This window comes from Triticum urartu, chromosome 3A (genome assembly GCF_056163025.1).
Source record: "Triticum urartu cultivar PI428250 chromosome 3A, HENAU_Tu73, whole genome shotgun sequence".
In the NCBI taxonomy this organism is placed as follows: domain Eukaryota; kingdom Viridiplantae; phylum Streptophyta; class Magnoliopsida; order Poales; family Poaceae; genus Triticum; species Triticum urartu.
Genome location: NC_141875.1, coordinates 699,090,252 through 699,160,331, shown reverse-complemented (window position 1 = coordinate 699,160,331; position 70,080 = coordinate 699,090,252). Strand labels below are relative to the sequence as shown.

The 70,080-nt window shown below is 46.7% G+C and overlaps 5 protein-coding genes, 1 long non-coding RNA gene and 2 pseudogenes across 8 annotated transcripts; 1 reads left to right on the top strand and 7 right to left on the bottom strand.

Annotated features, from left to right (window-relative positions):
- LOC147981811 (uncharacterized) overlaps positions 1–181 on the bottom strand; it is a 1,140-nt pseudogene extending 959 nt beyond the window's left edge.
- A 1,689-nt stretch (positions 182–1,870) lies between these two features.
- Positions 1,871–3,704, bottom strand: LOC147981810 (uncharacterized). The gene is made up of 2 exons (XM_087517215.1): positions 3,087–3,704; positions 1,871–2,353 (listed from the first exon to the last, which is right to left on the bottom strand). The coding sequence occupies exons 1-2, from the start codon at positions 3,702–3,704 to the stop codon at positions 1,871–1,873; spliced, it is 1,101 nt and encodes a 366-aa protein (XP_087373341.1).
- A 7,540-nt stretch (positions 3,705–11,244) lies between these two features.
- LOC125531419 (putative glutathione S-transferase) lies at positions 11,245–13,495 on the bottom strand. Of its 2 annotated transcripts, XM_087514119.1 has the most exons (3): positions 13,163–13,495; positions 12,341–12,739; positions 11,245–11,468 (listed from the first exon to the last, which is right to left on the bottom strand). In XM_087514119.1, the coding sequence occupies exons 1-2, from the start codon at positions 13,472–13,474 to the stop codon at positions 12,350–12,352; spliced, it is 702 nt and encodes a 233-aa protein (XP_087370245.1). In that variant the 5' UTR covers positions 13,475–13,495; the 3' UTR covers positions 11,245–11,468; positions 12,341–12,349. The 2 variants fall into 2 exon arrangements, with proteins under 2 accessions (XP_087370245.1, XP_087370244.1); XM_087514118.1 differs by lacking the exon at positions 11,245–11,468 and having other exon boundaries at positions 12,158–12,739.
- A 2,678-nt stretch (positions 13,496–16,173) lies between these two features.
- LOC147981809 (uncharacterized) lies at positions 16,174–30,573 on the bottom strand. Its single transcript, XM_087514116.1, has 2 exons — positions 29,844–30,573; positions 16,174–16,403 (listed from the first exon to the last, which is right to left on the bottom strand). The coding sequence occupies exons 1-2, from the start codon at positions 30,535–30,537 to the stop codon at positions 16,174–16,176; spliced, it is 924 nt and encodes a 307-aa protein (XP_087370242.1). The 5' UTR covers positions 30,538–30,573.
- Positions 30,574–33,206: 2,633 nt separating this feature from the next.
- Positions 33,207–38,002, top strand: LOC147981808 (transcription termination factor MTEF18, mitochondrial-like; annotated as a pseudogene).
- A 156-nt stretch (positions 38,003–38,158) lies between these two features.
- LOC125527407 (protein FAR1-RELATED SEQUENCE 5-like) lies at positions 38,159–40,101 on the bottom strand. Its single transcript, XM_048691915.2, has 3 exons — positions 39,898–40,101; positions 39,658–39,795; positions 38,159–39,574 (listed from the first exon to the last, which is right to left on the bottom strand). Exons 1-3 carry the CDS (start codon positions 40,072–40,074, stop codon positions 39,020–39,022), a joined length of 870 nt encoding a protein of 289 aa, XP_048547872.1. The 5' UTR covers positions 40,075–40,101; the 3' UTR covers positions 38,159–39,019.
- Positions 40,102–51,643: 11,542 nt separating this feature from the next.
- Positions 51,644–52,770, bottom strand: LOC125527410 (glutathione transferase GST 23-like). Of its 2 annotated transcripts, none has more exons than XM_087514117.1 (2): positions 52,272–52,770; positions 51,644–52,191 (listed from the first exon to the last, which is right to left on the bottom strand). In XM_087514117.1, exons 1-2 carry the CDS (start codon positions 52,716–52,718, stop codon positions 51,856–51,858), a joined length of 783 nt encoding a protein of 260 aa, XP_087370243.1. In that variant the 5' UTR covers positions 52,719–52,770; the 3' UTR covers positions 51,644–51,855. The 2 variants fall into 2 exon arrangements, with proteins under 2 accessions (XP_087370243.1, XP_048547875.2); XM_048691918.2 differs by having other exon boundaries at positions 51,647–52,201; positions 52,272–52,761.
- A 13,342-nt stretch (positions 52,771–66,112) lies between these two features.
- Positions 66,113–68,345, bottom strand: LOC125527402 (uncharacterized). Its single transcript, XR_007292087.2, has 4 exons — positions 68,212–68,345; positions 67,874–68,133; positions 66,574–66,708; positions 66,113–66,465 (listed from the first exon to the last, which is right to left on the bottom strand). It is a non-coding gene; the product is annotated as an uncharacterized LOC125527402 (long non-coding RNA).
- Positions 68,346–70,080: the final 1,735 nt, after the last annotated feature.

Below are 70,080 nucleotides of genomic sequence, written 5' to 3'. Positions count from 1 at the left end.
CCATCTTCTGAAACCGCGGGGGTTGATCGTTGTGGTGCTGTCCGTCGTGGCCGACATCGGCGCCTGACGAGGAGGCCGACTTCTCCTTCTCCAGGGCTGCCACGGACGTCTGCAGGGACGTCACGGTAGCAGTCAGGGCCTCGATCATCGTGGCCAAATCAGCGGTGGTGGGTTCCGTCATGGCTGAAGAAACCGAGGCGGCGCCGGATGGCGGCAATGGATGTGGGCTGGGCGGCGGGTGCAGCGTGGAAGCAGACAAGGAACGCCTGGAGCCTGATACCAAGTTGTCAAGGGTCTCAGTGCCCAGGACAGCAGGGCCTCGACTACGTAGTTCATAGTCTCGGTGGATAGGAGCGCTAAGGTTTTTGCATGGCTGCTCAATGGCGCGGAAGGAGAGGATAGGAGTAGAGAAAGAGGTATTTGATAATAACTTTATTGCTTGCCCTCAAAGGGTGCTGATTATACAATATATAAAGGCCCCATGGACTGCTAACAAACTAGAAACCTATGCCTAACAAACTACTCCTTTATTCTAGGAACTAATGTATAAGGACCAGGACTCCTGCCCAGCCTACGCCTCGCCTGTTGCGGCCGGCGGCTGTCGCTCCTGGCCGCGTGGCCCACGCCTGTAAGCAGTGCCCCACATGACACAGGAAAGTGCAGAATTTAACTTATCTCGTACATGGTTTAATTCGACGAAGACCTATCAATCAAGAGTAAGATGCTCCTCCACCACATGTCCATTTGGTGCTGGCGCTCCTCCGCGGTGAGCAGATGGCCTTTTGCAACTCGCTCATCCTCATCGTGTATGTTGACGAGGCCGTTGATGACCCGCCGCTCCTTCTGACTGACCCTGGAAGAGGGCTGAGGCTCAAGTAAACCAGAGCATGGTAAAGGAAGACTAGGAATATTCAAAACACAGAAAAAAATATTGTCATTTGTAGTGTGAATTTACAGGAGTTTATATGTAGTAAAGAAACCGTGACATGATAAAGAAAACCTTAGCATCACAGGGTTTAGAGTACGTCCTTCAGAAGAATCAGTCCAAGTGATTCTGCCAAACTTCAAAAATTAATTACTAAAGATGAACAACATTTCCATTCATCTTGTATATAGCTGTGTCGGTCTAACTTTAGAAAGAAACAAACACATAGATGCAGATGGAACATGGCTGATGAAATCAGATGTACCAATATAGTTATAAGTAATATTGAACATGTTTGCATTTAGGTGGATGCATGTGTGCTAATTCTTTCTATCCTGTAGCAAATCTAAGCACGGCCATGGGCTGTGTAGACAATGAAAATTGGAAACAAACCCAGAGAATCTTGCCTGTCTATAACAACAGGTTGTGTGCAGTGAGCATCCACTATTTCTGGGTAATGAAATTTTCAACTCAATAGTTTGAACTTCCAAACATAGATTGTAACATTTACAACTGGATTCTGAAAACTTTCAAACTCAGGAAAGTACCAAATTTAACTTGAAAAAAAATAAACAGAAGAGAACACTTGACTCATAATACATGGTTTAATAAGAAAACTAAGACCTCCTTTGGTTTAGAGGAATTTCATAGGAATTCTAGAGGATAAGATTCTTATAGGATTTTTTCCTTTAGAGCCCTTTGGTTTATGGGAATGGATTCCTATTCCTACATAGGATTGGTTCCTATCCTCCACATTTCATAGGAAAATAAAAAAAAGCCTAGACTCAATGAAAAAATTCCTTTGGTGTCAACCAAATGACATCTTATTTCCTATTCCTACTCATAGGATTTGAGATACATGTCATCTCATTTCTAAGTTGAAAAAAATAAACAGAAGAGAACATTTGGCTCATAATACATGGTTTAATAAGAAAAATAACTTGGCTACATCCAGAAAGCCACAGGAGTTAAGCAAGACTCATTAAATTCATGTCCTTCGGTCATCTGGTAGGAGCGCACAGTTTGCCGCGTCGTCCTGAGCTCTCCACTTTTATCATACTTGAGACCAAACTTGGTGACGCGCAGCACACGGCGGCGTGGCCCATCACAGGGTCCGAAAGGCTCCTGATCCTTGTGCAGACGAGACTCTATGAGGCAGTTGTCGCTGATGCCGCCCAGGTAGAGAAGGGTGGCTCCCAGGTGCCTGTCGTCGTCAGCATCGAAGAGTCGGTCCTCGCTGAGCTTCCAAGCCGGCATGGTCGACGACATTGTAGCGTAATCAGACAGGGGCGGGGCATCGCAGGAGCAGACGTGGCCGACACCGCCTTTGTGGCGACAGAGCCCTACCCAGGCATCGAGCTTGCTGTCAAAGTAGGCCTGGCCTTTGAAGGGCAAGACCCACTTGCCTACGTCCATCCAGGAATAGCACTTGGTGTCCAGGAAGAAGTAGGGCTGGGCATTCGGTATAAACCAAAATTTCAGTTTCTATCATTCGGTTTTTCCTTAAATTCGGTTTGGGAAAATGAAAACCGAAAATGGTAGCCAAAAATAGGTAACCAAAAATTCGGTTAACCAAAAATTTGGTACGGTTATCGTTTTTATACCGAAGTGCACTGTTTAAATATTTCTGCTTGGACTGCAAGAGCGGTATCCTCTTATATAGGTAAAAATATCTGTCTCATCTTCTCAGTGGGGCGAGGTGGGACTAAAGGAACCAAATGACATGACCGGCTGTTCGCCTGATCGCACAAGCCCCGACCAAAAATCCACGTGAGCTGGGCCTTGTACCCTTGCATGCACTAGTCAGGTAGGCCCACTGCCCATATTACGTGAGATGTGTGACGTGCGTTGCTTGATCGTGGGCGCTTCCCTCAAGAAAAATAGTGAAGCTAGCTCGTGCGCGGCCAGGCTACAGAGTACTAGTAGCTAGTCTAGTACGTCCCTTTGCGAGCGATGTGAGCAGAGAAGCTAGCTCGGTGCTGCTTCTACACATAACTTCGGTTTTTCTTCGGTTAATCAGTATGACACCGAACTGAACTGAATTACTTCGGTTTATACATTTGAAAACCGAATTTTTCTATAATAGTGAGAAAAACCGAAAATTCGATATTTTCGGTTTCGGCATCGGTTCGGTCTTCGGTTCGTCGGTTTTTATGCCCACCCCTAGGAAGAAGGTTCTGGCTCCTTCCGAGACGAAAAGCAAATGGTCGTTCGGGTGCACTGCAAAGGACACAACACCAATGGAATTGAACGGAGCAAAGATCCTTGGGCTTTTGATCCAAGACCACTGCTTGTCTTCGTCGTCGTATGGTCCGGGGAGTGGCAAGGAGTCGAGCACAAACGTGGAGTATCCCACCGTCAAGTAAAGCTCGCCAGCGACTGTTGCGAACAAGGGCTGGGCACTGCGGCCATCCAGATGGGGGCAGAGGGTGAGCTCCAGCGTTTTTGTGTCGAATACGTGGAAGGCCCCGGTGGCGGCATCGCTGCTGCCCAGCATGGCGAGTATGTTGGTGCCGTAAGCGCCGAAATGCGACAGGCGGCAGTGGCGGCCGTAGAAGCGCACAACCGGAGGATCTGGAAGGGGCTCCGCCTCCTCATCGTCCGGGTCGGCGCCGGCGTGAGGGGGGTCCATGTCGTCGACGTCTATCTTGCGGACGCTGTATCCAGTTTCCCAGTCGTCCACCACGAGATAGACATGCTGTCGCGGTGGCGGCGGCGGCGGCGGCCGCCGCTTGGCCTTGTGGCAACATGGGTGAAGCGTCAACTGCCGCTTTGACATGTCGTCGAGTTGCTATCTTCCTCCTCTCCGGCGGTGCTGTGTTGCAACTTGCAAGCCGGCGAACAGATCGACTATGTAGAGTAAGAAATCAAGACCGCCTGGACACATATAAATAGGCGAGGCGAGTTGGTACCTGAATTCGAGTCAGATTGGCTCAGGAAAAATATTTCCCGGCCAACGAATCCACTTTCGGATCGGACTCAGGGAAACGCTTACCCCCCACCCAATCCCACTCCCAACTGGCTGACTGGCCATAGCTGAACTAGCCCAGGGCGTCCTCTCCAGCGACAGTGGTGGATCTCTGCCACGGCGGCGGCGAGGGTTTCGTCTTTCGTGCGGCGGCGGAGAGAGGGAGGTTGGGCCATGTGGAAAAACAAAAGTCATCGCTATTAGACCGGCCCACCGCGAATGCTGATTTTCTTTTTTCCTTCCTTCTTTTCTGGTTTTCTCTGTTTTGTTCTTTTTTCCTTCGATTATTTTTTCTTGCTTGCTGGATGCTGATTTTCTCGTGAGTCAAGTGTTGTCAGAAGAACATGACAGAAGAAGAACCTCCACCATTTACCATGTTTTGTTCTTTACAACTCTCTCAAAATTCAGGGTCCGGCACAACCGTCAGCACGGGTGATGGCAAGGTGAGGATATTGAAGTTGTTTTCCTGTAGAAAGAAGGCTACATGGTATACAACATACTTCCTCCGTCTGATGAAGAGTGTACGTTTGGCTTTAAAATTTGTCCACAAAAGAGTGTACTTCTATCTTTCCAATGCACTTTAAAATAAAAAAAATACTTCTCTCTCGTCACACGGTAATCAAGACCAATAACAATCTACACATGGTCTTCTTAGTTTTTACATGCACTAAGGCTGGTAATAGTGGGGAGTAACTTAGACTAGTGTCATGCATATGACACTAGTCTAAGTTACTATCTCCATAGTGCAAAGTAACATAGTACTAGTGTCATAGATTGCTTCATTTATTAGCCCATAGACTCATTTTGTCTCGGGAAGCGCTATGTTATAGTAACATATTACGTTACCACAAGCACCTCTTTCCTCATTAAATAGTTGCCACATCAGCAAAATTGTCTTGGGATGTGTTAAGTTACTACCTAAGTTACTCCCACTATGGCTAGCCTTAGCTCATTGGGGGTTGGGTAATTAAAAAGGGGAGATATGGTGTCTTGCCCATTTCCAATGCATAATTTACTTAACTTCATAATTTGTCCTAAAATTTCTAGATGTACACTCTTCACCGGACGGAGGGAGTAGATATTATGAGGTGGTCGTGGCTGCCTGTCTGATAGGTACACATTCAATTCCTAAAACATCTAGCAAAGTAACATTTAAGATCATGAATATGTTTGACAATCCCTATAGCGTATCGGCTCATAAACATGCATTTCTGTAGTTATTTGGAATATTGTATAGATTACCAAACTCAGAATTGTTTTGGGGTGTCAATATGTGTGGAACCTTGACACAAACCACTATTTGTTTTATATATTCGTATGTGATTTGCTTGATTAGAATAGGTGTGGCACTTCCTATAAACTGGTTCACCATTTATATCCTAATTGTGCAGTGGCGGATCCAGAATTTGAAGTTGCCCGGGGCGGAGTGTTAAAGCAAGCGAAAAATGGAAGCGACAATACTATCTAGGAGTAATAAGATAATCAAGAAAATTAATTGACCAACAGTACACATTCCGGCAAAACGATGAACACAATGAATTGTTAAAAGTAATTTCATGCTTAAGAACTAGGCAAAAAATAAATATAACACAAAAATAATATAAAGCCTAACTTGAACTCCTGTTGGCTGAATCTTCCATGATTTAGTCCAAAATGGTTCATCTTAAGTCCATTAGGTACTTGTAACATGTAAGAACAATCAGATTAATCTAAGTCATAGCATAATATGACACTTGTTCAAACAAAAAATAAGGCACGTTTTTACCACTAAGTTATAATTATACCTCAGGGATTTGGTAGACGGCCTCAATGGTCTATAATCTGCTCCTTGGTGCCTCTGTTGTTGTCTGGTCGCTTGCTGTTTTGAGCATGGCGCATGGTGGTGGCGCCTCCCCTTCCGTGCAGACGACATCGAAAGAAGGTGAACTCGCTTCTTCTTCTCCATCTAGCATCATCGGCTGGACAGGCCTAGATCGTGCCGCGGCAAGGCGGCAGTGCAGGGCGCCCGGCGCCGCATCAAGGCGGCGAGGCGGCAGGGCAGGGCAGGGCGGGCGTGATCGCGTGAGGCATGGGGTAGGACGATCTGGAACCACCATCGAGAAGGATTTGGGAACTTCAGTGTCAGCCTGCGTACAACAACTAACGGGCTCATGTATTTTTTTTTCATTGGGCCATCTCACACGTAGAATAACTAATGGGCTGCATACAACAACTACTAATTAAGAACTCGACTGGCCCATCTCCAGATTTTTAATGAATCGTTACCTGCCTGTCTCCCGGTGAATCGTTTCTTTCTTCTTCGCTCGTCATGCCTCGACCTCAGGAGACCTTCGAAGCTCACTCTCATGGTGGCCACCGTTCAAACTAGTATGGGGATACCCTAGGTTCACGAAATTTACCCGGGACGGCCGCCCCTACCTGACCCCACGCTGGATTGTGCTCTGTCACACAGGAAATGTGGATGCTGCTGTTCAAACCAAAACTGGAATTGACCCAGACACTTATTTCATTCATCTATGTTCCAATAGTTTGCATGATTTTTACTAGCTAATACTCCCTCCGTTCCTAAATATAAATTTTTTAGACATTTCAAATGGACTACAACATACGGATGTATGTACACATATTTTAGAATGTATATTCACTCATTTTTGCTCCGTATGTAGTCACTTGTTGGAATCTCTGGAAAGACTTATACTTGGGAACGGAGGGAGTATGTTAGTACTGCAGCACCTTTATTTTCAAGTTCAAATTTGCCAAATTATATACGAAAGTCATGTTCTGCTCCCAAGCTCATTTGAGCTCGGGATGAACAGTAAAATCGAAAAAAATGAAAAATATTTCAAAAAATTCTGAATTTTTTGGGTGGAAACATTGACAAAAATTCTCAGTGCTTGCAAAATTTCATCCAAAAATGACATTCGTACAAGTTGTAGCAAAAAAACAAAATCCGTACTCCAAAATGTTTTTGGAAATAACATTTTTGGAGCATCAATTTTTCTTTTGCTGCGACTTTCACGAATGTTATTTTGTGATGAAATTTTGTGAGCATTGAGAACTTTTATCGGTGTTTCCACCCAAAAAAATTCAGAATTTTTTGAATTATTTTTAAATTCTTTCGGGGTTACTGTTCACCCGAGCTCATTTGAGCTCGGGCTCAAATACATCACGTCCAATTATATATGCCTTTCTCACACATATTAATCCCTACAAGTATGGAGCCATCAAGCAAGCATGTCAGTACTGTTGATGTTATTCTAACCTGCCTCTCACAAATGACGTTTATTTAGTAGTTTCTGGAAGTGTATGCATGCTAGCAAATGCATTTCTACATTGAATCTGGCTGTGATAACATCACTTCTTGTTTTGTGTAGTCCAAGCAAGCAAACTGGAGATTTTGTAAGTTTGCTTTAGAGCAACTCTAGCAGACCCCGCATCCGGCGCAAACTCGCATAATTCCGGCGATTATACGGACTCGGCCCATTTTTCTGGCCAGACCAGAGCCCGCATCGGTGTCCGGCCTGTAAAATTTTTTGCCGCAGCCCGCAAATGCAACCCCTGAGCCACTATAACTGCGGGTTTGCGGTGCAGATGCGGGTCGAAACCCTATCCTCCCGCCGCCGCGTTCCCCTCCAATTCCCCACCGCGCCGCTCGATTTCTCGCCGCCGGCGAGCCTTGAACCACCATGGCCGACTCGGGGGACGAGGCGGAGCGCCGCCGCGGCGCCAGATCTGGCGCCGGGCGCAAGCGGGGGGCGCGCCGGTGGCTCAACCAGGGTGCCCGGCCGCCGCCGGCATTCGACCGGCGTGAGCTCGACGAGTTCGAGCTCGAGCGCTCCCGTCGCCGCCGCGCCTCCTCCGGCAACTGGTCCGTGGGGAGCTCATCCGGCCACATCGAAGGAGGCCGACCTGCACGTGATGAAGGAGGAGCAGGCGACGCTCTTCGTCGACCTCGACCCCGACTCCTCCGACTCTAACTGATCGCCGACGGTGGGCAGCTACCGCAGGAGCTCCGGTGAGCTCAATTTTGTCGCAGTGGTGCGGTAGCGTAGGCCCTGTCTAGCATATCTAACCTTTATGTATGTATGTGGCTTGTATGAACTTCTATGCGAAGAAGAACCATCTATGCGAGCGAGCTCCGGCGAGCTGTTGCTTAAATTTCTCGCGCGAAACAACTTTTTTTAAAATTTAGGGGTTTGTTTGCAGTTTCTAGTCTGCCGCCGCAAATTTTGGCCTGCATAACCGCCCCCGTGCGACCCGCAAACACATTTTACAGGTCGGCAAAATGCGGGGTCTGCTAGAGTTGCTCTTAGTGCACTCAACCTACAGAAGTTACAAATAAACTCAACCTCTGCAGGTAGGAAATGAGTTTGGCATGAAAATCAGGTTGATGAATACTGACTTCCTACTTTTATCTATTTATATTTGTTGTTTGATGCACTATCATCATATTTTGTGTTGTCTCTCGATACAACGATACTAATGTGCATTTTTATGGTATACCAGCTCAACGTTTGTGGCTAGGCTCATCCATAAATCTGTGACAGAATGCTACTAAAGGATGGCCATAACTTAACTTCCAACTTCTCATCTGAGCAAGTTAGTACAAATTCTCATTTTTATTGTTTGACTTCGAATACAAGCACTTCGTTTACCCCTGCAATGTAGTCCTTGTGCTCCTAAACTCTATTTTGCTTTGGCATTGTTGTTCGTACAACTATTATCATTCCTTGGCTTATTTGTGATTTGGCAGAGCATGCATGAAAAAACTAGGTCTGCCTTATTTTGCATTAAGATATAATAACCATTGAATGTGGCTTGAGTGTTACAATTTGATAATGTAACAAGTTTTTTTTTTCGAAAAGGGGGTCTCCCCGGCCTCTGCATCAGAACGATGCATACGGCCAATAATGTAACAAGTTAGATTGTTGAATCGGTTAGTGCTTTGTTCTATGGCTCCTACATTTATTTATTTGATCTAGATACCCTTACTTTGTTGTTGTCCTAAAATTTAGTCAATTTTGGGCCCTATAGTGTTTAATAGAATGGTACATGGCTACCAAGTACGAATTGGCACATATAAAACCTCTGGCTAAGTTTCTTTGGTTCAAGTCAATACTATTCTCGACTTATTGGCAAGGAGTGGTGATTGCAATAATGTATGCTTTGGGCCTGCTTACAAGTCCTTTAATGCAGAGCTTGAAGTTAAAATCAGTATATGAGATTTCATTAATTATTTGCATAGAGGTATTTATTTTTCCATGTTTGATTTGCGTCAAAAGGTTTCTTAGCTTTTGCTTTAAGAAATTATACCATCCATCATGTTTCTTTGATTACCTGTTGTATATATCTGATATTCCTCTAGGTTTCAGAGCAGATGTGCATTGCTTTAATTCACCCGTGTGTTCCATTCTATGAGCTTTTAGTTCACAGGACACTTGGAAACATTTTAATCCTTCGAGACTATGCATCAACCGTATAGATCCCGAGGAAGTCAAGGAAAGTAAGTGTTCCAATAAAATGAAGCTTCCATAATTTTAACCGGATGAGAGAAGTGCAGCAACCTAGAGGAGAGTGTTCGCGGCTTTATGATTGACAACAGAGCATATGCGCGTTCTAGACTTCTATTACAAATCTTTACCATGGAGCGATCAATATATTTTATTTTATCATGTCTCACATGGATTATAAATTAAAAAATGAGTGCTAAGCATGTGCTCGCAGTATGGTTCTTAGTTCTCATGGTTATGTATTAATTTTCTTCCACCTGCCTTTATGTGCTCTAGGATTTAAGGCCACTTTTAACCAAACAGTGCGACCAGTGAAGAAGCGTTTTGATAAACTGATGAAATGGAAGGCAAGTATAAGAAAAGTCAGGATGGTAACAGGGTGGCTGCATCATCATCAGTGCCAGGTTCATGGAGAGAGCACAACTAATAGTGGGGAGGGGTGATCTTGAAGGGCAAAAGACAAAGTAGAGTTGTCGACTCAGTTGTTGTGGATATTTAGGGAGGTGGTGATAAGACATTTGATGCCAACCAGATAAAGTGGCAATCTGTTCCAGCAATTGTTGGTAACCTTCTGTAGGACTGGCCAGTTTTGTTGCCTATGCAAGTTCATGTTGTGCGTGTTGTAGGTAGCTACAACTCCTCAATTCCTGATGTGGTAGTCTTTGTGCATAGAATATTGTTTCTTCTTTGTAAAAAGATTGGTACAAGAAATTGATTATTACATTGGGTTGTGCTTTGTTCGAGAAATAACTTTGCTAGATTGGTGGTGCTCCGCCACTTTGGTATGTAATAATAGATATATCATCACGACAATCCACGATAAAATCATCACCACGCAGCAAAGCGCGCATATCCATCTAGTAAAAATTATGCCACACATTAATCAAGGGGAGAAAGATGCATGTAACGTCCTGGCCCTAAAGACATCTGTACATGCAACCACACAAACTGCGTATACATTCTATACATTCAATGGCAGAGCTATGTGTATCTTTGTGTGTGTGTGTGTGTGTGTGGGGTGGGGGAGGGGGGGGGGAGTTTGAGCATATTATTTTTGGTTGGGCTAGATCCTGCGTGATGAATCGTCGCCAATTATTTTATTAGCTATAGGCCTAATTAGGTTGGAGAGAGAGTTGATGTCAAAAAAAGGGTGCACAGAGAGAGTCCGTTTATGATACGTATGCACAGATAGCACTTGTGTTCGGTTTAGATATGATATGAAAAGGAAAATCCTAATCTATTATTATGTATGTGTTAGGCAAAAGGTCCATCGGTTTATTCGGTGCCTGCGAGCACTATCTCTATCTCTACTTCTGACTATATCACATCTTGATGTGAGATATTATTTCACATCTAATCTAAGTGATGTCAGCATCATGTCACCACAAATGAACCACACCCACCTTATATCTTGTTTGTTTTATTAGTTATTTTGTTGTCCAGCCCAATACAAACAACCCAGCGAGCCAACCCCCTCCCCAGTGAGCATTTGTTAATGTTGTTGCATATGACAAAAAACTCAAAGAAAAAGCCTAAAAATGATTTTTGCTAACTAGTTACTGTTGTCTCATGGGCTCTACATCTGGACTTCCAAGAAAGCAAGCCTACATAGGGGAGTTTTTCTTTATCAAACAAAGCTGCAAAAAACATTAATCAATACTCTTGAATGGTACCACTAATTGTTTAAAAAAATGGCACTTTCTTTCTTTGCTCTCAATACTCTTAGAATTGTATAAGAAAAATGAATAAGGTAATTGAATGTTGTTGTGTTTTTCCGTCACAAAAAAAGAATGTTGTTGTGTTTGTTACAGGAGAAAAAAGAGAAAAATGTAAAAACCAAAAAAAATAGAAAAATGGTCTGATCTTTTTATACCATCAAACAAGAAGTTGTCTTATGCTTCTGTTTTGGTTAAATCTACATTGACACAATCATCTTCAGACTCAAACATCTTGAACAAAAAATGATCTCTGCCTTCATCAATACTAACGATATCTGATTCGCTTTGCTTGATATCCCTGTTGACACCCTTGTGCGCCAAAAGATGTGTGTTTTGTGCGGCACCCACTAACCACGAAGAGAAATGAATGGAGTTTAGATAGCTGTTTTTGCACCAATATTATAAAAATAATCTCAATAAAAATGAAAACAGCACAAGACATGCATGGCCTGTACAAGCCCCTTAGAAAAATAGAAAAAGGAATTGTGTAAGACATAACCCGTGCTAGCCCACCAAGACCAGTATGGTTTTAACAATAAGGTAATAATATTATCCACAAAAAGACTAGCTATCTGTTTACTGGAAATAGACCACCAGAGTACATGGGTCAAACCAATCAAACCCCCAGTTGATGCTACTGAGGTAAAAACAGATCACTGGTCCAATTAGAGATTACCTAAAAAAAAGTTACAAGAACGCTAAAAAGTAACTGCGTAAAAACTAGCTCCCAGAAAAACTCCCTGTGTCAAAACCATAACCTACGGACCTGTTTCATAACCTCTATAACTGAACGCTCTCTCCACCTTCTGTTTAGTGAAGAAAATTCAGAGAACATGTTATCTTTATTTTGACAAACTAGGTGTCATTTTAGACACACATCACGTACAACATTACCCCACACCCCTTGTTGAGCTACGACTGGGACAACAAAAGCAAACTGGGACGAAGTTGGACGAGTTGGGGGTTAAAGTTGCAACCAGGAGGACAAAAAAATAGCTGCGGCCTAGTTGCGAGTTGAACGTTGATTTGCAACTAGGACAACTACAATTACGGCATGTTTGCTAGTCGAGGTTGGACTTGCAATTGGGACTCCCTAAAAACTACAATCAAATCAACTCTAAGCACAGTGAAATGGAATAATAACTTGCCAGCTGCTACCCCTTATCATTTTTTAACTTATCTTCATGTTTATTCAAGCCACAAGCATGACAAAACCTACCAGATTAGACTACTTCTTGGCTAGATAATTGGGTAGCATGGACTTGGCCGCGGAGACGCACTTTCCCCTGATCGTGGTGAAGTAGGAGATGAGATGGTTTTTGTCCGGTAAGCATTCCTTGACAGCTTCATCAGCGTTGTAGTCCTTGATCCACCGGTGGATAGCAGGATACTCATCGCCAGTCATCACGCTCACCCCAGCGACCTCTTGCATCACCCTTGCCCAGCGAGACAGTAGGCTGGCACCCGCGATGTCGGCGAGGCCAATTGTGGCACCTCCGAAGAACCTCTTCTTGTTGAGCTGCGCCTCCACTACCGCGAGGTTCTCTTTTGCGTCCATAACAAAGACCTTCTGCTCCTCACCCTCCGTCCACAGCGCTAGCCACAACGACATCAAGCACTAAATGAAGAAAGTTGTCAGCAAGTATTTCAATTGGGTTACAAATATAAATATATGTCGCCTTGTCTTACTTTAACTATTGAAACATGAAAAATATATTCATATTGGTAAGCTGAAAATAATATCTTTAGACCGGTTAAAAATTACTATCTTTAGGTTGTAATGATAAATTATAATACGCATTAGTAATATATATTCTACAGTTGAGACCAATTCAATGTCCAACACAATGTGTATGATATACTTCCTCTGTACCAAAATATAAGACGTTTTTACATCTCAATTTGAACTGCAAAAACGTCTTATATTTTGGTACGGAGGGAGTATATATGAGTGGAGGAGTATCCTACCTAGCAGAACTGTTTTTTTTCGATGGTGGCAGAACTGATTTGAATTGTAAGAACAATCACTACACATGATTACCTTTTCCACAAAGAATTTGGACCAAAAGCGGGCCTCGGACCTTTCATGAGGGTCAGTCGGCAGGATGGGTGGCCCAGCAAAGGCCTCGTCGACGTACTCGACTATGAGGAGAGACTCGCAGACAGCCTTGTCCCCATGGAGAAGCACGAGGACCTTCTTGTGGACGGGATTGTGCTTCAGCAACAGGTCGCTCTTGTTGGTCATGTCCTCTAGGAGGAGCTCGTAGGGCACTCCTTTGAGACGCAAGGCGACCTCGGCACGGTGGACGAACGGGCTGCCAAAGCCTCCGATGAGCTTCACTGGTTCCACCATTATTGGCTGGCATATCAGATACACTTGCTAGGACATAGATATTTATAAGACACTGATAAGGACCAATTGGCCCAAATGGTGTGGCTGCTTGTTCTCCAAGAATGGTGGGGCCCTTCTATTAATTCTTGTTTTTCTAGTGTCATTTGGTCTTATCAGCTGCTACGGTCAAAAGGAGAAGCTTGGTTGCGAGGGAAGCTCTAATTAAAATGCTAATTGTAAGGCAGAGGATGCTCACTAAGATTGATGCAGCTGCAATCAGAGAGATTTATTTAAGCAGCTAGCTGATAATATAGTATAGAACACAGTGAGCAGATTAAAAATAGACTATAATCTAGAAGGACAATGACTTTGTTTGACTTGTGCATCGATATGTTCTAGTATATGTTTCCGAGGTGTCAAGTAGCAATGTCATCCACAATCAAGTTTCTTGATGGCAAGTTCAAAAAGAAAAAATCTTGATGGCGAAGCTGATAAAGAAAAACAGAGCAAGGAGAAACAGTCACACCATCCTTCAGTAGAAAGCAGAGCAAAAGGAGCAAAGCAGAGCAAAACACATGTGTATCGTGTTACATCGTCAGCAAAGCGGAGCAAGGAGCGTTGCCAGCATGTCGACCATACAGTCCACAGCTCGTAACCATATTTCTCTCACCGACGAGAGTGGGACCCATAGGTGGATCACTTCTGATGCACCGTCGCCATCGCCGGGAACATCTCCCGGCATGCCGAGAACATGGCGACGAGCATGCCCCTGTCCGAAGGACACCGCTTCAGGTCCTCCTCCTCAACATAGGCCTCCACTTCTGAAAATAATTGAGTATGCATATCAAACATGGCAGAATTTCGGTTACAACTAGCTCAACTTCTTTCTTTCTTTTTTTGGTAAAGAGACTGCTTGAAATTAATGAAACCCTTACAACCAATGATACAACACAACACAACCCCGAAAAAACACAAAGAACAAATTCCCGCATGATACAGTGATACAACTAGTTCGACTTACAACTCGATTTATTTTTTCTCAAACTAAGAGTTGAATTTGTGACTCAAAAGTTCTCAAATTTTGTGTATTTTAAGAACTTTTATCCTAGATTTAACGTGGTGTGCGCCGGTTGCTCAAGAACCCATGTGCGACCTTCTGCACCTCCCCCTCTATCCACGCCTTCAGCCACAGCAACAACATAGCCACTAAAGGAGAAAGTAGCTAGTGAGTACTTTAATTGGGTTCCAAATATTAAATGTTCGTCATTCTGGAAAATTTGCGCTCAAATTGTGTAACTTTAACTGTCAAAATATTCAGCGATATATTCATATTGGTAGGTCAAAATAGTATCTTATGGATTTTATGAAATAAATTTCCATACTATGTATTTATATACTATAATAAAAGATCAGATATATACATGTACTGGAGACCAATGTCAATGTCCAAGACAAGATGTATGATAAAATCATGAGCGTTGGAGCATCCTACTCCAGCAAAAATAATTTTATAAGAAACATTTCTATAGACAATTAGCTTTTCCATGAAGAACTTCGAGCAGAAGCGAGTGTCGGCCCTCTCATGGAGGTCGGTTCTCGGTTGGCAGGATGGGTGCCCGTCGAAGTGCCTGATTTTGACTAGAGGCTCGCAGAAAGCCTTTTTACTGTGGGGAAGCACATATACCTTGTGCATGGGGTTGTGCTCCAACAACAGCTCATGAAGAGTTTGTAGAGGACTCCTTTGAGGCACAACAGGACTTCTTTGATCAGCTAGACCATATATTGTATATAATGCAATGAATCATAACTCGCGGGAAGTCTCAACCCAAAAACATTGTTTGAGTTAATATCCCGATACCTCCTAATCTCTAGCGGCTCACTGACCGGCTGCCGTGCGGTCTCTTTGTGAATATTGGTGATCGATTGATCGATCTTTGTTTGATAGATGAACTGGAGCCAAGAACACTAGAAGATTGATGGTTTACACAATCTGCTCTTACTTATAATCTACTCAGGTTGCCAACATGCACATGTGTAGTTAGTCCCAGTCCATTTGGTGGACGGTTGGCGATCATGTTTGGTGGACACGTCCTGTTCACATGAATGCAGCTCATTCACTAACTGGTTGGTAGCTAACTGTGAGCAAATATTTACTTATTTAATATAAATTTTTATTTCTCTATTACCAAACATATGCACATGCACTTCCAATTAACTGGTGCTCGTGTCCTGTCCCTTTCATGAAAGGTACGAAATTTTAATTAGAATGTGATGTTACCCACAATAAAAGGTGAAAGTACTAACTAATCAAAATCCTTCACATGTAGGTTATTTTACCGTGTACCTAACTGAACAAGAGGACATAGGAAATTATTGTATATATTAGCATAAAGCCCGAGCGTTGCCATGGAACAACAGACTTGACCCTTGTTACATTAGTTAAAAACGTCCTCACACTCTGCTTTAAGCTCTGCCATTGCTAATTCATGGCCATGTTTGGTGAATGATTAGTTAGCCTTATCTACTAGCTTTTTTAGTTCTGCTCCTCTGAAACCAGCTGACTGAAAATTTGCATAGATGTGCCTGAGGCAGTATCTCTGAGGGGAATCAGGGAACACCTCATTTATAGCCTTAAGAAGACCCTGATTGTAAATTAATAACCATGGTCATGAACAAAAACAAATAAAGCCAGTAATAACTATATTTATCTGAACTACTGGCTAAGATAGGTTGCATACCTTTTGCCTGTCAGAAATAATGGTGTAGGTTCCAAATTTTCTTCCACTTCCAATGCAACATCTTAGCTGGGTTAAGAACCATGTCCAACTTTCTGAATCTTCCTTATCAACCACACCAAAGGCTATTGGGTAGATGTTGTTGTTGCCATCTCTTCCTGTGGCTGCAAGAATTTGTTGTCCAGTGGTTGGCTTGATGAAGCAACAATCAAGCCCTGCATCCATACCACTGATAGAAAAAGGGCCTATAGTCCCGGTTCGTAAGGGCCTTTAGTCCCGGTTCCTGAACCGGGACTAAAGTGTCGGTACTAATACCTCCCCCCTTTAGTCCCGGTTCAATCCAGAACCGTGACTAAAGGCCCTCCACGTGGGCAGTGCGCAGAGCCCAGTCAGGAGACCCTTTGGTCCCGGTTGGTGGCACCAACCGGGACCAATAGGCATCCACGCGTCAGCATTTCTGTGGCTGGGGTTTTTGTTTTTTTTTGAAAGGGGGGGGGGGGTTTGGGGGTTTTGGGGGGTTAATTTAGGTGTTTCATATATTGTGTTAGCTAGCTATAATTAATATAGAGAAGTGTCCTCTCTTATGTCCGTGCTTGGTCGACGCTACGTACTATACATACGTATAGAGAGGACTAGACATGCTGGCTAGCTAGTAAAGCAAACGAAGGAAACAGAAGATCGTCATGAACATATATGCGTACAGAGAGAAGTGATATCGACCACCTCTCCTTCTCCGAGAGATTGGTCGAACAACAAGTTCTCGTATATCTATCTGACACTACCGGCTACATATATACAATAATTATCTCTTACAAATATAATCATACGGACTCAGGGTCCACATAGAATTCTCCGTCTTCAGGGATCACGTGGTCAAGAAAGAATGCCGCCAATTCCTCTTGAATTGCTCGCATGCGAGCTGGTGCTAGGAGTTCATCCCGCTTCCGAAACATCTAATTTGAAGAAGGGGGTCAATACATATATATATGAATGAATGAAACTCAACACAAATGATGGTAATAAAATAAAATTGTGAATGTTGTTATTTATGTACTTCATATTGTTCGTTAGAGTACCCGCCCCGCTCACACGTCGTGTGGCGGATGGACTCGCAGATGTAGTATCCACAGAAATCATTTCCTTGTTCCTGCCACAACCACTTTACAAGAAATAGAGGTCAATCAAACTGATAAGCAAGAATGCTAAATGGTATTGATGAAACTAGCACTTGAATCACTAGGAGATGCGCGGAACATGCTACTATAGTACTTACTTTCGGGTGTCTAAATTCTAGCTCCTTCGGCAGTCCCGGAACTTTTTTGGTGAATTTTCTCCAAACCCTGCCGGACAAAGAAAACAATTACTTGATATCAGGAAATGAACAAAGTTGCTGATATGGTGGATAATGATCTATTTAACTTACTTCTTGAGGATTTCAGTCATGTCTGCATAGTCCTGGGGATCTTTTCGTTTTGAGTCTAAGACGGTTACTAGTCCCTGCTCAAGCTTAATCTCTAGGAGAATATAGTGGAAACTGCACACGCATGCATAACTCATGAATTACATTACTATAACCTTGACTAATATATAAGGGAAACCGAATACGCACAAGACAGTAACACTCACTTGAAGTTGTAAGGAAAGAGTATTATATCTTTGTTTTGATTTATTACGAACGATTGTAGCAAGTTGGCCTCGGTAGCTGCGGCATGAAGTTTAACCTGAGTTGCATCTATGAGATATGTGTTAATGAACTCAATATCACCGACTTGTCTTTTCTTCAATTCGACGATCTTCAATCTGCATAATATAGTGAGGATGATTATAAATACATGCAATGAAAGAGCTAAGCTATATAGAGAAACTTAATGACAGAAGTAGTACTACTTACAGACAGTAGCAGGCGACCGTTGTTTTATCGAGGGCCAATTGATTGAAAAACTGATAGAACTCCTCAAATGGAACAGGCAACAGATCTATTCCAACGAGGTCATGCTCCTTTTTAACTTTCACATACAAAGTACTCCTCCCCCAGAGTCTCTGCAGATTTTCAAGTATCAATCATGCAATCTTCGCATCATCATTGATAGAGATCTTTCATCTTTGACGAGAGGCTTCCCGTACTCGTATCTTTGTATCTGCATGTCCATGGGTTCATAATGTACTCGTCGGGCAGGTAATCTGCAAGATTGCTATAACCGGGCACCATCCTCGGATCATTAGCGACGTTGTGGCTAGGCACCTTGAGCGGGGGGCATGATTGCTTCGCTTGTTTGCCGAGCTGGGCAATTTGTTTTCCAGCTCGTCGTTCTTTCAGCCTTTGATCACTGACAGTACTTCCCGACCACTCCGCTTCGGCAAATTCCTTTCCAATAATGCGGCCATAGTTTCCTTTCGGCAGATCAGACTTCGGTGGTTTTGTCAGGGCAGCCAGAGTGCGCTTCACTTTCACCCGATCTACCTTCTCCTCCAGAGGTGGATGTTTCTTTGCTTTCACCCCTTCAAAGAATTTCCTCACTTCTTCTCGCGCGATCTCGGCGTTCTCCTCCTGGGTCCTCTCGTATGGTAACTTCTCTGGAGTCTTCAGAGAAGGACCGAATCTGTATGTCCTCCCGCCTCTGGTTGTACTGCTAGACGCCGACCGAGCAGACGAAGCGGTTGTCTTCTTTACTTGCTTAAGAGGCGGAGGAGAAGGACTACGACACGCCGGAGCAGCTGGAGCGGCGGCAGGTCTCTTCCGCCCTTGCTGACGAGGCAGAGAAGGAGGAGGCTGGCTGCTCGGGCGCGTCGGCGCAGGCGGAGACGGAGGCGGAGTGCCGCCATGCGCCGGAGAAGGAGCCGGCCGAGGGCCCTGATCGTCACTCTCAGGAGGAGGAGGCGGTGGAGGAGGCGGAGTGCCCTGACTCGCCGGAGGAGGAGGAGGCGGAGGCGTCTAGTTCGGAAGGTTGATGAGCTCCTTCCGCCATAGGCATGGAGTCTTCAGAGCAGACCCCAGCCGAGTCTCCCCTTCACCGGTAGGGTGGTCAAGCTGGAGGTCCTCAAATCCCTCCGTTATCTCATCCACCATCACCCTAGCATATCCTTCTGGAATCGGCCGGCAGTGAAAAGTTGCGCCGGGTTCAGTAGGATAAACAGAGCCAACAGCCGCCTTGACCTTCAAATTCATCCATTGCGTCATAAGGTGGCAATTTTGAGACTCCATTATAGCATCCACAGGATAGCTGGCAGGAGCCGTCAAGGCATGCTCCGGCTGAAGCAGCTCGGTGGAAGCCACGCTGCTTCTGTGCTGAGATGGCGGGGTAGCTTCGGGGGAGGCTTCGGCAGTACGTTTGCTGCGATTTGCTTCTCGTTCCTCTATCGCTTGTACCCTTGCGTGCAGCGCCTGCAGTTCGGTCTGCCGCACTTTTTTCCTCCTCTCATGGGATTTGTAACCGCTTGCGTCCGGAAACCCAACCTTCCACGGAACGGAGCCTGGCGTGCCTCGTGTCCGTCCAGGATGCTCAGGATTCCCGAGGGCCATTGTGAGCTCATCGTGCTCTCTGTCTGGAAAGAACGTCCCTTCCTGCGCTGCTTCGATATACTGCTTAAGCTTGCTGACTGGTATGTCCATTTGTTCGTTCGTCCAAATGCACTTCCCTGTTTCAGGGTCCAAGGTTCCGCCAGCCCCGATGAACCAAGTCCGGCAACGGTCTGGCCAGTTATTTGTCTCTGCTTCGATCCCTTTATGAACCAGATCATTCTCAACCTTGGACCACTTAGGCTGGGCTACGAGGTAGCCACCTGACCCCGTGCGATGGTGAAGCTTCTTCTTCGCAGCATTTTGCTTGTTTGTCGCCGACATCTTCTGACTCTTTTCCGATGTCTTGTGGGCCACAAATGCGGGCCAGTGATCTCTGATCTTCTCATATCTGCCCTTGAATTCTGGTGTCTCATTATTTTCGACAAACTTATTATTCAGCTCTTTCTTCCACCTCCTGAATAGTTCTGCCATCCTCTTCAGAGAAAAAGACTTGATTAATTTCTCTTTAATTGGGTTCTCTGGATTATCCTCTGGCGGTAGGGTGAAATTTGACTTCAGCTCAGTCCAAAGATCATTTTTCTGCATATCATTGACATAAGACACCTCAGGGTCTTCTGTAGCCGGCTTAAACCATTGCTGGATGCTTATCGGGATCTTGTCCCTAACCAGAACCCCGCACTGAGCAACAAATGCGTTCTTTGTCCGGAGGGGTTCAATAGGTTGGCCGTCGGGCGCGATTGCTGTGATCTCAAGCTTTTCATCCGAGCTCAACTTTTTCTTCGGGCCTCGTCTCTTTAACGAAGTTGTGCTCGATCCAGAGGGCTAGAAAAAAGAACAAAGACTTAATTAATATGTGTACATACCAAAACAATGAATGCATCAATCAGCTAGTCAGCATAGGCTTAACTAATATATATACCTGGCCGGACTCGGTTCGGTCACCGGAGCCGTCATCACGGTCTCCTTCTTGCACCGGCATTGGGTCACCGGAGCCATCCTCATGTTCTTCTTCTTGCACCGGCATTAGGTCACCGTAGCCAGCTTGTTCACCCTCTCCTTCCAGACCATCGGTTTCGTTGAGATAGTACGAGACGGCATCACTTCCTTCTGCGATTATCTCCCTCAACAACGCTTCTTTTGTTGCTTCGTCTAGGGCGGTGTCCATAGTTTCTACAAATATTTACAACATGACAATTATTATTCAAACATGACAGATGGATATATTAGTGCCAAACGTAGAACTAGCTACCTAATCATAGTAAGCTATCGGGAGGGGGTATATATCGACAACGACGACACTACGTCTATGTCCCTCGACGACCCTCGTTCCCGATAAAAAAAAGAGGAAGAAGAAGAAAAAAAAGAGGAGAAGAAAGAATAGAGGAGTTCTTCTCCTCTATTCTTTCTTCTCCTCTTTTTTTCTTCTTCTTCCTCTTCTTTTTTTATCCTCTTCTTCCTCTCATGTTCGAGAGGATCGCCGAGGGGTCGGGAGGTTGCCTAGTGTCAAAGGATTCAACAAAACCATGTCTTCATCATTAGGCGAAAGTAACATGTGCATGATGGTACGAAGCTCTTCAAAGTTGTTCTGGAACGGAGTCCCGGATAGGATAATTCGCTTTTTGGTACAAAGTTCAGAAAGAGCCTTCCGAATATCGCTATTTGGAAGGCCTTTGCTGAATTCGTACCAAAAGGCGGATTATTCTATCCGGGACTCCATTCCAGAACAACTTTGCAGAACTTCGTACCAACATGCCCTTGTTACTTCCGGCTAATGATGAAGGCATGGATTTCTTCAATACTTTGACACTAGGAAACCTCTCTCGACCCCTCGGCGATCCTCGACCCCTCGAACCCTCGACGACCCTGGAACCCTCGACCCCTAGACGACCCTCTTCTTCCTCTCATGTTCGAGAGGATCGCCGAGGGGTCGGGAGGTTGCCTAGTGTCAAAGGAGTCAACAAAACCATGTCTTCATCATTAGGCGAAAGTAACATGTGCATGATGGTACGAAGCTCTTCAAAGTTGTTCTGGAACGGAGTCCCAGATAGGATAATTCGCTTTTTGGTACAAAGTTCAGCAAGAGCCTTCCGAATATCGCTATTTGGAAGGCCTTTGCTGAATTCGTACCAAAAGGCGGATTATTCTATCCGGGACTCCATTCCAGAACAACTTTGCAGAACTTTGTACCAACATGCCCTGGTTACTTCCGGCTAATGATGAAGTCATGGATTTCTTCAATACTTTGACACTAGGAAACCTCTCTCGACCCCTCGGCGATCCTCGACCCCTCGAACCCCCGATGGAAATTAAGAAGAAGAAGAAGAAGAAGAAGAAGAAGAAGAAGAAGAAGAAGAAGAAGAAGAAGAAAGAGGATAAGAAGAAAGGAATAGCTAGAGGAGAAGAAGAACTGGCAAAGTCTTCTCCTCTATTCCTTCTTCTTCTCCTCTTTTTTTTCTTCTTCTTCCTCTTTTTTTCCTTTTCTTTTTTTTCTCCTCTTCTTCCTCTTCTCTTCTTCTCCTTCTTCGGGTAAGCCCTAGTTTCCCGACCCTCGACCGCTCGACGACACTCTCGACATGCCCTCGTTCCCGATAAAAAAAGAAGAAGAAGAAAAAAGAAGAGAAGAATGAATAGAGGAGAAGAACTTCTTCTCCTCTATTCTTTCTTCTCCTCTTTTTATTCTTCTTCTTCCTCTTCTTTTTTTCCTCTTCTTCCTCTCCTCTTCTTCTCCCTCTTCCCCGCCTCTCTCATGAATGTTCGCCGTCCCCCCCCCCTCGACCCCTCGATGACCCTCGTTCCCGATAAAAAAAGAAGAGGAAGAAGAAGAAAAAAGAAGAGAAGAAAGAATAGAGGGGATCTTTTTTTATCCTCTTCTTCCTCTCCTCTTCTTCTCCCTCTTCTTCCCCTTCTTCCCCGCCTCTCTCCTGTTCGACGACCCTCGAACCCTCGGCGACCCTAGACCCCCTCTCGACCCCCTCATGTCATACACATAAACAAAAAATGCTATCCATCTATACATACATAGCCACATACATATATACATGGAAATAATACACATAAACAAAAAAATAAATATATGAACAAAACAAATACACATATATGAACATCTATACACATCTATACACATATATGAACATCTATACATACATATATACATACATAGCCACATACATATATACATGGAAATAATGCTATGAAAAAAAATATGAACAAAAAAATGTTATGAACAAAAAAAATAATACACATAAACAAAAAAAATATATGAACAAAAAATGCTCTGAAAAAAACAAATACACATATATGAACATCTATACATACATATAGCGACATACATATATACATTATATATACGAACAAAAAATGAAAAAAATGATAAACCGGGGTGGCGGCGGCTCACAGCAGCGAGGTTGACCGGCGAGGGCGACGGCAGGGGCAGCGAGGGCGTCGGCGAGGGCGGCGGATGGCTCGGGGAGGAGGGCGGCGAGGGCGGTACGGGCTCGTGGAGGAGGGCTCGGGGACGACGGCGAGATCAGGGGCGGCACGGGCTCGGGGCGGCGCGGGCTTGGGGACGACGGCGACCTCGAGGGGCGGCGTGAGCTCGGGGAGGAGGGCTCGGGGACGACGGCGAGCTCCGGGGCGGCGCGGGCTCGAGGGCGGCAAGGGCTCGGGGGCGGCGCGGGCTTGAGGAGCAGGCGGCGGTGGCGACGAGGAGCGAGCGGTGACGGCGATGGTGACCTCGGGGCGGCGACGGCGAGCACGGGCAGCCTGGCGGCGTCGTCGGGGCGGGATCGAAGAACTGAACCAAAAATTTCGCAAGTGTTGGCTTATATAGCCAGAGCAATGGTCCCGGTTCATGAAACCAACCGGGACCAATGCCCCCCTTTGGTCCTGGTTGGTGCCACGAACCGGGAACAAAGGCCAATTTTCAGCAGCCCAAAGGGCGGGAAGCGGCGGCCTTTGGTCCCGGTTGGTGGCACCAACCGGGACTAAAGGGGGGCATTGGTCACGGTTGGAGCCACCAACCGGGACCAAAGGCCCCTTTAGTCCCGGTTGGTGCCACCAACCGGGACCAATGGCCTTGTGCTGCCCCGCGCCCAAAAGTTTAGTCCCACATCGCTAGCTGAAGGGCGACGGCACTTGTTTATAAGCACTGGTATGCCTCCCCATTCGAGCTCCTCTATAATGCAGGCTTTCGGGCCTAAACTTGCTACTGCCTGTGGGCCTATTGGGCCTCTGCGGGCCTGAATCCTGGCCCATGTAGGGTTTCTAGTCGTATTCAGGCCGTGGAGGCCCGGTAGGTGGCATTTTTTTTTTGGTTTTTTCTTTTTTATTTCTAAATTTTTTTGGTTTTTTATTTTTTTATTTCTACTTAAAACTAAATACTTACAGTTTTTTAATGATTTATTTTTGCTTTTAGGTCACAAAAATTATAAACTTTCTGTTAGTGCCATTAGTTTTAAATTTTGAATAGTTTAAATTTGAATTTTTAAAAATTTGTGTGAATCACTAGTTTATGAATAATTTTACTATAAAAATAGAAATTTTTTTCTATTTATTTTTTATTTATACTTACAACTAAATACTTATAGTTTTTTAGTGATTTCTTTTTGATTTTAGGTCACAAAAATTATAAAGTTTCTGTTACTGCCATTAGTTTTAAAATTTTGAATATAGTTTAAATTGGAATTTTTTAAAATTTGTGTGAATCACTAGTTTATGAATAATTTTACTATAAAAATAGAAATTTTTTCTATTTATTTTTTATTTATACTTACAACTAAATACTTATAGTTTTTTAGTGATTTCTTTTTGATTTTAGGTCACAAAAATTATAAACTTTCTGTTAGTGCCATTAGTTTTAAAATTTTGAATAGTTTAAATTGGAATTTTTTAAAATTTATGTGAATCACTAGTTTATGAATAACTTTACTATAAAAATAGAAATTTTTTTCTTCTTTGCTATTTATTTTTTATTTATACTTACAGTTAAATACTTATAGTTTGATTTTAGGTCACAAAAATTATATTCTTTTTGCTATTGAAGAATATTATAGTTTTATTTTAGTTGATCATAACATAATATTTTAATTGATTGTTTTTATTTTCATAAAAGTTTTGTAGTTCATTCTGTTTGCTATTAATTCATTCTTTGAGCTAAATGACTCTGAAATTGGAAAGCATTTCAAAATGAACTCTGAAAAGGTTGAAAGTTGGCATGGTATCATCATTTCACCCACATAGCATGTTCCAAAAAGTAGAGTGGGTTACGACAAAAACTTGATGCACTTCGTGTACAAAATGGACAATCACTTTCGAAGTATCAAAGTTTCGAACCATAAGACATGAAAGCATTTCAAATGAACTCTGAAAAAGTTGAAAGTTGGGATGGTATCATAATTTCACCCACATAGCATTTGCTTATTGCGGGAGAAAGTCTTCACTTTTTCTTCGCTTGTGTCATTTGCTTATTGCGCCGTAACCATGGATAATCTTCATTGTTTATCAGGATGCTTGGGTCAGCCTTGACATTGAAGGGAGGAATTTCATGAAACTTTTCATAATCTTCAGACATGTCTGTCTTGCCGTCCACTCCCAGGATGTCCCTTTTTCCTGAAAGAACAATGTGGCGCTTTGGCTCATCATATGATATATTCGCTTCCTTATCTTTTCTTTTTCTCGGTTTGGTAGACATGTCATTCACAAAGATAACCTGTGCCACATCATTGGCTAGGACGAACGGTTCGTCAGTGTACCCAAGATTTTTCAGATCCACTGTTGTCATTCCGTACTGTGGGTCTACCTGTACCCCGCCGCCTAACAGATTGACCCATTTGCACTTAAACAAAGGGACCTTAAAATCAGATCCGTAGTCAAGTTCCCATATGTCCACTATGTAACCATAATATGTGTTCTTTCCGCTCTCGGTTGCTGCATCAAAAAGGACACCGCTGTTTTGGTTGGTGCTCTTTTGATCTTGGGCGATCGTGTAAAATGTATTCCCATTTATCTCGTATCCTTTGTAAGTCAATACAGTCAAAGATGGTCCCCTGGACAACAAGTACAACTCATCACAAACAGTGTTGTCACCTCTGAGACGTGTTTCCAACCAACTGCTGAAAGTCCTGATGTGTTCACATGTAATCCAGTCGTCGCATTGCTCCGGGTGTTTGGAGCGCAGACTGTTCTTGTGTTCATCGACATACGGGGTCACCAAGGTAGAGTTCTGTAGAACTGTGTAGTGTGCTTGAGACCAAGAATATCCGTCCCTGCATATTATTGAGTCTCTTCCAAGAGTGCCTTTTCCAGTCAGTCTCCCCTCATACCGCGATTTAGGGAGACCTATCTTGTTAAGGCCAGGAATGAAGTCAACACAAAACCCGATAACATCCTCTGTTTGATGGCCCATGGAGATGCTTCCTTCTGGCCTAGCGCGGTTACGGACATATTTCTTTAGGACTCCCATGAACCTCTCAAAGGGGAACATATTGTGTAGAAATACGGGCCCCAGGATGACAATCTCGTCGACTAGATGAACTAGGACGTGCGTCATGATATTGAAGAAGGATGGTGGGAACACCAGCTCGAAACTGATAAGACATTGCGCCACATCACTCCTTAGCCTTGGTACGATTTCTGGATCGATCACCTTCTGAGAGTTTGCATTGAGGAATGCACATAGCTTCACAATGGCTAATCAGACGTTTTCCGGTAGAAGCCCCCTCAATGCAACCGGAAGCAGTTGCGTCATAATCACGTGGCAGTCATGAGACTTTAGGTTCTGAAACTTTTTCTCTGGCATATTTATTATTCCCTTTATATTCGACGAGAAGCCAGTCGTGACCTTCATACTGAGCAGACATTCAAAGAAGATTTCTTTCTCTTCATTCATAAGAGCGTAGCTGGCAGGACCTTTATACTGCTTCGGAGGCATGCCGTCTTTTTCGTGCAAACGTTGCAGGTCCTCCCTTGCCTCAGGTGTATCTTTTGTCTTCCCATACACGCCCAAGAAGCCTAGCAGGTTCACGCAAAGGTTCTTCGTCACGTGCATCATGTCGATTGAGGAGCGGACCTCTAGGTCTTTCCAGTAGGGTAGGTCCCAAAATATAGATTTCTTCTTCCACATGGGTGCGTGTCCCTCAGCGTCATTCGGAACAGCTAGTCCACCGGGACCCTTTCCAAAGATTACGTAGTGTAAATCATTGACCATAGCAAGCACGTGATCACCGGTGCGCATGGCGGGCTTCTTCCGGTGATCTGCCTCGCCTTTGAAATGCTTGCCTTTCTTTCGACATTGATGGTTGGTCGGAAGAAATCGACGATGGCCCAGGTACACATTCTTCCTGCATTTGTCCAGGTATATACTTTCAGTGTCATCTAAACAGTGCGTGCATGCGTGGTATCCTTTGTTTGTCTGTCCTGAAAGGTTACTGAGAGCGGGCCAATTGTTGATGGTCACGAACAGCAACGCCTTAAGGTTAAATTCCTCCTGTCTGTGCTCATCCCACGTACGTACACCGTTTCCATTCCACAGCTGTAAAAGTTCTTCAACTAATGGCCTTAGCTACACATCAATTTCGTTGCCGGGTTGCTTAGGGCCTTGGATGAGAACTGGCATCATAATGAACTTCCGCTTCATGCACGTCCAAGGAGGAAGGTTATACATACATAGAGTCACGGGCCAGGTGCTGTGATTGCTGCTCTGCTCCCCGAAAGGATTAATGCCATCCGCGCTTAAAGCAAACCATACATTCCTTGGGTCCTTTGCAAACTCATCCCAGTACTTTCTCTCGATTTTTCTCCACTGCGACCCGTCAGTGGGTGCTCTCAACTTCCCATCTTTCTTTCGGTTCTCACTGTGCCATCGCATCAACTTGGCATGCTCTTCGTTTCTGAACAGACGTTTCAACCGTGGTATTATAGGAGCATACCACATCACCTTCGCAGGAACCCTCTTCCTGAGGGGCTCGCCGTCAACATCACCAGGGTCATCTCGTCTGATCTTATACCGCAACGCACCGCATACCGGGCATGCGTTCAGATCCTTGTATGCACCGCGGTAGAGGATGCAGTCATTAGGGCATGCATGTATCTTCTTCACCTCCAATCCTAGAGGACATACGACCTTCTTTGCTGCGTATGTACTGTCGTGCAATTCGTTATCCTTTGGAAGCTTCTTCTTCAATATTTTCAGTAGCTTCTCAAATCCTTTGTCAGCCACAGCATTCTCTACCTTCCACTGCAGCAATTCCAGTACGGTACCGAGCTTTGTGTTGCCATCTTCGCATTTGGGGTATAACCCTTTTTTGTGATCCTCTAACATGCGATCGAACTTCAGCTTGTCCTTTTGACTAATGCATTGCGTCCTTGCATCGACAATGACCCGGCGGAGATCATCATCATCGGGCACATCGTCTGGTTCCTCTTGATCTTCAGCAGCTTCACCCGTGGCAGCATCATTGGGCACATCGTCTGGTTCCTCTTGATCTTCACCAGCTCCCCCCGTTGCAGCATCACCGTATTCAGGGGGCACATAGTTGTCATCATACTCTTCTTCTTCGCGGTCTTCCATCATAACCCCTATTTCTCCGTGCCTTGTCCAAACATTATAGTGTGGCATGAAACCCTTGTAAAGCAGGTGGGAGTGAAGGATTTTCCGGTTAGAGTAAGACCTCGTATTCCCACATTCAGTGCATGGACAACACATAAAACCATTCTGCTTGTTTGCCTCAGCCGCATCGAGAAACTCATGTACGCCCTTAATGTACTCGCGGGTGTGTCTGTCACCGTACATCCATTGCCGGTTCATCTGCGTGCATTATATATAATTAAGTGTCCAAATTAATAGAAGTTCATCATCACATTAAAACCAAAGTGCATACATAGTTCTCATCTAATAACATATAGCTCTCCAGAGCATCTAATTAATTAAACCATACATTGAAACTATGTAAAACATTTCAATGCGAAAACAAATGCGATCATAATCGCAACCAAGGTAACAATTTATCCAACGGCATAATGATACCAAGCCTCGGTATGAATGGCATATTTTCTAATCTTTCTAATCTTCAAGCGCATTGCATCCATCTTGATCTTGTGATCATCGACGACATCCGCAACATGCAACTCCAATATCATCTTCTCCTCCTCAATTTTTTTTATTTTTTCCTTCAACAAATTGTTTTCTTCTTCAACTAAATTTAACCTCTCGACAAGGTCGGTTGGCATTTCCGATTCACATACATCCTAGATAAATAAAATCTATGTCACGTTGGTCGGCATAATTTTCATAAACAATAAATGAACCAATAGTTATAAAGATAATATACATACCAAATCCGAATCATAGACAGGACGAGGGCCGACGGGGGCGGATACCAAAACCATCGCACTATATAAGATGCAATAAAAATGTAAGAAAATGATACAAGTATCTATCTAAACATACAAGTAAGAATATTTTTCTTTTCAGAAAGAAGATAAGAACAAGAGGCTCACCACGGTGGTGTCAGTGATGAGATCGGCGCGGGTGATCGACGGCGGTGAAGACGGGGACGGGGCGTGACGGACCGCTAAATCTAGACAAATCTCGAGGAAAATGGAGCTTGGAGGTCGAGCTTCGAGAGGAGAAATCTTAAGTAGTGTGGCTCGGGCATTCCATCGAACACCTCATGTGCATAGGAGGTGAGCTAGAGCACCACAAAGCCCTCTCCCCCTCGGCCAGAGAAAAACAGAGCACTCGGGTGCTCTGCTCGCGAGCGAGGGGTATATATAGGCACCTCATTGGTCCCGGTTGGTGGCATGAACCGGGACTAAAGGGGAGCCTTTGGTCCCGGTTCAAGCCACCAACCGGGACCAATGGTGGTGGGCCAGGAGGGAGGCCCATTGGTCCCGGTTCATCCCACCAACCGGGACCAAAAGGTCCAGATGAACCGGGACCAATGGCCCACGTGGCCCGGCCGGCCCCCTGGGCTCACGAACCGGGACCAATGCCCACATTGGTCCCGGTTCTAGACTGAACCGGGACTAATGGGCTGATGCGGCCTGGACCATAGCCCTGTTTTCTACTAGTGTACCCAAATTAGCTACCAAAAAATTACAACAAGATATTTTGAACAAAATGCAGTTATATATTTACCTATAAAGGGCCTGCAACCATTAAGAAATCCTTGCTTTGATGCATGCAAGCAGTAGAACATGTACTTAAATCTAGGAGTTGGGGCAGGGTTTTCTTGGTCCTCAAATGTTGTAACTACACACCTGCTACCCGGGTTTGTGTCAAGAACTGCTTGTAGGTAGTCCCTCAGTTTATAGTACTGCTCATTCTGGTCACCTTGTACAACCTTAATAGCCTTCCTCCTTGCCCTATAGGCCACACTCTTTGATACATCAACTGAAAACTTGACTTTGCTGTTTTTAATTAGTGAATCCACAGGTGCTCTAGGATCTGCTCTAAGAGAAGGCTCAACTGCTTTGGAAAGCCACTTAGTAGTAACCTTTGTGTTCTCTGCTGATGCTGGATAAGTGTGCTCCATGTTACACTTCTTAATGCAAAATGTTCTTTCATGAGCTATCCTGGAGGCACACATGTAAAATTCACATCCATGCTCTCTCTGTGAACACCAAACAATAATTCTTATTGGAGTGTTCCTGTGGTAGTGAAAAGACCTCAAAGTCCTTATATGAAAATCTCTTAATGCTTCTCTGAACTGGTAAACAGAATCAAAACACAAGCTCTTGCACAAGAGTAAATGTGAATTGGGAATTGAAGGGTCAAAATATACCCTTTCCTTCATCTTTTTCTTACTACTCTTTGTCTTTGGCTTCTTCATGATGTATGGTAGTTCAACTTCATCTTCTTCTTCCTCATCACTTATGCCTGCATCACCAGCAAAACAAAACTCATCTGCTTCAGGAAATCAATCTTCAAAACGTTTTTTCTCTACCTCATTGTGACATCTGCTTGGTGGCCCAGGGTTCTTCACATGTTTCACAATAGCAGTACTTTGCCATGTTGTTTCCTCTTGAGAGGCACACTCTATTTCCATTTGTTGAACAACTTCAGCACTCCCATCTGAATGAACTGAACCATCAGAATAAAATTCAGACACTTCAGTGTCTCCTTCAAAGTGGTTCAAATCTGCCTCTCTTTGAATCCTGCTCCTCTCAAGCTGAGCCTTTCTATCATCTATCTCATTCTGAAACTCAGTTTGCTCCACAACCTTTTGCACACAACAACTCTCTTGAGTGTTCATGTAATTCTGAATAGCCTGTGTGCTTATTCCAGGTTCAACATCTCTCACAACCTTTATGTTCACAACATTAACATGATTAAAAAACTCCAACATTTCATGAACACTAGCTTCATTACCTAAATACTTTACTCTTTTAGATCCAATTTCCTCCTCCGTCACATAGTACATGTAATCACTCTGCCCATACCCTTCACTAGCAATGAGTGATTGTAGAGTAACAAAAGATATATCTGACTCATATATACCACTTTTCACAGGGTTTCTTCCTTCTAAATGAAACCATATCTCCCACTTCTTGTCAGCAAAACTGCAGAAATAGGTGCTCATGAATTGAATTGAAAATGACAGAGCTACAAGTGCAATACAGTTTACTACACAACAATCTCTAACAAACACATCTTACTAATTTGCCAGATTGAAGCAGCTAACCAATTCATGAGCAGCTAACCAAATTGACAGATTGAAGCAGCTAACCTAGCAGATGATATTTCCATACCTGCAACCCATTGGCGATGACTGGGCCAGCTGTGCCTCCTGCTGCTGCGAGCCGTCCTGCGTCGAGAAGCTGGTGCTCCCCAACCAATTGTCGACTGAGCCCGCAGCGTCCAAACTTGTGCCACCACCGCCAGCGTCGTCGCCGCCGCCGCCACCACCCATATCGCCGATGCCCCCCTCCGGAACCACCGCCGCCATCGTCGTCGCCGCCGCCACCACCTAGTTCAGAGAGAGGGAGAGGACGGAGAGAGTGCAGCGAGAGGGGAGAGGATCAGATCTTGACCCATTGGCCGACCGACAGCCGCCGTTCCGACAGCGGACGCGCCGTTAACGGCCGTCAACGCGCGCCAGCCGCCCGTTAGCCCCCGTGGCAACTGTTCGCGGGCCCAGCCGGTCAGAAACGGGGTTAGCGCGGGCGAAGCGAGCATTTTCGTGAGTTGGTAGTTTTTTGTCACGGTTTAGGAAAATTTTGATAGTTTTTCGCACAAAAACGTAGAGTGGTAGTTTTCCGTCACGTTTCCGGCAAATGTGGTAGTTTTTGGTTAAATACTCTACTTTTTCGGATTTTTGACATGTTCTCACATAGAGAGATCTTATGAAGATTCAGATTTCACATATATTTTCCGAATGTCAAATAGTTTTGTCTTTGGGAAAACTAATAAACTGCTTTGCTTCCTTTCAAACTTCGGAGATTAAAAAAAAATTAGACACTCAGCCCGATAATTGAAAGAATCCCTAGATGGTCGTTCATGGAGAAGCTCGGGAAGGGGACGGTGTTTAAGGAGTAATAATCCAATGCCAACATAAGCAAACAACATATCTTGCCAAGAGTACTGCTACATGGACGATATTTTGCATTTGATCAGTGGGCTACGGCCGTTGATCATTAGTGACTTACGATCTTCGTAAGCAAACAACATTTGCACAGTTTCCGTCCTGCAAATCGCATTCGCGCTCAGAATATATTGTGTGCACTCTAAGTTCTTGTACAACCAGTGCACTCAATATAAAAAAACATACTCCATCCCGAAATAATTAAGTGTCGCTGATTTTAGCTATTTTAGGATGGAGGAAGTATGGACCCAAATTGAATTAGTAACTGTTCATAGCATGTTTTGTCTTTCCTTTTTCTCAAACTATAAGTTGAATTTGCGAGTTCTCAAATTTTGCGTAATTCATTTATTTTAACGTGGCGTGCAACAGTTGCTCGAGAACTCGTGTGCGCCCATGAGAAGGACCCTGTACACCTTCCCCTCTATCCATAGCTTCAGCCACAACAACATCAAGAAGGATAGTGCATACAATCTCCTTCCTTCCCATGCCAACCAAACCTCGTCCTCCGCCGCCTGCCGACACCGGCGATGATGGCTTCGGCAAAGTTCCCTTCGCTGAGGAACTAGCTACTAGCACTGCCGCCGTTGAGCGCCCTAGAGCTGCCCTCGCGCCCAATCTTCCTGGATCCAGCGACCGGCAAGCCCTCCCAACCCACTCCACCATATTCCCCTCTCGGTGCCCCTCTATGTCGCTCTAGTCGGTGGCCTGCCCACTAGCACCGCCAAAGTTGTCGACTTCAAGCTGGCGCCGGACAGCGCGAACTTCACAAGATGGTGCACCGCGTCGCGAGAAAATGATGTCACTATTAATTTATGTTTGATCGTAATTTTTTGTGTAGTTTAGTTATGTTTGATCTATGTTTGGGAGATCTTGTAACTGCAACACATCGCGCCAAAGAAAACAAAAAACAAAAAACGCAAGTACAGTAAGTAGTACTCTCTTCTCTGCCCCCAGCAAAAAAAATAGAACAGAAAAGCAGCCGTCGCGCTTTCGCCATTTCCACGCCGCCGTCGCGTCTCTCCCCTATCTGCCGCGGCGCCATGCTCCGGCTACGAAGCTCCATCCTCGCCCATCTCCTACCTTCTTCTCCAGCCACCTCTCCCGCATCCCCTCTCCGCCGCCTCCTCTCCGTCTCTGCCGTAGCGCCCGCAATCTCCCCAAGCGCCGGATTCGCCGCGGAGGACTACCTCATCGCCAACCGCGGCCTAACCCGACCTCAGGCCCTCAAGCCCTCACGGAAGCTCTCCCACCTCAAATCCCCCACCGATCCCGACGCCGTCCTCGCCTTCCTCGCCGGCCTCGGCCTCTCCGATGCCGATGTCGCTGCCGTCGTCGCCAAGGACCCGCAGCTCCTCTGCGCCAAGGTGGAGAAAACCCTGGCCCCCAATGTCGCGGAGCTCACCGGCCTCGGTCTCTCGCGCCCTGAGATCGTGCGCCTCGTCTCGCTCGCCGACGCCACTTTCCGCTGTAGATCCATCATCTCCGGCCTGCACTACTGCTTGCCCCTCTTCGGCTCCTCCGAGAACCTCCTTCGAGCCCTCAAGAGTGGCTCTGTTCTCGGCTCCGACCTCGAGCGGGTGGTCAAGCCCAATGTCACCTTCCTGCAGGAGTGAGGCGGAACCAGGATTTTCTCAAAGACTAGGGCTAAAACCAAATGGCTATAAATAATGCCAAATTTCATTATCTCACAATCAAAGCCCTTAAAAAATGTCAAATACCACACATCTTGTATTTCTTTTTTTTTCATGTAAAAAGGAAGAAAATTACTAAGGTAATTTCAAATATAACATCGCCAACTCATTGATTACAGCTGGTACGAAGAAAGTAGGGAAAAAATTGTGAGATTACCTAATTTACTCAAGCAGAACGATAGCACGAACTGGAGGGCTCGAGAAGGCTGCTCCGACTCCGACTACGCGAGATGATCCAAGATATCATAGCGCGATGATTCTATGAGTCGGATGTCTGGATGTCTGGTTTGTCGAGTAGGGAAGAAGCCTGGGGCGGCGCTAGGGGTGGACTAACGAGCAGCTCGGCTCGTTAAGCTCGTACTCGTTAAGCTCGTGCTCGTTAAGGCTCGGCTCGTTAAGCTCGTTAAGATTAACGAGCAGAAAACCCTGCTCGGCTCGGCTCGTTTGAAGCTCGTTAAGCTCGTGAGCGCTCGTTAACAGATTATAATGTTTTACGATATACAGGATGAATGTGTAGGTGTGGTTTTCAAGACGAAATATGATAACTATAAAAAGAAATGCAGTAGTTTGTTGTCTCATAGGTCGATTAGATTGAATAGATGGGCTGAGGTGCTATAAGAGTTTGTCACGTAAAATGAAAATATGTGTTGTGTTGTTACTAACGAGCTTAACGAGCTACTCGTGAAACTCGTTAGCTCGCTCGTTAAGCCCTTTAAGCTTAACGAGCTGAAATCAATGATTGGCTCTGTTCATTAAGAAGCGAGCTACGAGCTTAACGAGCCGAACTATCGAGCGCTCATTAAGCTCGCGAGTTACGAGCTTTTGGTCCAGCCCTAGGCGGCGCAGCCGGGGATCGAAGGAATTTATTTTTATCGAACGGGGCATCAGGCAAACGCTAGCGATTTGTTTCCTTGTCGTCGTGGGTGCTCAGTTGGGCCGAGACACTACCGGAATCGCACCCTATGCCGACGGCCAGGGCCGTCGGCATAGCCCTGAATGGCCGTCGGCACAGGCCTATGCCGACGGCCCCCGTCGGCATAGGGCCGTCGCCAACATATCCGTCGGCGTAGCCAGGAATGCCGTCGGCATAGAAAGGCCATCGGCATATGACCTATCCCGACGGTGTCCGTACATCTATGCCGACGGCCACGGCCGTCGGCAACGTTATCGCCTAACGGCGGCCGCCGTCAAGTCTGCCCAACGACTGGTCGCCACGTGGCACCCCTATGCCGACGGCTAGACCGTCGGCATGGGTGTGCCACGTGCCGACCAGCTGCTGCTCGTGGGCCAGGGCTATGCGGACAGCCCAGCCGTCGGCATAGTTTGAAATTAAGCCGACGGCCAGTCCGTCGGCATAGGTGCCCACGTGTCATAGGTGCCCACGTGTCCGTCGGCATAGTCCTTCAAACAGAGATCCCAGTTGCTGACATGTGGGCACCTATGCTGACGGCCTGGCCGTCGGCACAGTTTTAAACTCGCCGTCGGCATAGGTGCCCACGTGTCAGCAACTGGGAGCTCACGCTGGCCCACGTGTCAGCAACATAGGCCATCCCGAATCCCAGTTGACCAGTAGATCTAGCCCTTTGACTTTCGCCGGACGGGCTTTGACCGGTGGACTCTTCCACCTGGTTGCGATAGGTCAGCCCATAGCAACATCCCCGAACACGGTCTGGACCCAACCCAACACTAGATTCCCTCCGGTTCCACCACACCCGCACCATCCCCCCCCCCTCTAATTGACGGCTGCTCTGCCTTCCGTGGAGGGGGGCCACACCACGGAGCCCCAAGACGGGCGTCTACGCATGCCAGAACACTTTCACACATGCATCGCGACCCATGCGATGTTTCGGTGGCATAGCTACACCCCGAAGGCCATCCCGAATCCCAGTTGACCAGTAGATCTAGCCCTTTGACTTTCGCCGGACGGGCTTTGACCGGTGGACTCTTCCACCTGGTTGCGATAGGTCAGCCCATAGCAACATCCCCGAACACGGTCTGGACCCAACCCAACACTAGATTCCCTCCGGTTCCACCGCACCCGCACCATCCCCCCCCTCTAATTGACGGCTGCTCTGCCTTCCGTGGAGGGGGGCCACACCACGGAGCCCCAAGACGGGTGTCTACGCATGCCAGAACACTTTCACACATGCATCGCGACCCATGCGATGTTTCGGTGGCATAGCTACACCCCGAAGACCATCCCGAATCCCAGTTGACCAGTAGATCTAGCCCTTTGACTTTCGCCGGACGGGCTTATATAACCGTAGGAGGGCCACCGCAACACCTGGCGGCATTGCTACCCCTAGGTACCCCGTCCCGTCTAACCCTGACACAGACGACCGCCGGGTCTATCCCTTTGACTTTCGCTGGACGTAGTTTGACCGGTGGACCTTTTCACCTTGTTGTCATAGCCCAGCCATAGGTACACCCCCCAACACAGTCCCGGCACAACCCACCCCAAGATTCCCTCTGCGTCGGCCCGACGTGGCCGTTTCACCCCCCCGGGGCACGGCGGCATCGACGCCCGTGAGGGGGGAGGGGGCACACCCCGGAGCCGCGTGCCTGCGCCTGCCACCACGTTTCCACAACCGTAGGAGGGCCCACCGCAACACCTGGCGGCATTGCTACACCCCACAGGTACCCGGCCCGTCCCGTCTAACCTCTCCGTGACACGACGGAAGAAGGCCCGTGTGGGGGGCAATCGATATATGTTTTCTGTACATTTAAGTTAATGAAATTAGTATTGGAAAAAAATAAAAAATAATAAGAGAAAATACAAAAAATATAAAAATATTAATAGAAACCTATGCCTACGGCCTAGCCGTCGGCATAGATACGGCCACGGAACGGTAGAGCCCTGGATCGATGACGTGGCGTAGGGCGGGGATCAATGACGTGGCAAAAACCATGGGCCAGGCCTATGCCGACGGCCTAGCCGTCGGCATAGAAATGCCACCCCACGGGACCGGCGACCGACGCGGATCGATGACGTGGCGGCGCGGCGGATCGATGACGTCGGCGTAGCTATGCCGACGGCCACCGTTAGCCCGTCGCCGTAGCCTGACGCCGTCAAACTGCCGTCGCCGCCCGGGTAGACGGGCCCACGTGATATGGCGACGGCCTGCTCTATGCCGACGGCCCCCGTCGGTATATTCGGAGAAACGCCGACGGCTTATCTATGCTGACGGCCCCCGTCGGCATAGATGGTTATACGCCGACGGCCTTTCTACGCCGACGGCTTTAGTTGAGCCGTCGGGGTATGCCCATATATGCCGACGGGGGCCGTCGGCATAGATATGGCCGTCGGCAACTGCCTAAATTCTGGTAGTGAGAAGCTACGTGGGCTGTGCAGGAAGCTGGGGTTGGGTTGCCACGCCTGGGGCTGGGCCCCTATAAGGCTACAAATCTGAGAAAAAATCGTATTGAATGTACAACGTTACTTGGTTTGCGATATTGCCAAGCTCTACGTAATTAGGCCATCGCCGCTCAGCATCAGCACGGAACGCATCCGGGCAGCAGTGGCCTGCGCCGAAGGTCTTAGTGTACCCCGTAGATCTCCGATGTTCAGACATGCGCTACAAGCTGTTGCATTCCTCAGCGAGGAGAAAATCGCCGCCAAAGTGGAGCACTTGAAGAAAGCGTTCAGGTGGTCGGATGCCGAGGTGGGAATTGCTTTTTCAAAGGCTCCAGCGTTGCTCATGAGGGCTAAGGAATCGCTGCAGCGCAGGTCCGAGTTCCTCATCAACGAGGTGGGCTTGCAACCAGCTTACATTGCTCAACAGCCGGCAATTGTCTGTTACAGCCTAGAGGGGCGGCTCAGGCCCCGGTACTATGTTGTAAAGTTTCTCAAGGAAAATGGATTCCTCATGCGTGACCCGAGCTACAGTTCTGTTTTCAAGGAGTCTGAGAAGGTATTCAGGGAGAAGTTCATATGCCCTTAGAAGGAAGCTGCACCACACCTCGAAGAAGTCTATGATGCTGCTTGTAAAGGGGAACTGTCGACTAATTTCAGATTCACATGAGCCAAGAACGGGCTATGATCTGGTTGTTCGCTGTTGTATGACTCTTAGGTGCTGGGTTGGTCGTTGCTAATGTGTGATGGAATTGTTAATTTGATCCCTGAATACTGATTTGTAGTGTCATCACTCAGCAGAGAAGAAACCATGGATCGGTTATGAACTTTTTTGTCCTCATTCATGTTTTTAAACACACATATTGAAACTAAGTGTGAGATCAGGCCATGGAGGAGGGCTCACTTGTACAGGTTATCTGCTAAACCTCGAACTCTCACATGGAGGAGGGTTGGCATCATTTTAAGTTTAAGTAAGTAAACCTACGTGCCTCTGTTCATTTTTATGCCAGTAATGTTATCAAGACAATGGAGAAGCACTTCCTGCTAGTAATGTTATTGAGACAAAGAAGCACTAATTTTTTATTGTGTGTATTGTGGATTTTTCGTGCTCTACACCATGGCCATAAATCATGTGTTTATTTTGGATGGCATCTTAAGATTTTTAGTTCATTATTGTGTTTTGGTCCTGTGGGTAATTCTGGGTGCCAATCACCACCAGCAGGTCCACTAGCAGTTATTTTTTTGTCTTCTATAACTGAGCTACCTCTTCTTTAGTTTGTCTAAAACCGAGTGCTTAATTTATTGCTTTGGTCAGTGTGATTGTGAATATAGCCACCAAACAGTTGGTATCATGTACATTCATTACTCTGAAGACATGGTCTGAATATCGGTAGCGACTGCAGGTTCTTAATTACAACCCCCTAGTATTCTTGTTTGTTCGAAATGCTGCACATAATCTGCTAACTTTTTAGGGAACATTACTTCCAAATGACCACATAATTTGTACTTGAATTAGTTTCTGCCACTTGGGTGTGTTCATCTAGAGAAATATATCATTGAAGTTCATTGGCGAATAGTAAAATTTGATACCTGTGTCTGTTTGATTTTCACAACCATGTTTGATCTGAAAATACAAGGAACTCCAGAACTTCTCAAATCTGAGCATCTGAATCCTTGATCGAACTTCTCAAATTACGATGATAATTCTGCAAGTCTCTTTTGTGCAACCCACAAACTCAGATCCGCCCTCGCCAATACGAAGCAATCGGAAGGCACCAGATGTGCCAATGCTAGCTGCATGGCATGTGAACAGAGTGGTCTTGGCCCTCTGACTAACTTGTCTATTTGACTTGATTAAATGTTGTTTGCTAGGTGTGACAAATTCATGTGTGTGTTCTTCATGAAAATATACTATTGAGTATATGCCACCCTGCATAAGCTTGACAGTTATCATGGCTTGGCAACCACATCTAGTAATCTTTGTCTTCTTCTGCTTACTTGGCTTATTTCCGGTCACAACCTTCTTTTCTTCCTCTGCCTTGGATCTGAAACCTGCTTTGGCACACAAAAATCGTCTCCAGACCACCAAATTATCTACAGTCCTCTTCTGACCGATTCGAACTGAAAAGCCAACGTTGTGTGCATAAGCCTTGTAGAACTCTTCGACGGCTTCCATGTTCTCGAATGTCATGCCTACAGCCGGCTTTACATTTTCATCACATTCCGGTGTACATGATGAACCCTAAAATTACAGGACGGAGTGCATCAGAAATTAATATCGGTTAGAGGAATAATACAAAAACTGAGGATAAAATATATGCTCACACAAAAAGGCCCGCTGCTAGCTCCTTTCTTGGGTGTGCTGAAGCTATCCTGGACGACTGGAGGGAGATTGATTTCTGGTTGTCTATTATTGGCACCATCGGTTTGCAATGAAAATTCACAACCGAGCCTAGGTTCCATCTGTAGTTCAACAACAGCGGGTACGGATACGTATCAAAACATCATCTTGATCACGTTTGCTCCAAGGACTAACAGAATTAATCAGGGACATGTACCACATACCTCTGCAAGGGTACGGGGAGATTGATTTGGTGCTTTATCGGAAGTTGCTGGATCCATACTCATAGAAGGGATGTTGCCGCCGCTAGGTACGGGCGGTGATGAGCGCCGCGCCGTCACACATACATGGGAGTCTAGGAGGAGGGTCGATGGCGGCGCTTTGGATGGATGGATCTCCATTATGTGTTTGGCGTGACGACCAGAAGTCTAGGCATGGAAGACTTGAGTCTTGGTTCATACGTGTAGGGGGTTATATATGTGTGAAAGTGTTATTAGTTATCTTCTGAGCCCTCCCACCTCTCACTAGATGCGTTGATTTTGGATCCAACGCACCACGGGCAAACTTTTCAGATTTTCACCACCAGTTCATTTTCACAGGATACGTTCCCTTTTTCTTTTTCTTTTGTTTGAAGCTAGATACAAGACGGCTCTGAATTGAGGAGATTCCCAAACGTGCTACACATCGTGCCGGCCAGAGCACGGTTGCGCCGCCGACTGGATAAGGATTCCTTCTCCTTCGTTTTCAGATAAGGCATATCCTGTCATCAGCGAGTATAATGCATAGAGCAGGAGTCCTTACGTCCCATCCCACATTTCCACGATAGCATGAAAATAGACCATGGGGCGTTTGGCTGCCAACCGTCCGTCTCTGCATTTGTGAACACGCCGTCATTTCATAGAGAAAAACACAAATCTTGTATCATATACGGTCCGGTCAAAATGAAGGAAACACTTGTGCGGCTATAGATGAGCGTGCGTGCTCTTCTCACTGCGTGCGTAGGCTAGCCTGCTTGGTGCGCTACCTAGCTCTAACCCATTTTGGCAAACGATTACCACACGCACACACCTTTGTTTGTGCGTGTACTGCACTTTTTCCACGGTTCGTTGGTGCGCGCCACGATATATACATGCACGAAGGCGACCTCCTGCGCCTTTTATCCATTCACATCTGCAGATCGTGTGGTCTTCTGCCAATTGAATTAACACCGGCCGTAACTCTCTCGGTTGCCACACAAACATGCACGATCGTGTCCTAGTCCACACGCATGTAGGTTCTGCTGAAGTTCAGTCTCAGTGGGGGATGTAGTGGCGTGTGTATGTTGCGTGATATATACAGTACTTTGACAGTTTGACTGATCCTGCTACCTTGACTCACCAGTGGACAATGGTGTGGTGGTGAAATTGCTGAAAGCACATCACGTCTGTACGTAGGGCTGCAAGAAAAGCTCGGGGCTCGTAAGCCGCTCGAGATCGATTCGTTTTTTGGCTTGATTCGAGATTGACTCGAAAAGAAACAATCTGAGTTTAAACACTTTATGCAGCTCGACCGAGAAACGAGTCGATCTTGTGCCAATATTGGCTCGTTAATTTTAACTCGATAGCTTGACATAATATCGTTATGTTAAATGATCATGCCATATATTAAATGAAAATAAGATAATTTGTTATCGTATATGATGTCCACGATTTTTCTCCATTTTATTTACCTGCAAACATGAAAGCTATGCACCTCCGTTTTTGTTATCATATAAGTGCATAGAAGATTTAGGCCTAATTATGGTACATGGCCAACTATATGTTAAATATCCCGTTATTTTTGACAAAAGTTCCCACCATATGCACCTTCATTTTCTTGTTTTTCGTCCACGAAGACCACCATCTATTGCTAGTTGCGCAAGAGACCAAGATGAGCTCTCCCAAGCACGACGAGATGGGGGTACAAAGTTGTGTCGTGTTACGTCCTTATCTCGTTGGAATAATTGTCATAAATTTATAATGTTTACGGTCTCATTTAGCTCGAAACTAGCTCGAGATCAACTCGAAATCGTTATAAGTTGAGCACGAGTCATGTTCTATAGCTCGATCTTGAGCTTCACTTAGTTTGAGCTCGCTCAAATTTTAATATGAGTTGAGCTGAGCCAAGTCCAGCTCGCTCGAACTCAACTCATTTGCAGCCCTAACTATACGAACGATGTGGTCCTGCACCCAGACCGGCCCGGTGGTCGCCATGAAACGGGCGACTTAGGGTGTGTTTGGTTGATGTCATCAAGTGAAATGTAATGGGTCGGTTCCGTCCCCAAAGCCCGTTCCCGTGTTTGGTCTGTCGAAGGAACGAGAACCCACCAATTCCAGAGAATGGCATATTCCTTGTTTATGCGGAACCAAGTGATACCTCCAAATCGAGCGGACGACACGGAACGGCTCTCGCTCGTCTTTCCCAGTTTCCCTCCCCGGCGCTGCATCTCCCTCCCCAACCTTGCGCACGCCGTCGCCAGCAGCCCCACCGCGCACGGCCATGAATGGCCACCGCCGCATCCGTCGCGCTCGTAGCCGCCCGGCCACACCTGCGTCTGCCCCTCCCCTGCGCCGCAGCTCCCTCCGCATCCTTGCGTCTGCTGCCGCCGACAGCCCGACCTCGTGCGGCCATGACTTGCCGCTGCCGCATCCTCGCGCCGGCGCTGCTTGCCGTCGCGCCGGCCGCGTCCCAGCCTGGCGCACCTGATGCGTCCCACCGAGTAGGAAGGTCGGGCGGCTCTCTCAATCATCATCTTCAGCCGAGCATGGAGGCCGGGCAGCCCTCTTGCTCGTCTTCTTCAGCTGGGCATGGAGACTGTGCACACCAAAGGCGCCATCGTCGGGGAGCTTTGGCCGCCGCACCAAGGAGCTTGTGGTGTGCAGCGACATTAGCCGTGGATCTTTTTTGCAGGCACTGAACTCCAGATCAATATACTGCAGCGTCAAGTACATGTGTTCTTCCGTATTCAGATTCAGTGTTCCGTGGGTATTCTTTTGTACTGCAGCGTCAAGTACATCTGCTCATTACAATCGATGTAATCAAGTGTTCAACACTCAGTTTAGGTATCTATCAAAACTCTAATTCATCATGTAATAAAGTGAGATGAACAATTCCATTCCATTCCATCTCTCAAACCAAACATTAAAATGTAATCATTTCATTCCTTGAAACCCCTCCTACCAAACATAAAAATGAAACCGACCCATTCTAGTAGAATGAAACCATGACATTCCATTCCACTTCGTTCCGAAACCAAACACACCCTTATGGAAGGGCCTAGCTCGATCGAGCGCCGGTTAATTTACTTATGGAATGGCCTAGCCAAGCTTTTGCTGAATTTTAGCCACGGCCGGGTCATTTAGGAAGCGGTGCTGTGTAGCTGGCCGGTCCTTAAACAACAAGGCAGCGGCGCAATGCGCGCATCGATTAATCAGACATGTTCTCTATTGGCACCCCGTAATTGCATGAACTGAGCGGTTGGCAGGAACGTCAGCACAAACAAGCGAGCAGTACAACAGTGTTCTTCTTCGAAATTGCACCGCTACTCGGTGGGGATTAAACACAGCATGTGGCCGGGTAGGTCCAGCTTGACCTGACCTTATGTTTGTAGCACCGAAATTGCTGTGCAGACGAAACTGCTCACACGATGTGCAGCCGACAGTCAAATCCAACGGTGGAACAGTACTGCTGCTGTGCATCACATGGCTTGAACTTTAGCGTCGTCCACAAATCGTCTGTGTGACATCGTGTGTAAGAACGCTGCTATACACACGAAGTCAAGAACACGCGTGTACGCATGTGCTTCTCTACAAAGATAGTTATTTTGCTTGACGAGGACGGCTCAACTCTTCAATTTTTTGGAAACCTCGGCATCTGCATCAATCGATGCACCACCACTCTCCAACGGGGCTCACACCTCTTTCCATTAATTGCTTAACAGAAATACAACAGTCTCAGTTTGTTTTAAGCCACAGCACGCTGAACTACTAGAGAACGACTAAGCAAAAGGAGACCGAAAGGGGAGAGCGAGTTGGGGCATCAACAGGAAACCCGCAAAAAATGACTCTAAAACGAGTCATCCACCACGGGGTAAAAACCTGTTGACACCAACCATCCCATCCTCGAACCGAACAACACGACGACACTAGAGGAAAAAACTTTAAAGCCGTGTACCCAATACACTCGGCTTATATTGATATAAGCACGGTTTATATATAAGCCGAATAAAACACCCGGCTTATATGACATGGTTTACACTCCATCGGCTTATAAGGTATAAGCCGAGTGCCAGTGCAAAAACTCTCAGTTTATGTATATGCCGTGTGTTTATAGGAGGCTCTCGGCTTACTAAAGTAACATGACGGCAGCCGGAAGATAACGGCCACGTGTCACCGTCTGTATAAACCGAGTGTTTGCTGAAGCCACACGGTTTATAAACTGAGTGCCTACAAGCGCTACACGTTTTATCTATAAACTGAGGCTCTCGGCTTACTAAAGTAATTTGAGCACATAAATATATATGAATAGAAGCATTGTAGTAAATGTTCTGTTGGAAAGATACCATTGATGCAACAAATAAAAAAACCTGAAATTCAGAAAGGTGCTTGCGTGGGACATCACGCATTAGTAATCCTTTCTTACCTTAGCCCCCTGAAACTAATCATATGATCCATGTTGTCCAAAATTATATGAGCTCATCATCCATGAATGAAGCTAAAAAGAGTAAAGTAGTGATAAGAAATCATCCTAATAATCAAACCTCTAGTCCAGTATGCACCCTGTATAAAATAGAAATCTATGAAGTCATTACCTGCACCTGCAGACACGGTTTACAGCCAAGGCGTGGATGAGAAGCTCATCCAGCAACTACACATCATCGCCGGTGGCTCTCGACTTGATTATCCTCTTCATTTTCTACGCTTCATTACGTAATCCATAACGACATGCTCAGTGAGCGTGTTTTTTGCTACAGAACGTTTCCTAGTATGTAAAAAAGAAGAATTGCATCAAAATAGGGACACACTTTCAGTATAAATCTGAAGCATACAACATGATTCTTTCTGTTAATATATATTACAGTATATGAGAACTGAGATACAACAGCATACTGCACATCTTCTTAAAGAAACAAATGGAGACTGAACTTATCTACTCATGATATGTGTCTAGTAAAGTCTGCACCTGTATGTATAACATATACTCCCTCCGTTCCAAAATAGATGACCCAACTTTGTACTAACTTTAGTGCAAAGTTGGGTCATCTATTTTGGAATGGAGGGAGTATATGAAATACAACAGCATACAATTTAGTATCATAGATTCAGTGAGCAGACACAAATTTCTAGGAAGTTTATTGGTGTTACAGAATCAGATCTTATAATTGCATAACATTTAGGCCGATCAATTCAGCCACCATTGTGCTCCTCCCGAAGAGCCCTGAAGCATCAACCCCTAGAGATTTTAGGCCGATCAGCTTGGTCAACTTCATCAGCAAACTTTTCATGAAGATCCTTGCCTCGAGATTAAGATGTAGGATGAACGACCTTGTTCAACCTTGCCAGAGTGCCTTCATCAAGGGTCGCACAATTCATGATAATTTTAAGTATGTTCAGTGCCTTGCCAAGATGTTCAAACAATCAAAGACGCCGGCCGTGATGTTGAAGCTGGACATTGAAAAGGCTTTCGATTCGGTCTCTTGGGAGTTCCTGCTGCAGGCTCTCGAGGCCAAGGGCTTTGGCACCAAGTTCCGTGAGTGGATCTCTATCATGTTGTCTACTGCCACTTCCAGAGTGCTTGTCAATGGGGTTCTCACGGACTCAATTCACCATCAGCAGGGTCTCCGGCAGGGAGACCCTATATCGCCGCTGCTTTTCGTCATTGTGATGGACTGCCTTGCTGCCCTCATTAATGCCGCCATCGAGGCCGGGGTGCTCAAACCTATAGGGCGATCTCGCATGCCTTTCCGAACCTCACTCTATGCAGATGATGTTGTGATCTTCATCAATCCGGAGCCTTCTGAAATTGCATCCATCAAGCAACTGTTGCAACTCTTTGGCAATGCGACTGGGTTACACACCAACTTCCAGAAGAGCTCTTTCACCCCAATTCGCTGTGAGGGCTTCGATCTGGCTCTGATTATGGGTACCTCAATGGGTGCATGCAAAAACTTCCCCTGCAAGTACCTCGGAATGCCACTTTCTGACTCTAGGCTGAAGATGGTTGATTATGAGGAATATATTGACAAGATACTGGCTAAAGTTCGTAGCTGGAAGTTTGGACTCATGGGTCTGGATGGGCGCCTTATACTTGTCAAGCAAATCTTGTCTGCGATGGTGGTTTTCCAAATGATTGCCCTGTCACAACCGATTTGGCTACATAAAATTGTTGACAAACTCCGAAGAGGCTTTCTTTGGGAGAGCAAGGAAGCTGCCGTTGGGGGCAAATGCTTGGTAAGCTGGAAGCTTGTGTGCCGGCCGAAGATTTATGGGGGACTTGGGATCCCCAACCTGCAAGCTCAAGGCCTAGCTCTACGCCTTCGCTGGCTTTGGCAATCCTGGAACGAGCCGGACAAGCCATGGGAATTCCTACCCATGACAATCGACAAGAAGCTTAGCAACCTCTTCAACGCATCTGTCAAGTTCAACCTCGAAAATGGAGAAAGGATTAAGTTCTGGTTAGATCCTTGGTTCAATGGGGTTGCTCTGAGTTGCGCGGCGCCTGACCTATTTGCTTGCTGCACTCGCAAGAACCTCACTGTGGCTCAAGCCCTTCATGATGGCCGTTGGATTAGACACCTGCGTCACCCTCTTGCACCAACATCCATTGTCCAATTCACAAGGCTCTGGGAGATGGTTGCCGATGTGCGCCTACTGCAGGGAACTCCGGATTCGGTGATCTGGAGATGGACGCCGAGCGGTGCTTACTCTTCCGCCACTGCATATGCCGTGCAATTCGAGGGGTGCATTCGCCTCGCCGGCCAGCGGCACATTTGGGCAGCAGATGCTCCACTAAAATGTAGAATTTTTGCTTGGCTAGCGATCCTGGGCAAATGCCTTACAGCGGACAACCTACGTAAGAGAGGATGGCCACACGACCCGATCTGTTGTCTCTGCAGGGCAGCGGACGAGTGTGCCGATCACCTCCTGGCACGCTGCTCCTTCACCCAAGCACTATGGAGTTTGATGTTGAACCACTGCAACCTTCCCACAACACTTGCACCGACAGGGGCAACCTCCAGCCTCGCTGAATGGTGGGAGTCCAACGTGGTGAGCATTAATCTGCCCAACTCAAGGGGCTGGGGTGGTCTTGCGGTGGCCATCTGGTGGTTCACTTGGCGCGAGAGGAACGCTCGGATTTTCCAAAACAAGGTGTCCACTGTTAGCAGAGTGTTCAACTCGATGATGGATGAGTTTATGCTATGGAACCAGGCTGGGCGTCACAGGATTCAGCAGATTTTAGACAGACCACGTGAGCCGGACTGACTTGGGCACTTATGTATAGTTGTTATGATGTCTGATGTTACTTTGTTCCTATTCTCGGCCTGGTACTTGTGCAGGCCACAATACCTGTAACACCTTTCTTCCTATAATTGAAAAGAAAAGCTGCTCCGTCAGCTTTCGTAAAAAAATAATAATTGCATAACAACTCTTACTAAGCAAGTCCCAGCTCCATACAACAGATGCAAAAACTGTACAACAATCAACTCACATTTGTTTTAATTATTTAGTACATCAACCTAACAAAAGAACGAAAATAAAGTTTAGCAAGAAGAAACAATATTATTAAATCCTAGCAAGAGGTTAACTTGAGCATCATTTTTTTATTTTGCGTCTTGCTTTGAATAAATATTGTTCAGGTGCCTCCTTGTTGATGCATATACACTGCACATCTGCAACAACACCATCAAAGAAATTCCATCAGAACAAAGTATAGTTTGTGCTTGTAAGATGCACAGTCAAATTGGATTACTGGATGAGAATAAATTGAAAGAATAGAAAGAAGTAAATAAAGGCATATTTTTTTGCTTGTATGGAACAGAAAGAAGTAAACTGAATAAATCGTGTGATACTCCTAAACGACTAATCCACTTCCCAAAAACTTTAGAAGAGGTTCTTGAGTTCCCTATGCAGAAGTACGCCCACATAATTAGATTGTATATAGCATCTAGAAATCCTAGCTATCCATGTAATATGTAGGTATGAAACTGAACAAGTGTGTAACAGAACATGCATGTGTTCCTGAAGATGCAACTGGGGGAGGGACGGGAACCAAGACCTGGTTGGGGGGGGGGGGGGGGGGGAGGGGGAAACAGGGCGACAGCGCGCGGGGAGAAGAAACAGGGGCGGCGCTCGGGAGAAGTGGGGGCTGAAGGTGTTCCGCGGTGGATCTGGGCCAAAATGGCCTCTTTCGCGTGTCTATTTTCGCAAGTCCCGCGCTCACTACTAAGCCTAGAATAGACTGGTAAGCCGTGTGTCTTATAAAAACACACGGTTTACAACTTTTTTTAATATTTTTATTTTATTTCAATAGAAAAAGTTTATTATTTTTACTTCTAATAATTTCTATATTTTATTTTATTGTATCTTTACTATACATATTTTATTTTCTTCTTATTGTATTTTTATTTCATTTTTTAATAAATAATGATTATTTCGTACGATGTCGCGATATCCCCAACATTGATTATTTTGTACGATGTCGCGGCATGGAAAATCCTATGTGATGTCTTTGCGACATGTGTATGCCTTGTGCGGGCGAGGGAGGGGCAGGCCCAGCCACCGGGTGGGCGAAGGTACCTCGACGGCATGCCTGGTCCAACTGTTTTAAATCCTCGTAAAATCGTAAGATGCCGGAAATCCTCAGGAGCTAGCATGGCGTCATCACATGGCCCCTGTAGGGTGTGGTAAAAGTTTGGGCGCGTTTCGAATATGCCTCACTCGAGGATGCTTGTAAACTACACCATTTTTGAGGTAGTCTCTGGGTATCGAGAGGGAACGTGTCTAGTTTGTGAAGGCAGTGCATGTCCTGTTGCTCCGTTGGCTTCAAAACTTCTCGTGCTCTCAAAGGAGGCCATGAAAAGACATGTGCCAAGCCCCTGCATTTTTCGGACCCGCCTGCAATATTTGATACATTTATTACACTACTAGGGTTTCACCACTGAAATTTGCGGATCTGTAAGGCGCCACATGAAATCATGCCCAGAAAGTGTCATGGGAAATCATATGTGATGTCTTTGCGACAAGCGTAGGAGTTATGCGGACGAGAGAAGGGCATGTCCGGACATCGGGGGTAAAATTACCTCGGCGGCTTGCCTGATCTAACTGTTTAAAGCGTCGAAAAATCGTACGATGTCGGAAATCCTCGGGAGCTGGCATGGTGTCATCCCATGACCCCTTTAGGGTGTGGTAGAAGTTTCGACACGTTTTGAATACGCCTCATCTGGGGCCACTTGTGAACTACCGCCAGCTCCGAGGTAGTCTCTGTGTACCGAGAGGGAACGTGTCGGGTTTGTGAAGGCAGTGCGGGTCATGTTGCTCTGTTGGCCTAGAAACTTCTTATGCTCTCAAAGGAAGCCTTCGAATGACACGTGCCAGGCCCCCACATTTTTTGGACCTGCCTGCAATATTTGAGACATTTATTGCACTGCTACGGTTTCTGCGTCAGAAATTGCAGATCTGCAAGGTGACAGATGAAATCATGCCCAGAAGCGGCATGAGAAATCCTATGTGATCTCTTTGCGACATGCGTAGGCCTTGTGCAGACGAGGGTGAGGCAGGCACAACCACCTACTTACTTCGGGTTGTCGAGTGTCCAGCCGTGTTTTGGCTCCCAGCGAAGAGCCAAGCACTGGGTGTAGAGTGAATTTTCAGTAATGACTTTTGCATGTGATCATAATATGGGTAACCTAGGGGGTTGGAAGAGTACACTAGTTACTTTTGCACGTGATCATAAAGTGGCGTTAAATTGGGAGTTTCGAAAATAAGACCCATAAAACTAGTCGGGAGAAATTGGGTGAGAAAGAAATAACAATAAATAGTAAAGATAAATGCAATGAAAATCATTTTAAACCAATTTTCCATAAATTTCATGGGTTGCCAACATATAAGCCGAGTGCTATCTTAGGGCACACGGCTTACGTACTGTATAAGCCGAGTGCTATCTCAGGGCACACGGCTTACATACTGTATAAGCCGAGTGCTATCCCGCGGCACACGGCTTATAGAATGCTCCATGACGGCGCCGTCAGCTACCTCCGTTCTAGACACGTGGCAGATGTCTTTGCTGAGTGCCAGCTAGAAGCCGAGTGCTTTTTCCTGTAGATACCGTGTGCTCACTATAAGCCGAGGGCTTTTTTGCCTAGACACGGCTTAGATGCATATAAGCCGAGTACCCAAAATATAGCTCTCGGCTTATAGCCTAACACACGGGAAAACAGAATTTTCCTGTAGTGCGAACACCTCGTGCATCAGGAGTAAAGCACGAGACGCCAATACAAAAGGAGCCACAAAACATCTCAGCGGGCATCAAAACCCCAGTGAAATCATAACCTTCAAAGACTACTGGCCAAAGCAACTTCAAGCTCCCGCACCATTCCCCAGCATAAGCCTCCCCTAGGAGCGGAATGATCCGCCAATGACGCAGCCACGCGCACCATCTTCTGCACTCCAGCCTGGACGCTTTCCTTGTCGATCCCTTTCAGAAGACCTGATCAATACATCAAAAAGGAGCACGCAGTGAAAACAGCCTCCAACGGAGAGCGAATGACACATTTATCAAAGGTTGCCTTGTTGCGAGTGCACCAAATACCCCAATAGATAGCAGCAACAATAGTCATGTAATGTTTTTTATCCCCAGGAAGATATTTATAAAGCCATGCCCAACTCTGCCAAATAGTTTTAGGAGTACAGGATGCTCCCAAAGCTGTCCCAATCGCCCCCCAAACAGATCGAGCAAACACACACCCAAAGAAAAGGTGATCCGCAGTTTCAATATCATGGCAAAATGAGAAAGTTGGGTTCCGAGGCCAATTTCTTTTGCGCAGGTTATCCCTGGTAGGGATGGCATTCTGGAACAGTTGCCAAAGGAAGATTTTAATCTTCAAAAGAATCTTAGCTTTCCAGATCAACTTGTAATCAGGTCCCGATAAATCTTCTTCTAACCACTCATAAACAGATTTTATGGTGAAAGCTCCTTTGCTATTAAACTTCCAAATAACTTGGTCAGGTGAACCATTCAAAGAAAGCTTTTTAGCCCCATCCACCACATTAGCCCACTGATCAGAAAGCTCAGCAAAAAGATTACGCCAGAATCCCATCACAAAGTTATTAGCAGCAAATTTCACTAAGGTACAATGTTGCTTTTGACAGATATCAAATAGAGTAGGGTAACAGGCTTTCAAAGGGGTCTCAGTTTGCCAGGGGTCGTGCCAGACCCTAGCCAGGTTGCCCATATCTATGCGAATTCCTCTGCCCTCCATATACACCTTTTTATCCTTCATAATAGCTTTCCAACAAGGGGAGTCATTAAATCGGGTCTGTACATTAGCCACGTCTTGCGTTTAAAGTACCGGGCCCGTACAATCTTTTGCCACAACCCACCACCTGACTCCAATTTCCACCACCATTTAACAAGGAGACTAATATTCTGCTTATGAAGATCCTTAATACCCAATCCCCCTTTTTTCTTAGAGAGACAGACTCTAGCCCACCTAACCCAATGATAAGCCCGTTTATCTTTCTTCCTCCTCCAAAAGAAACGTCTATGATGTTTATTCATCTTCTCAATGAACGTTTTGTTAAGGAGGAACATAGACATAAAATAAGATGGAATCCCATCTATGCTAGAGTTAACCAAAGTTAATCTAGCACCAGACAAAGCAACATAACTAATCCAGGCAGCTAATCTTTTCAGGAGCTTAGCATCTAGGAAATCCCAGTCCACGGTTTTAAGCATAGCATATGTCACTGGGACCCCCAAATATCTCATAGGAAGCTTGCCAACCTGGCACCCAAACATCTTAGCATAAATTTGGTCAATATCGTTATCCCCGCCAATTGAAAAAACCTCACTCTTGTCAAAGTTATTTTTTAGCCCAGACATCAGTTCAAACAAATAGAGTAGCAGCTTAACATTCACTGCCTTGTCCACATCATGGGAGAAGCATATTACTGTATCGTCTGCAGTCCCCACTCCCCCTTAATAAGATCAGGAGACTGCCGCACGGTCTCGTCGGCCCTGTACGCCCTCGCCCAGCGGCACAGCGCCGGGTGGTCCTCTTCGGTGAGCAGCCGCACGCCGGCCATCTCCTCGACCACCCCCATCCAGTGCGCGAGCGCCCCGCCGACGGCGATGTCGAGGAAGCCGATGGCGTCGCCGCCGAAGAACCTCTTCCCCTCCGGCAGCTGCGCCTCCAGCAGCGTCAGGTTCGCCTTTGTCTCCCTTGCCGCCGCTGCCTGCGCCCCGCCGTCCGTCCACAGCGCAATCCACAAAGGCTTCTTGAACTGCGCAGGCCTATAGCAGAGTCGTCGAGTGTTCAAAAATGAAAGCTGGGTGCTGAATTGAATTACGGCGGTTGCTGTACCTCCTCTTCGAGGAATGTTGCCCAGAAGCGGGCGTTGGCGCGGGCGAGGGGGTCGCTGGGGAGGAGCAGCGGGCCGCCGGGGAAGGCCTCGTTGACGTACTCGACGATGACGAGCGACTCCGGGATGGAGAGGTCGCCGTGGAGGAGCACGGGGACGGTCTTGTGGACGGGGTTGTGCGTGAGCAGCAGCTCGCTCTTGTTGTTGAGGTCCTCCTCGATGAGCTGGTAGGGGACGCCCTTGAGGCGCAGGGCCAGCTCGGCGCGGTGGACCACCGGGCTGCCGAAGCAGCCGATGAGCCTCACCGGCTCCGACGACATCGCGGCGGCGTCGCTCCTCCCCTCCATGCCCGCCTGATTTTTCGCTGCACTCAAGCTCCGGCCGCCAGTTATATAATTCGTCCTAGTGCGTGTGTTTCCCTTGCGAGAAACTTCACGGCAGCTTCGCATCGAAGATTAGCGATACGTTAAATTAATCATGCCATGTTATTCCACGGCTGAAAGCCCACCTTTCACATCTCTAAGCGACAGTTATCAGCTTGTGATGATGACACGGCATTTTCATATTTTTTTCATGGTATAATATGTCCCTTATTTATACTAGCAAAAAACCCGTGCGTTGCAACGGAGACATAAATATTTTGTAGTTCAATACCAATTATATGTGACATTTCTGCTAACCTGCAGAACGTCATAAATTATAGAATAATGACGCCTATAAATAACAATGCACCAGGAGAAACAAAATCACCTTTTTAAGTAAAAAAAGCCCTGAGCCAACATTCAAGTAATTTAGGTGCTGATCTTTGTGCATAGTACTCTCTCCGTAAAAAAATAAATATAGGAACGCTTAGGTTTTTAAAAGTGATGATCTAAACGCTTTTATATTTCTTTACAGAGGGAGTACTATGCTACATTACACGGTGGTGATGATACAAGCAGGAGAAAATTGAGTATTATGAAGTGAATCTACCAAACAGCTCTGACTACTAACGATCAATCTAGATATTTATGTGACCTTCTAAATCAAGGCCCTTAAGTTTCGTTTGATGCTGGCCTTACTTCATGTAAAGGGATATCAGATTGTTGATTGATGCCAAGCTCGTTGTCGGTGTCAAAACCGGCGGATCTCGGGTAGGGGGTCCCGAACTGTGCGTCTAGGCCGGATGGTAACAGGAGGCAAGGGACACGAAGTTTTACCCAGGTTCGGGCCCTCTCGATGGAGGTAAAACCCTACGTCCTGCTTGATTAATATTGATGATATGGGTAGTACATGAGTAGATCTACCACGAGATCGGAGAGGCTAAACCCTAGAAGCTAGCCTATGGTATGATTGTTGATGTGTATGTCGTCCTACGGACTAGAACCCTCCGGTTTATATAGACACCGGAGAGGGTTAGGGTTACACAAAGTCGGTTACAATGGTAGGAGATCTGTACATCCATATCGCCAAGCTTGCCTTCCACGCCAAGGAAAGTCCCTTCCGGACACGGGACGAAGTCTTCAATCTTGTGTCTTCATAGTCCAGGAGTCCGGCTGAAGGTATAGTCCGGCCATCCGGACACCCCCTAATCTAGGACTCCCTCAGTAGCCCCTGAACCAGACTTCAATGACGACGAGTCCGGCGCGCAGTTTGTCTTCGGCATTGCAAGGCGGGTTCCTCCTCCAAGTACTTCATAAAAGATTTTGAACACAAAGATAGTGTCCGGCTCTGCAAAATAAGTTTCCACATATTGCCACAGAGAGAATAATATTTACACAAATCTAATCTGCTGACGTATTCCGTAGCGTGACACACCACGGCCAAGCCTTTATCCGAGTCATTTCATTATCCCATCTCAGCACGTTATGCGAGGCGGTTTCCTTGGCACGTCTTGTCAAAGCAGAGATCGTGTCCCCTTATTCCGGGATTCTTATCAATACGGGCGTGGGTAACCCAACCGCGCCATTGATTACGGCGCTTGGAGATAAGCGAGTTTTACCAGGCTGGTGGGGACATGTAGTTGTGTCCACCCATATAAGGGGATAAGGATCCACCCTTCTACCTACGCCTTCTTCCTCCTTTGCCTATCCATTCTTGCGCACTCGAGCTCCAGCGCCCAAGTCCGCACTCAAACCTCAACCTTCTCCAGCCATGTCCGGAGCAGGAGGCAAGTGGATGGTCTCCTCCGTCACGGAGGGACATATCAAAAAGCTGAGGAAGGCCGGATACCTGTCTAATGACATCGCGTATCGGCTTCCCGAAAAGGGGAAACTCATCCCCACCCCTAGGCCCCATGAGAGGGTGGTGTTCCTCCCCCATTTCCTCTGCGGACTGGGCTTCCCTCTTCACCCATTTGTCCGGGGGCTCATGTTCTACTACAGCCTGGATTTCCATGATCTGGCCCCGAACTTCGTCCTCAACATCTCGGTGTTTATCGTCGTGTGCGAGACTTTCCTCCGCATCCGCCCCCATTTTGGCCTATGGCTCAAGACATTCAACGTCAAGCCGAAGGTGGTGCGCGGCAACCAGGCAGAGTGCGGCGGCGCCATGGTTGGCAAGATGGCCAACGTCCTATGGCTCGAGGGTGTCACGACCGGGTTTTCCGGGTATTAAATTTCCAGAAAATGGCCGTCTTGCTCACCAGCCCCAGGATTACTGTTAGCTGATGAGGCACCAACTTGATACAGAAATTTCAAGCAAAAATACAAAATATGTAGTACAAGACCATTCTGGCCTGTGAGTACAACAATTGGATTTCTAGTGGTCGATGGCGGAAGCGGTTTGTGAGTCGTTAGTGTCTATGGGACTCCATTTCCCACAGGAACAGCTGACCAGGTCAACTCCTATCTTCGCGAGGCTGCTATCACCGTTGCTTAGTTTCCAGGGCTGTCACCGCAATGCTCCTCTCCATGCAGAATTCTGGCCAAGACAATAGCCAGGGACAAGCCAGTGAGTACTTTGAATGTACTCGCAAACATTATGAACACTGGGATAATATAATTGATAATCATGCACTGAAGTATTCCATGATCACATCGTCAGTCACAAATAAAACATCTGTTATGCATGCAAGCATGTTATTTATATGCAACATGAATAAGCAATAATGGAGTGGGAATAAAATGCCGCAGTCGGGCGTCTGTGCGACACCACATAAAGGGCTTATAAAGTAAATAAATAACAAGCAATGCCACAGTCGGGCGTCTCAGTGACACCACATAAAGGGCTTATAAAGTAAATAAATAACAAGCAATGCCACAGTCGGGCGTCTCAGTGACACCACATAAAGGGCTTATAAAGTAAATAAATAACAAGCAATGCCACAGTCGGGCGTCTCAGCGACACCACATAAAGGGCTCATAAAATAAATAATCACAATGAATATCCAGGAGGTAGAACCATCCCAGGGATACTCGATAATACAAATGATGCAACGGGTTAGTCCATCACAAAATAGTAATCACGGTCCTCACAAGTCACCAGTCGGTATCCAAGTTTGGTTTAACAATTTCACCTCCGAAGACCGACACTAAGACCAACACTTGACCCATCCCAGACTGTAATCCTTAACCATGGACACGGCTATTCGAATAGGTTTAATCTCTGCAGAGGGTGTACTCTTTACCCACGAGTAACGGATTTCTTTAGTCCATCGGGACTAATTCCGTCTACGGCCTTTTAGTTGAAAACACGCCTAACTTGCACACACCAGCTTAACTCATCGGTGTCTGGAATCACCCACGACACTTGTTAAGGAAAACTCTAAGTGGGGAGGCTACAACCTCGCGTAGCATGGGATCAAATTTATATCGCGCGCTCTAAGGGATGGCCTCCCCTCTCGGTCCCAACGGGAAACACCCATGCCCCCTGACCAGGTGGCATGCCTACCGGCTACAACCGATATCTTCCACCATGGCCTCTCTGTACGGTGTGTGCTGGAAAGGGGTTGACAACTTACTGAACCGTACCCTACCTGCGGCAGGGACGAGTGGTAGTACGAGGCAAGTATGGGGGTTACTAGAACAAGACTCGATCTGCGGTCGACTCAGGAGGTTTATAAGTTCCCTGCATGACATGTATAATAAATATATTTCAACCAACAAAATCACGACTCAATATACCTTACCATGCCATACCGGACATAACCGTCCCGACGGAGACCGGCGATAAGCTCACGCCTACCCAAGGCAGAGGCTTTTCCGGATTCCTTTCCGGCATGCATGCAAGGCACATGAGGATGATTACCATCACAAGTATATTCATTTCCAACAGCAAGGAAATCACTAATATGCCTTCATGCAAATGATCACATCGCCACATAAAATAACGAGTTCTCCGAAATGAGATGGTGTTATAAATGAGTCAACTAACACACCAAAAATACTATGCCGGGGTTCAGAATGCTTGCCTTTATGGTGTGGAAAGGCAGGGTGCACTCCAAAGCTTTTGAAAGCTTTCCTTCCTCTCTCCAAAATCCTATTTTCAATAAATTTGAATTAACACACAAATTCAAAACAGCACAAAGAGTTGTTTGAATTTTTTTTTGAAATAAATCTTAAAATAAACTAGACAAAATTTGAGGAAGGTAGGAAAAAGAATCAACTCATTTGGAGTTTTATTTAAAAAGATATAGCCGGTCAAAGTTGTGGTCAAAATCTGTTTAAACAAATAAATCAGAAAAGAAAAACGATTCGAATATATACGTACACATCGAAAGCGTATTCTGGAAATACGCCTCCACTTATCCAGCGTGGACTGCCAGTGGGTCACCGACAGTGGGCCCGCCTGGCCCACTGGTCAGGTTTGACTGGTCCACGCGCGCGTCGTTCCCCCCTGACCGAACAGAGGCGGAGCTCCGGCGAGGCTCGCCAGCGAATGGCGGCGTCCCTCGGTGATCTGAGCGCATGGGCGTGCTCAGGAGGTCGAGACGAACTCGGGGGTACCCGCCATGGTCGCCGACGTGGACGGAGTCGCCGGCGACGAGCTTCGCGGCGGAGATGGCTTCGGGGGCGAAGTGAGTTTGGGGCTACGATGACTCCCGATCAAAATCGAGCAGGGGAACGGGTTCACGGGAGGATGAGAAGGTTCCTGGTGAAGAGAACGGAGAGGGGGAAGGCTCTGGTAGCGCCGGAATGGCCGGGGCAGTGGCGGCGGCTGCGGTTGCCGGAGATGGGGAAGGAGACCTCCCCGGGTCGATTGGCTGCCAATGGGGGTCCTAGGGAGATGGCTTGGGACTGCCTGCGCGCGGAGAAGAGCTCGGGGCTCCTTAAATAGGCGATCGGGGTCGGTTCCGACGGTGGCCGCGGATAAGGTCGCCGGCGACCGCCATTCTGTAGCTAGGGCGTCGTGGCGGCGACGAGCGCTAGTGAACACGCTTGTGGATGAGCTCATGCTGTTCCAGGAGCCAGGTGGCGAGCGGGAGAGGCTTGGGCGGTGCTGAACGGAGCAGGGGCTGTCGGCGGCCGTGGCGGCTAGCTCCTGGCCTGTCGGGGACGTGGCGAGGGCTCTTGGCGCGTTGCAGCGAGAAGGGGAGTGAGTGGCGTGGCTCTGTAGGGCGGGCAGAGCCCAGGGGTGCGACGCGTCGGCTCGGGCGCGGCACGTGCAAAACGCGTGCTCTGCTCGCGCCCAGAGCACGCACGGAACGTGCTCGATGAAATGCCAGTGCATGCCATCGGGCTTGGGTGAGGCTGGCACTTAGCAGACCTAGGTTAGGAGCACCTGGGAGTCTAGTGGACATGTTAGTTTGATCAGAGGTGCAAACTCATAGTGCAATGACAAAAGTCATGTCAAAACAGATCATGCCCATAAGGTGTATGACAAAATGCCAAGGGCACTTAGGCATTTCTTGGAGTGGCCAAATTCTCCAGATCAGGGTCTCCTTAGATGCAAAAGAGAGTGGTGAGGTCATTTGGACAAAAGGAGAAACTTGCTAGTGCAAGTTTTGCTGAACTTCAATTCTGGTCAGGAGATAAAAGGCATCATTACATGAACCAAAAATGATCCAATAGGTGCATGCTCCTGGACTTAGTGGTCTTGCAGGGAGGACTACAAGCAGGAGAAAGCACAAGGTCATTGGAGCAAAAATGAATAGGGTTGCAGTAGAAATCACAAGGCAGGATCAGAATGGAAAAGAAGTTGATTCACTCAAAATTTTCAAATAACAACACTGGGTTTTTGCATAAAGTTGAATCATATGCTACTACTAAAATCCCATAATTTTGGTGGAGGCTAGAAGGAAATATTTAAATGAGTTGTAGTGCAAAATTGCACTCTGGACTAGAGAACAGAATTGGTTGTAGAGCTCAAAATAATTCAATAATAAAAGATATTTTTGTATTAAAGTGATTTAAAGACATCACATGACATCTCCAAATTTTGGTGGGAATTTTAAGTGAATTTATCAAATGGTTGTAGTTCAAATGTGACCATATAACTTTGAAAAGCCATTTTTCAGGAAAATTAACACTCAAGCAAATTAATTGTTTAATTGTTCTACTAAATAAAAGAAGAGTTTTTTCTTGAGATGTTAAGTAAGTCCAATAACAAATTTGAAAAGTTTTCACTCTGGGGAAAAACTCCATCACAACAAGGAAGAAAATGTTTCAAAAATCAAAAGGGAGTCCAGAAAATCAAAGTTTTAATTCCTGGAGAAAATTTTAATTTAATAAAACAAGGCCAAAAAAATTTTGGGGTGTCACAGAGGGCTCCTTTGTGGAGACCCTAAAGGGGTGGCAATCGGGGTGGTTTTACATCACCGAGCCGCGCGACCCCGAATGGGTCGCACCCCCCGAGATTCGATCCGGACCCCTTACGCGGCTCACCTCCTGGAAGGAGACGGGCCTGTCATGGGGCAAGAAAGGAGAGCTGACCGGACTCCAAACGTGCATACAAACCATGGTGGACAAGAAGCTCAAACTTGTCAACATAGTCCAGGTTATGCTCATCCGCCTGATTCTCCCGTGTCAACGACGGCCTTTCAACCTGTGGGAGTTCGACCCGGCGCGGCACCAGACACTAAGCAGGATCTTCGACACGACGTACGAAGATGCCTGGAAGGTGCTTTTCAAAGGCGCCGAGGCTCCCGCATCCGCTACCGAGGATCACGGATTCAGCGCGCAGCATCACGCTCTCGCGGTAAGCTGTTTTTTTATAGGATATCAGTGTTTCATAGTTTGACTCCATGCGGGATCTAAGCTCCCTTACTTTTGACAGGATTGGCAGGTGACGTCCGGACAGATCAACTATCCGGCTCCTTTGCCCGAAGGCCCAGCGAACGCTCGCTTGGCGAAGCTGCTGGTTCCGGCACCCTATGTGGTGCCGGAGAAGAAGGCCACAAAGAAGGCCACGGGGACTCGAAAGAGTGCCCGGCGCCAGGAGGCGTCGGATCCATCATCCGGCGGTTCTGAGGCGCATTCCTCTCGTGAAGACGAGGAGGAAGAAGAAGAGACCTCTCCCCCTCCAGCGGGAGGAGAGAAGAAAAGGAAGGCCGCCCTCTCCGGGGAGGCCGGAGGGTCCAAGAAGGGGAAAACCCTTCCTCCGGACTACTCCACCGACGCCGACGACGGCGAAGAGGAGTGGCAGCCCAGGGCCAAGCCCCTGGCAAAATCATAAGTATCCGGGTACCAGAGTAATTCATAGTATTCGTTTATTGCACAGCTTTCCCTTACGCCGAATATGTTTATGCAGCCCGCTCAAGGACCGGCTCAACGCGTCATCGAGCGGCTCAATGGATTCGCCGGATGTGAACTCGCTTCCGACGACTTCCTCCCCCCGCCCTACGGACAACACCGAAGTGTTGTCCCAACAGGTCCCAAGCCGGGAGGAGGTGGTCCTGGAGGCGCCGCAAGGCGACCTCCCGGACTACAGGAGAAAAGGGGATGAAACCCCCCAGGGCTCCAAGTCCGACTCAGGGCCGGACACCGCTCCGGAACCTTCAAAGGTTCCAGAGTCCGGCGGGCGACCTCCTTCCAAGAGGAGCAAGCCCACCGTGCCGGTGACCTCCGTCCAACCGGGGGCGCCGGACAATCTGTTGGAGGTGCTCGAGGGCGCCTCCATCGATGAGGGGCACCGCACTATTATGAGTGCGGTGGTCCAGAAGGTTCAGTCCGCCAAGAGCGGACTGACTGAAGCTTATACTAGCCTTTTGACAGGCTTTGAGGTAAGTAAATAATGTGAAAATAGTTATTACCGCATAGACAGTAGCCCGTGATGCTCTGTTGGGCGTTCGCGAAGAAAAGACGAATAGAGGATCAAAAATTCGCAGGAGTCTAACAAAGGAGTCAATATGCGTATGCAGGCTTCTCTGCTGGCGTCCGCCGCACTGACTGTGGAAGTGGACACGCTGAAGCAGAGCCTCGAGAAGTCCGAGCAAGAGCTCGGGCGTGCCAAGAAGCAGCTCGAGGAGAAGGAAGGTAAGAAATACCTTGTTTGAATATGTATAAAAAGGATGCAATTGCAAAAAGTAACAGGATCAACATGGCTATTGTAGGGGCCATGTCTAAGGTGGCGACCCTTAAGCAAGCGCTGCTCGAGGCCGAGAAGAGTGTGGCCGCGGAGCGCACCGAGCGGGAGAAGTATGAGGCCGAGGTTGGCAAGGTGCGACAAGAGCTCCAGGTTCTCATGAAGAAACATGAGAGTTTGGAGCTTGACTCGAAGACGCGAGCAAGGTTGTCAGAATCGCGATTCTGTTATACGATTCTACGACTTTACGATCCAAACTAACCCCTATGATTCTACGATTTTAGTTCACAGAATCTACGTTTCTACGATCCTGATAGTGAAGATTCTACGATTTGCGATCTTACCATCGGAGCTCCGATCCGATTCAAAATCGCGATTCTAACAACCTTGGACGCGAGCGTCCGAGCTCGCGGTGGCTATTGAAAATGCCAAGTCTGCCAAGACCGAATCCCAGAAGACCCTCCGGGAGTTGGATGAGGTGAAGAAGATAGCGGCGGGTAAGGCATTCTTTATGCAAAGCAAACATATAAACGTGAGTTACTTGTTACTTACCCGAATCCGGAGCTCTCCAGCAGCGTTCACAGATCTTCCCCAGAGTGTGTCCGATGCCGCTGCATTCTATCGAGCCGAGGAGGGCAGCTCGATGGAGAAGGTGTTCTGGTCTCAGTATGCTGAGGCCGGACACCCCGTGCCCCTGAGCGACCAGCTGAAGCAACTGGTCGAGCTCCACAAGGCGGCCGAACAGGCCATGAAGGGCCTCCTAGTTCGGCTGTGGCCTGGGGAGGCCCTACCTGGGAGCTATTTCGGGCTGGTGCGGCGGCTGGTGGAGGCCTGTCCAAGGCTCGAAGTCATCAAGCGCTCCGTCTGCATTGAAGGTGCCCGTAGGGCCCTTGCCCGTGCTAAGGTGCACTGGGGCAAGCTGGATGCTGAGAAGCTTGTGAAGGACGGGCCACCGCCGGGGAAAGAGCATCACAAGCCCGAAAATTATTATAAGGATGTTCTGAAGGGTGCCCGCCTTATGGCGGATGAATATTCTAGGGATGTAATTTTTGAGTAAAACTCGCTCGTTTTTGTCCTGTGCGCTGAAAACTTGTTCATATGCGCTGAGAAATGTTGTTGGAATTTAAAATATTACCTTCTGTGCGGCTGTTTATCAATTCTGAGAGATGGCGAGTCGTCAGCTTCTGCCCCCGTGCCGCTAGTGCTGGGGTGTTTGGGGATAAACCTGAGCGCTCTTTTTCCCATGTTTGGGTCCTTCGAGGGAGGCGCTCAGCCCAACGAACAAGGCAATCGGACTATAACGCGTGAACACTCTCACTTAGCCATAGAATTCTATAATTTTAAATTTTGGCGAAGCCCCTAGTATTCGAAAGACCGAGTTCGGGCCGCTATCCACGCCTTGGCCGGACAGAGCCGACTCCTCGCCCTAAGCGGCATAAGTCTTTAGGGACTCGAAAAAACCTCTCGAATAGCGACCAGCTCTCGCTTCATCATGACAGTCAGTTTTACCTTTCTCCACTGAGGTGCTCGGCCCAGCTCAACTGGGGAACAATCGCAGTGGTTCTCCTAGTGCTACCTTAGCCGATATAGCGGAACGTAAGGCACCAAAACATAGGAGCCGGGCAAACCCAACTATTGACCCAATACATGATTCGGAGCCGATGCATATAATGCTATATGTTCGGGGTGCCGCACTTGTGAAAGTGTTCGGACTTCTCACACCATATTGAGGGGTACTGAAGCCCCTGGCGTATTTTGGCCGTACCAAATTATACGGGTGCAACATGTTGTTAAGGAACATATATTTATAAAAGGATAATGCAAAAATAGACAAAAGCTATGCATTGTTTATTAAAAATAGCTGCGATCAAAGTAGAACGATACAAATAATGCGACAAAAAGTTGGACTACGTAACATGTCTAATCCAGGGGCAAGCTACGGAATAGTATGCGAAACAGGTATACTGCTCGTGATAGAGACCACCTGTGAGTTTTGTAATGCGGCATGGCTTGTCTGCCTCCCTGGTTCTTGCATCGTTTATGCGGCAATTGAACTGCCGAACAGGCCTTCCGAAGAATGGAGTCCTGAAAGTAAGAGAAAATAAAATATATCGGCAGCCCCTGGTGCGGTTTAAGCTGCGTTTTGGGCGTGCCGTGATGGTGCCCCTCCCCCTGTACCCATGGTATCTCTAGAGCGTAGTTATGTACGCGAAGTACTGGCGTTGCCTTTTTGCGAGGGTTGGGGTTGGGGCCGCATTGCTACGCCTGCTCGGAATGTGCCAGGCGGTCTTGTTTTGGGTTACTCCGGGCGCGCTTGACGGTGTCCGGACGTTTAATGGCTGGACTGGAGAACTGCCTGGAGAGGCTGCTTTGTACTTCCGCTGCAAGGGCCGCCATGTGCTCCTCCGTTCGGAGGGAGCGTTCGGTGTTTTCATTGACCGTAATTACTCCTCGAGGGCCTGACATCTTGAGCTTAAGGTATGCGTAGTGCGGTACCGCATTGAACTTGGCGAATGCGGTTCGCCCGAGAAGTGCATGATAGCCACTGCGGAATGGGACAATGTCGAAGATTAACTCCTCGCTTCGGAAATTATCCGGAGATCCGAAGACCACTTCAAGTGTGACTGAGCCTGTACAGCTGGCTTCTACACCTGGTATTACGCCTTTAAAGATCGTTTTGGTGGGCTTAATCCTCGAGGGATCTATGCCCATTTTCCGCACTGTATCCTAGCAAAGCAGGTTCAGACTGCTGCCGCCGTCCATAAGGACTCTTGTGAGATGAAATCCGTCAATAATTGGGTCTAGAACCAATGCGGCGAATCCGCCATGACGGATGCTAGTGGGATGGTCCCTTCGGTCAAAGGTGATCGGGCAGGAGGACCATGGGTTGAACTTTGGGGCGACTGGCTCTACCGCGTATACGTCCCTTAACGTGCGCTTCCGCTCCCTTTTGGGGACGTGGGTTGCGTATATCATGTTCACCGTCCGCACTTGTGGGGGGAAACCCTTATGTCCACTGTTGTTCGGCGGCCGGGGCTCCTCGTCGTCATCGCTATGTAGCCCCTTGTCTTCATTTTCGGCATTTAACTTGCCTGCCTGCTTGAACACCCAACAATCCCTGTTGGTGTGATTGGCCGGCTTTTCGGGGTGCCATGTATCTGGCACAAGCGGTCGAGTATTCGGTCCAAACTGGACGGGCCCATAGGATTCCTTTTGAATGGCTTTTTCTGCTGACCGGTTTTAGAGCCTCTGAATCCGGCATTAACTGCCGTATCCTCAGCATTGTCGCCGTTAATGCGGCGCTTCTGCTTGTTGCGACGCGACCTGCCACTACTGTCCCTGGTATCCGAATTACCCGGGTTCTTGGCCATATTGTTGCTACGAGCAAGCCAGCTGTCTTCTCCCGCGCAAAAGCGGGTCATGAGTGTCGTGAGTGCTGCCATAGATTTCGTCTTTTCCTGTCCTAGGTGCCGGGCAAGCCACTCGTCACAGATATTGTGCTTGAAGGCTGCTAGGGCCTCTGCGTCCGGACAGTCGATTATTTGATTTTTCTTTGTTAGGAGCCGTGTCCAGAATTGCCTGGCCGATTCGTCTGGCTGCTGAATTACGTGGCTTAGGTCATCAGCGTCTGGGGGTCGCACATAAGTGCCCTGGAAATTGTCGAGGAATGCGGCTTCCGGGTCCTCCCGACAACTGATTGACCCTGTTGGCAGACTGTTAAGCCACTGCCGAGCTGGTCCTTTAAGCTTGAGTGGGAGGTATTTGATGGCGTGGAAATCATCGCCGCGGGCCATGTGGATATGAAGGAGATAATCCTTGATTCATACCGCGGGATCTGTTGTGCCATCATATGATTCAATGTTTATGGGTTTGAAACCCTCAAGGATTTTATGATCCATTATTTCGTCAGTGAAGCATAGTGGGTGTGAGGCGCCTCTGTACTGGGCTATATCACGACATAGCTCCAGTGAGCTTTGTCTACTGTGTTCGGCCCTGCCGAATTTGTGGCCGGCGTGATGGTTATCGTCTCAAGCCGTGGGGCGCCCGCGCGATCCGTAGATCGATCTTGTTTGCCTTGCCTTGTCCTTCAACATATCTCGTAAGTCCGGCGCATATTCCCGTGCCTTGATACGGGATGCGGCTTGAGTGGAGGGCCGAGAGGCCTCTCTGTCACGGCCACGAGGTGGTCGGTCGGCCGCATCAAGAGCTTCCTCCTCTAATCGGGGTAGCATCCTGCGCTTTGGGTAGCTCTTGGAGGGGCGTTCGAGTTTATGCTCTTCGGCCGCAAGGACTTCAGTCCATCTGTCGACTAGCAAGCCTTGATCAGCTTTAAGCTGTTGCTATTTTTCTTGAGGCTTCTTGCCGTGGCCATAAGCCTGCATTGAAAACGCTCTTGTTCGACGGGATCCTCTGGCACGACGAATTCGTCGTCGTCGAGGCTTGCCTCGTCTTCGGAGGGAGGCATATAATTATCGTCCTCGACCTCTCTGTCAGCCGCTCTCTTATGAGGGCTGGTTTCCTCATCCTCCTGTGCTAAATCTTGCTCGAGGGGATTTTCTTCGGCGCTTTCCGGAGTATTATTATCTCCCGTGCTGGAATCGCCGTGTTTGTTTTGGCGGGATTTTGAGCGACGCCGCTGACGCCGGCGCTTAGGCTGTTTCTTGGAGGGATCATCCTCCGCTGTTTCATCGCCATCTCCTTCTTTTGGGGTGTCCACTATGTATATGTCATATGACGAGGTGGCTTTCCAGGGCCTAGTAGGCGTTGGTTCTTCATCATCTCCTTCATCGGCGTCCATACCGTCGATGTCTTCAATCTTGTATCTTCATAGTCCAGGAATCCGGCTGAAGGTATAGTCCGGCCATCCGGACACCCCCTAATCCAGGACTCCCTCACTCGTCCATCTTGTGATAAAGGTGTGTTGCTTTCTCTTCTTTTTTAGATGAGCAATAACAGTTCAGAAGTGCACCATAGGTTCGATGGTTCTTGGCCATCAAATTATTTTCCAGCTACCTCAGTGACATGTATCTTTGTAAATGAGGTCCAAACGTTTTCCACGGTCAGTGTACGACATGTTCATACCCTTGTATCAAGCAAGAGCGTCCGAGAGGACTAAGTTAGCTACAAACAAACTTTATTGTACTACATGAAGAATAAAGCATGAGAGACTGGATATCTCTGTTGTCAGTTTGGTTCACACCTCCGGCCATGTTGGTCAACTGAAATACACTCCATCCATAAGCTTGCTACTGAGTTGAGATTATGAGCACTGTACCGAGCCTAAGATAAAGAAGGAACCTTGAACAGAGTTTGCTTTCAAGACATTGGGGTAACAAAAAGCTCAATCTACTTAGTATAGCGGAGTAACACTCAAGGTTAGGTCAGCTACAATATTAGCAAATTGAAGTCTGAATCATCAATGCCAATTGAAGATCACATTTGTTCGCATTCCAAAGTCAGAGTGCATCAAATCAGTATAAAAAAATCCAATGCATCCTTGCAAATCTCTAGTGCATAATCACAAGTGAAAAAGGACAAACTATTTAGTAACACAAGGGTGGTGCAAACTCAAGTCTGAATCATTATCAATGGCAATCGAATCGAACTCATCTCTGCTTCTGATCCTCTGCTGCCGCCCCTGGCCTGCTAATTCTGCTCTCTGCTACTGCCCTCGGCTGTTGTACCTCTCCTTCTCCAATGAACTGCTGCTCCTAATCTTCTCTGAACCCAAACTGTTGCTGCTTCGCTTCCTCTCTAAACCTCATAACAAAAATTTAGAAAGCTTAGGGTGCACCATAGCAAAAATGCAGGTCTCGACATAGGGTAATAAAATTCTGATCTTGGGATCTTTAGATGAAGTACCTGCGATCAATTCCATGTGTGCAACACTCCAACTACTAAAAGAGTCAGATTCAAAGCTAGAGCCTCTTGGTAAGAGCTGAGGGGCTCTACACCAACCAAACAACAAAGCACAAGAAGACCATGATGTATCAAGTCCTAGAAAATTGAGTATTAGTTGCATTTTTACTCAAAAACATTTTCAACTACTATTAGGTGCTCCAATCTATATGCGCATGTCTAAAAATTCTAGGCTGCAAAACCAAAGAAAAAGGGAAAGATCAAGACACACAATTGTTCCATTGCATGAGAAGGTAAGCTGATCTTTACAACATTCTATATATCTTATATCTTTGTGAGACCCACGGACTCAGTGCAGAAAACTCTTCTAATGGATATTTATATTATTGCTGCTAATGTTGGTCCTTTCAGCCTCAAATTACTGCAGTTTATATGTGTTTTTAAAAGCAAGAGCACCACCTCATGCTATGGAAACCTAAAGAGCAGACAACAAAAATGCCCATTTACATAATCTAACAAACTTTAAGCTAGTAGTCCCGTGACCACAAGTTTACTACTATGGACATTTGCATTTGTCTACTTGTAGTATAATCATATAATGGGCAAGCACAAGTTCCAGTATATAGGATAGCATACGTACACATAAATGTAGACCAAATTTCATCGGCTAGAATTGTGAACCGAATCAATTAGAAGAATACAAACGGACCATATCCCCACAGAATAAGAGATGGCCAACTGCTCATCATACAATATGATGATCAGAAGTGTGGAACAATTCACACGACAATATAGACGGCAACCATCACAGCCAGCTTGTAGTACATGTTATATGTAGAAGGAATCTGAAGTGCTCTGTCTTAGCAAATGTCCAGTAGAAGATGTTGTCTTTCCCACACAGGAAAAGTCAGTGGTATCAAGTAACTGAAAGCTGATCATCAGAAACAGATAGATAATATCCCGAGACAACTTTACAGTAGCATATATCTGATCCTAGGATCTAAGTACACCTATGAATCAAAAAAGCAGAGACCGACAGAAAAATTACTAAAGGGTAACAGATGCAACCACCCCTCGCATTCATTCTCAAACTCTCCATTAGCACCTGCCCCTGGACCTGAACTAACCCCAAATCAGCACAAGGAAAAATCAAGTTGGGTGTGAGTCCAGACCAGTGATGATTGGTGCCATTCCAGCAAGATAGAGAGGGATACCAGAGGGAGGGAAAGAGAGAGAGGAGAGTGACTGCACATCGGTGGCGTACTGGAATACCTCGTCGGCGGTCAAGTGAGTAGAGGATTACCTCTTGACGCATCGGATCAGCTTGGAGTTGACGACAATGATGCGCTCCCTGCTGAGGATCGTTGAGGAGACACCAAGAGTGGGACGAAGAGGCTGAGGACACGGGTGGGCAGCTCGCAGCTGTACATCATGGTGGCGTTGTCGATCTCGAGCGTCTGCACGGAGGCTGTGGATGCCTTCACGCAGATCCAGCTGCGCTCGATGCCCCCACGCGGATCTTCCGCCGCCGCACTTCTTGAGGTTAGGAACGCCGAGGATGCCCTGAGCCGCAGATCCACCAATCGAGCAGGATCAGGGAGGGGCCAAGAGCAGGATCAAGGTGCTGGGATGGAGACGCACCTACAGGGGGGCCGGGGACGCCGGAAGTGGAGGAGAGGCCGAGAGGGCCGCAAGCGGAGGGGAGAGCCGGACGGCTGACGAGCTCGCCCACGAGCGCCCAGCCGAAGCTGTCCCACCTTCCACCTTCTCTGCCACTGGATAAGATGAACAGAAGAGCGTCAAGGGTTAATTTGCAAAATCGAATCGTTTTTTCCAGATCCACTTAAATAAGGACTGCAGGTTTAATTATCAAAACCACAGGGACTTTTTCACAAAAACGCCACAACGGTGAACCCGGAGACTCAATCCGTGCTTTATTTTATATATATATATACATATATATATATAGGGAGAGAAGAGATTATATATAAAAATATCATAATACAAGTCATGTACATGACGTCGACCTGACAAAACTGAAAAGATAGTAGACAAGAAAGATAATAATCAAGACCAAAGAATACCCTAAGGCCTGGGCTTGACACTAATGCCCGTCACATGCCTCCAGCACGACCACAACTGCCACCAAAGGAAAATATATATATGAAAAATCACCTCCTCACCCGAACTCGGCGCAACTCCATCGCTAATATGCAGCTTTGTGGTCCTCCGGCTCACCAAAGCCGATGTCATCGCCGTTGAACGAATCAGATCGGGGCAACCCTTCGGACACGCCATCGAACTCTAGATCGGATACCCCCGTATGACTAAGACGTCGCAAGAGTAAACCATACTTGCCTGCCATGAACCCAGCACACGATCCACATCTTCCACATGCCACCAATGCAGACCACAATCTGCATCCTCTCCTAGACTACCTCCGATGCTCTGCGTTGGCGCTGGAGCAAACATCACCGCAACGGTAGAGCTCGAGCACACAAGTCCATCATCAGGATGTCGCCGCCGCCACGTCATCCTTACTTGAACAGATTGGTTTCCAAATCCAACCCCAATGTGGATCATCTCCTTGGGAAGGATCTACATATTCTTCATTTAGCGTTGTCATAGCCACCGCCAAAGCCAAGAGGAACAACCCAAAACCCTAAGCTACTAATGCCCCTAAAACTATCCATACGCGTAGATCCTGGGACCCCCTCACCACCGACGATCAAGGTCGTCGATGGAGGGGAGCCGTTGGAGGAGGGCGGTGGAGGGAAGCTCCTTGGCGGTTGGAGGATGGCGGCGGAGGGAAGCTCCCTGGTGGCTGGAGACAAGATCGCCTTTCTTTCTCCCCTAGAAGAAATACCAGACGGCGGACTATGCGTTTCTACACGGTGTTCGAAGCTTGGCTTTTTCTTTAGTGTATTGTATGTACTTTGAAAACAATACCATACCTTATACTAGCATTCTACAATGGGATGTCTATGTAGAAAAAAAGAAGAGAGAAGAAGAAAAGGAACGGGAACGCCATGGCACGACACCGGGGTAGCGGGAAAAACTCTCTTTGCCGCATGTTGCAGCAAATAATCGGGGCTCCGCACAGGGCGCCCACGAATGAGCCGGTCCATTTCCTGTTATTTTTTATGTTATTTTCTTTGCCCCTTATTTTTTTATATTTTTAGTTTCTTTTTAAAATTATAGTTTTCTCTTATGTTTATTTTTTCTCTATTAATTATTTTTCTTCAAACATGTCCAAAAAATTCATATATTTTTGCAATTTTTAAAATGTTCTTGTTTTCAAATTCGTTCATAAATTTCAACTATTCTGCTTTTTTTCAAAAATGTTCAGGAATTCCAAAAATAGTATTCCCAAATTTTGATCACAATTTCAAAAACAAATTCACATTTTTCATAAAACTAAAAAATGTTCCTGTTTCCAAAAATGTTTAGGATTACAAATATTTGTTCACAATTTTTATAAACCGTTTGGATTTCTTTTTGAATTTTTTT

Bases quoted from the DNA above. Each gene is read 5' to 3' on its own strand.
- LOC125527407 (XM_048691915.2), bottom strand. From the start codon at position 40,074: ATGGAGATCCATCCATCCAAAGCGCCGCCATCGACCCTCCTCCTAGAC. The intron at 39,796-39,897 runs GTATGTGGTACA...GTTGAACTACAG, and splicing joins CTCCCCGTACCCTTGCAGAG to ATGGAACCTAGGCTCGGTTG. The intron at 39,575-39,657 runs GTGAGCATATAT...CTGTAATTTTAG, and splicing joins CTAGCAGCGGGCCTTTTTGT to GGTTCATCATGTACACCGGA.
- LOC125531419 (XM_087514119.1), bottom strand. From the start codon at position 13,474: ATGGTGGAACCAGTGAAGCTCATCGGAGGCTTTGGCAGCCCGTTCGTC. The intron at 12,740-13,162 runs GTAATCATGTGT...TTCTTCATTTAG, and splicing joins CCAAATTCTTTGTGGAAAAG to TGCTTGATGTCGTTGTGGCT.
- LOC147981809 (XM_087514116.1), bottom strand. From the start codon at position 30,537: ATGAAGAAGCCAAAGACAAAGAGTAGTAAGAAAAAGATGAAGGAAAGG. The intron at 16,404-29,843 runs GTAAATATATAA...GTATGGATGCAG, and splicing joins TGGTTGCAGGCCCTTTATAG to GGCTTGATTGTTGCTTCATC.
- LOC125527410 (XM_087514117.1), bottom strand. From the start codon at position 52,718: ATGCGAAGCTGCCGTGAAGTTTCTCGCAAGGGAAACACACGCACTAGG. The intron at 52,192-52,271 runs GTACAGCAACCG...AGGCCTGCGCAG, and splicing joins CAACATTCCTCGAAGAGGAG to TTCAAGAAGCCTTTGTGGAT.
- LOC147981810 (XM_087517215.1), bottom strand. From the start codon at position 3,704: ATGTCAAAGCGGCAGTTGACGCTTCACCCATGTTGCCACAAGGCCAAG. The intron at 2,354-3,086 runs GTGGGCATAAAA...CTGGACACCAAG, and splicing joins CCAGAACCTTCTTCCTAGGG to TGCTATTCCTGGATGGACGT.